This window comes from Platalea leucorodia, assembly GCF_965183815.1.
Source record: "Platalea leucorodia genome assembly, chromosome: 2".
Taxonomy (NCBI): Eukaryota; Metazoa; Chordata; class Aves; order Pelecaniformes; family Threskiornithidae; genus Platalea; species Platalea leucorodia.
The window spans coordinates 22,357,364-22,429,452 of NC_138824.1; the positions used below are offsets into that span (position 1 = coordinate 22,357,364).

The 72,089-nt window shown below is 40.4% G+C and overlaps 1 protein-coding gene across 2 annotated transcripts; it reads left to right on the top strand.

Moving 5' to 3' along the window:
* Positions 1 to 5,976: 5,976 nt before the first annotated feature.
* WASF3 (WASP family member 3) lies at positions 5,977 to 47,273 on the top strand. Of its 2 annotated transcripts, none has more exons than XM_082304495.1 (9): positions 5,977 to 6,040; positions 22,277 to 22,419; positions 30,111 to 30,245; positions 33,607 to 33,760; positions 34,569 to 34,686; positions 40,826 to 41,001; positions 43,841 to 44,104; positions 45,740 to 46,113; positions 46,849 to 47,273. In XM_082304495.1, the coding sequence occupies exons 2-9, from the start codon at positions 22,287 to 22,289 to the stop codon at positions 47,004 to 47,006; spliced, it is 1,512 nt and encodes a 503-aa protein (XP_082160621.1). In that variant the 5' UTR covers positions 5,977 to 6,040; positions 22,277 to 22,286; the 3' UTR covers positions 47,007 to 47,273. The 2 variants fall into 2 exon arrangements, with proteins under 2 accessions (XP_082160621.1, XP_082160620.1); XM_082304494.1 differs by lacking the exon at positions 40,826 to 41,001 and adding an exon at positions 42,827 to 42,993.
* Positions 47,274 to 72,089: the final 24,816 nt, after the last annotated feature.

The following is a 72,089-nucleotide window of genomic DNA, read 5'->3' on the forward strand; positions in this document are numbered from 1 at the left end:
GTCTATGATCCTTTGGCACGCTTTGTCCCCTCAGCTGAAATTCACATATGCTTATTTTGATTTTGAGTTCTGATTATATGCTTGATAATATTCAAGATGCTTATCAGCATGTATGTTCTGAAAGAGATTGCACCTTAAGTTAGGAAAAACTCAAAGGGGTTCTGGAAAACTCTTATATATGCATGCATTCACAATGTCAAGTAAGAAGCTTTATTTTGAGGACTGAAGGGATCAGGAAGCAATATGGTGCACACAGAAACGTGAAAGCTATGGCAGCAGCCTTTGAAGGAGAAGCTAATCCATACCTATGGTCACTCCAGTAGCTGACTTTAAGACCCCTGATCTCTCCAGTATCTGGCCCCGAGAATTATGGCCTCTCTAGTAGCTGGCTTTACAGACCTCTTCTCCTGCTTTGGGATTAAAAAAGTCACAGCTGTTGTATTTTAACTTCTAGTGTTTCTCTTTTTTAATATTATAAGCTTAACAATTGCTACAGCACTGTTGTATTTCAGTTGCATTTCATGCTGCATGGAAACATCATTGCTTGCTTTTATTCGTGGGAGGTTGTAGAGATTGGTTGTTACAGGAATAAGAACCTAGGTTTAGGAATATTTTACCTAGGTTGTATTTATTCATAACACTTCAAAAATTTTTTTGAGATATTTCCTGTTCATACTCAGTGTAGTATTATCAAATATTTTCTGTTTCTTTGTGCAGGTTAAGCACAACTTTCATGTAGAATTTAATTGAAATGTACCTAGTGTTTAATAGTCTGGAGTTTAATGTAGCTGAAGGGTATTTAAAGACAGAATGCTGAACATACTTGAAAGTAATCAGCCTTTGAGTTTTTTAAAAAAATAAATACTAATTTTAGTAAACATAATAGATTCCAGTTTTTGGTTGAACACTGATCATTCATGTATCACAAATGTTCTAATAGGACGTAGAATTTGGAAACTCTACCTTGTCAATAAAATAAGCTTGTTTTTAAAATAATGATTGACTTCTACAGAAATGTAATATTTTTCTTTTTAAATTTCTGCTTCAAAGAATTTCACTTACAATTCATAATTAAAAATTTAAATGGCTTAATTTGCCTGTTTTGCATGCATAGTAAGGCATTTTAATTTTAAATCAAGTCATTAATTTTGTCACTTGGATTATAATTTTGCCTTGTCTTTTCTTGCTTCTCTGGATTTCCTGGTGTGCCTTGCTAATATAAACGCCCTCAAAAGTTGTCAAGTTGCTAAAAATACAGCTATTAGATGTTTGCGAAAGCTGCAGATTCCTTAACCTGCCATCCTGTGTAAATAGCGTGCACTGGCTTTTCTAAACTTCCATTGTCATCCTACAACACTACACTACACAAGTGTCTTCCACAAAGAAAGTTAGAGAGCGTATAGTCAGGAAGGAAATACCAAATGCAGGGCTTGAAAAGGGGCCCTGATGCTTACCAGCCCCAAATGTCAATTCACTAGACCAGCTGAAGAACTCCTTTGTCATCACATACGAGCAATTCTAAGAAATACATGTTTATAGTTAGTTTGGCATATAAAAATATTGCGTATTCAGTTACATATTTTGAAGAAAGATGTTGAAATTATGTTTGTGATTGCTGCGTGGATAAAACTGTTCCAGTCTTTAGAAATACTTTTATTGTGAAAGCAACTTAGATATTTTTAGTCAGGGTTAAACCAAATTTATTCACAAAGACTTTTGCCTGTACTATCTGACTCTTCAGTCGCATAACCCGTATCCTTTGTGGCTTGCAAATTATAAAATGATTTAGTAACTTAAATTCTTGAGTTAAAACAAACTATTAAGAAAAGTTTCCTCTGAATTTTCTTCAGAAGACTGCAGTTTGCATTTTCCCTGAAGGAAAGAAGCTTTTCAGAATAGGAGAGAGTGAGTGTGAAAAGTAGGTTGGGCAGGAGAGAGAAATAGTCTTCTGGAGAATGATGGAAGGTTTTTGGACTACTTGGCCAGCCAAAAGCTGAAGTTCACTAATTACATAGCAGTGGATGGGTGGGGGGAGAAGTAGGACAATGTTTCCTGAATGGTCCCCTGGGGAGAAAAAAAGGCCTGTGAGAGAGGAGAAAGTATCCCAGAATCCTTGCATTACAAATGGGAAAGCCAGCATGAGATGGAATTGGCTTTGGGAGAGACTGACTTAAAATGTGATGGAGAAGTGTGATCACAGATTCTGATCTTAATTAAGAGGTGCATGCATTTTCTATGAGCTGTTCTTTTTTTTTGTCTGATTTTGATATTAGAAGAGGCTGAATGTTTGGGCTCAACTCTTGCCTGTCTTGGGTTAAACTCTATTCAGTGTGCACTTACTTATGTTTTGGACTTGACTGCATGGAGTTGAGGGCTTTATATTTTTAAATTGCAGCCTGGCAAAATGGGTTTGATGTTAATACAGAAGGACAAGTAATTTGGTAAAACTGGCATCTGTGCTGTCAGAGCCTTAGCATGCCCATCATGTTTTCAAGATATTGATATGAACACGTACAGAAATGTTCTTCATTATCAGTGTCTGTGGGAAATTCAGTGTTACTTCAACACTGCAAATAAATGCAGTTGTTGGCCTCTTCTCTGAACTTTTTCTATGATTGGCATCATAGTAACTTTGCTTCCGAATTATGCAGCTAGTGCGTAGGGATCTGCTTGAAGATGAGGTTTAAATTTTGGTTGCCTGTGCAATGATTAACTAAATCAGTTTCTAAATTTAACTGATGTAGTTAAATTGCTTCTTGAACTGTGTGTAGATTAGTCTCTAATGGCTTGGTTTTTTTTCCATACATGCAGCTTGTCGTCTCTGTAGATTACATTGACTGTTTTAAAGTGTAGTTAAGAGCAATGGAAGTATTGACAGATTTGTTACATAATTTGGTGGGGTGTATGGAAGATCCATGTAGTCATAGATAACTTTAAATGACAGTCTTTGAGAATCAGAGTCAACATGTCTGTGCCTAGCGTTACCCTATCAGTCCACAAAACCTCTGGTCTCCAGTGCAGTTGCACAAATTTTGCTCAGTCTCTGATTCTCAAATAGCCTCAGGCAGGGTGCCAACAACCACAGTATTGCCTCCTGGAGCCTCATCACAGAGGTGGCAATAGCAGTCCTCTTTTTGTTCAGCAGCCAGCTGGTTACAGCCTTAGTCAAGAAATCTGTTCCTCTTGAATTGTGGGATCTCACGAGCTCAATGTGATTTAAACTAATAATTGCATTTCATGGGAGAATATTTTATCATGAGGATAACAGCAACAACAGTGCTGGGATGGAGGCAAGTTTACCATAAGCTCACTTCAAAATTCTGCATCTTTCTCTGTTAAAAGAAAAACAAAAATATCCTGGACATCAGCACTCTAGGATTTCACTTTTTTCCCATTGTTTTCACTTCAGCATGTTTAGGTTCAAAATCTACTTACTGGTATTGAGAACAAACATCTAGGAAACTTTTTTGTTCAAAACAGTTTAATGACAGATCAATATTGAAAGTATTTTGGTCCTATGTACAAAATATTTTGAAGCAAACTTCAGGACTGGACATTGTGGAACTGGAGTGGGGAAAATAATCACATTTTTTTTTGGAAATAGGTGCTGAAATTAATTTCAAACTGCTTGCTTTAATTAAGTTCACAAGAGTCTGCAGTGGTCATCAGGATCTAGATGGTTGCCCTTTCCTCTTTAACTTCAGGAATAAAATTAAAGCATGTTTTATAAATATTCATTGAAGTCATACACATTTTCTTGTAAATAAAATGTTAACTTGTAAAGCTTCCTCATTTTTTATGTGCAGTTTGTATGTTTATAGGATTAAACAGACTGCCCTTAAACTCTGTTGATCTGGTGGCAGCTACTTAGCTTCTTTATGTAGCTGCCTCAGCTATGCATTAAAACAGTTTAAAAATAGGTATTAATGACTCCTTATACTTTGGGGAAAAAAAAAAAGGCACTGAGAATCTTTGTAGGCAGCTGCCTGATCCGAAGCCTGCCAACATCTGGTTAGCTAGGTACATTTTCCCCATGATTTGGGGAGAAGCTGCATTTAGTCCTGAGGATTTGTGGAAAGAGTTGGCATGTTATGGGGCCTGTCTGAGGAGTTTTCACATCCAAACAAGAACACAGTATTTGAATAAGATGGTCTACCCTGACAGTGGGGGCGGAGTTTCGGAAGTCTGTGGGGAGTGGATAGGAAAGAGGGAGGAGCAACTGTGCTCTTCCATTCTTTTAGTTACTGGACTCTTTTTTGAGAGTAATAAACAGTCTTTAGAATCTGTCTATGCCTAGTAAACAGTCCTAATAAAAAAAAAAGTTAAGAACAAAGTTTTGTACCAAATAGGCCTTGTAGGCAAACATTGGAATGTAAACTGCGGGGAGGAAACGGTAGTTGGAAACATTAGTTTATACCTCTCGCTTTAGTTACCAGTGCCTCTAACTCTTGTTGGACCAGCTGCAACTTCTGAAGTAGCAGTGAGACATGACATTGTCAAAAGCGAGGCGTGCAAAGCAGAGTCCAAGCTAGTAAACTCTCTGGTAGAGGAGAGCAGCTGTAGGATGTGTGAAGGACACAACAGCCTTCCTTGGCAACTGGAGCAGAGAGTATGCAAAAGGCGGTGGTGCTGGAAGTGAAGAAGAGAAATGCACTGTCAGTAGAGCTCCTATAAAGGAGGAAAAGGTTGGACTATGGCTCTAAAATGTGGGCAGGGCATCTTACCATCAGGCATCAGTATAAAACTTGAGTGGCTTCTCTTCAGGTGTTCGGCTACTGAATTTTGATAGATGGGTCTTTCTCTCTGAATTTATGAAATATGAATGTGATCAGTTCAACATGCAATCTATTTGTATATTATTTTATGACATTTATTGTTAATGGGAAACAAGTAAAGAAATGTTCTGTTCTCTATGAATTGTAAGAATTAAAACTTTTTAGATCCAAAACATATAGAGAATAGGTTCCTTTGATTTTTTTTAATGGTTTGTCCTTGATTCCATCTTACTCTATTGAAAAAGAAAAAAAGGACCTTTACAATTTACCAGGAGCTAAGAGCAACTGCTTTTCTTGAGATGTGATGGTACCTTTCATCAGATTGGTGACTTCTTGTTCCCGAGAAGAGGATACCAATTTTTTGCTGAGTTTCTGTCCACCCTCCTCTTTTGGAGTACTGTATATTTGTTAAAAAATGATCCTTTAATACTTAATGCTTTTAAAATTAATTCAGTCTTAAGTATTTATGGGTATATGCTGTTTTTTCTTTTTGTAATCAAACCACAGAAATCAATGTATACCAAGTTAGCATTCACCAAAAGCATCTTTTTATGAAAAAGATGGAAATGATGCAGGCATTAACTACTTATGTGGCTAACAAGGTAAACAGAATTTGTTATGCGTACCTGAGATGTCATGTAATACAGTCCTTGGGACATGACAGATGCCTCTCAGCCTGAGGAATAAACATACAAGAAATGTCTATTTTCTTCTATTCAGTAGGGTTTTTGTTGGCCTTCTCAGAGTTTGATGGGACTCCTACGTGATTTTGGGAAATGTGGCAGCAGAGGGTGACAGAAAATTGCAACAGATCTGAGCTCTTTAGTGTCATAGGTCTGTATTCCTACCAAAAGATGGACTAGAGGGCATGGCTTATGAGGAGCAGCTAAAGATACTAGGTTTGTTCAGCTTGGAGAAGAGGGTACTGAGGGGTGACCTCATCGCTGTCTACAACTTCCTCATGAGGGGGAGCGGAAAGGGAGGTGCTCATCTTAGCTCTCTGGTGTCCGGTGACAGGCCACAAGGGAATGACTTAAAGCTGCATCAGGGGAAGTTCAGATTGGGTATTGGGAAAAAGTTCTTCATTGAGGGTGGTGGTCAAGCACTGGAAGAAGCTCTGCAGGGAAGTAGTTGTGGCCCCAAGCCAGCTGGGGTTCCAGAAGCGCTTGGACAACGCTCTTGGGTATCTGGTTTAACTTTTAGGCTGCCCTGTGTGGAGTCAGGAGTTGGACTTGATGATCCTCATGGGTCCCTTCCAACTCAGGGTATTGTATGATTCTATGACTAGATTTCAATCCTCTTTCTATGACAATATTGATGCTATTTCTTGTAGAAAGCAGTTAGTAATCTTTCAGGTCTAGTTACCACATTTTAGGTAGTCACTTGTGCTTAGCTTGCTATTCACCTAAGCAACTAAACATTGTAACTGGTCTTTTGGATGCCTCTGTCCTGTTTCAGTGTGAAATGGGAGGTTAGCTTGAATTGCTGTTAGTTTTTTTTTTTTTCTTTGTGCTGAAGCAGATTGAGCGCTCTCACTATCACTTGCATGGTCTCAGCTCTAAGGGCAGTAATGCCATAAACTGCTTTGACTTCTTTCCTCTGGATTAAGTTTCTGCTCACTTCCAATCTGATTCTAGCCCTGGAAGCAGCTCAGCCAGGAGCAGCCACTATAATAGCAGAAATGTTGAAACAGGGAATCGGGAAAGGAATCCATTTAATTAAATCAAGGAGTGGTTGGCTTACAGCTGTCTTAAAAAGCACAACTTTAAGTGGAGTGGATCCTAAGGCAGTAACTGGGTTTTGCTTCCGAGAAGGAAACATAACTCATCTTGTGGTTGAAGTATTTGTTGCTAAGTATTGGTGTGATCTAGGTCCAATTTCCGATCCTTCTACGGGGCTTATGTGCCTGCCAGTGTCATCAAGTAGCTTTGTGTCTCTCAACTGCGTAACTGAGATGCTGCTTCTTGCCTTTGTCAAGTTTGGAGAGTAAATTTGATGTCTAGGTGTATAGATACTGTAGTAACACAGGTATTATGCAACCTTACTGTAATAGGCTTTCTGATGCTACTTTGCAGTTGCAACCTTGCTAGGCTTAGGCAGTCCGCTCCTCTTTCAGTGGGTTTTAGTTGGCTGTATTGCCAGGAATTTGGTGCGTGGGTGACTGCCAGCTAGTGGGGAAGATGAGATCCTTCCCCAAGTGTTGAGTACGTTATAGGGAAGGAGAGGCTATATGAAGCTCTGGCTCTTGTGCAGAGTGTCTTTATTCCCTCCTTTCCCATGGAGCCTTCACACGTAAATATTGGATGGAGCCATAATTAAAAAATACTATGTAGCAGGTTTTCAGCCTTAAGATGATTGTTTTTTTTCAACTAGTGTTTGCCTCTTTTCCTCCTTCTTGTTGTCATAAAATTCAAACAAAAAACCCTGTTCTTTTTCAACCTTTATGTAGTGAATTAAAACATGCCGAGAAGACAGGCATTTTAGGGTGCATTATGCTATTGGTTTAGTTTGGATCCAGGAGTTTGTTTATGATGCAAATTCCTCAGTTGTGGAGTATATGAACTCTTTTCTGATCAGTCTAAAACCAAAAGGTGTTCTCTAGGAGCATACCTGATGGTGTTCAGCATCTAATGGGCCATGAGACCAGGTGAGAGCTAGTTTGGAAAAAATCTCTGCTTCCCTACAAAAAAAAAAAAAAAAGATATAAGATGGACACAGGATAATCAGTACCAACTATTCTGCTCTGCAGGTCTTTCTGCTGCTATGGTACCACACAACTTGCTAATGTAGTCTTTAACCTTAGTTACTGTTCCTAATGCCTTTTGAAGTCTTTCAGCATCCCCAGAGGTCCGAAAGTGGAAAACCACTGATGGATGGTGCCACTCTTTCTTGTGGACTCAATGTATTTTCTTCGGTTCTGCTTTTATTATACTATGTAATACTATTAGACTGTTTTTCCTCCCAACTCACCCACACTTGGCATTGACTAAAAGAGGAGAATTATAGAGTGAGCTGTAAATCAATATGATACTTCCAAATGTTCAATGTTAGGTTCTGAAATTTCATAGGCTCTTAAAAAGCTATGTTTACATTTTCAAGACCTATATACATATATGTCTTGAAGAAAGACAGAAAGACATGTTTACCAAAGGTTCCATAAAGGATATTTAAATGCACTGATTTGAAATACTGGAAGAAAGCAGACTTTAAAAATTATTTAGTATTATCATCGGTAACCTCTGCATCCCCAGTAATCTTACCTAAGATTTGATGATTTTAGCTGGGGAAAAAAGTTGCTTAAGCCTCTTCTTAGTGATTGATTATACACGGTAAGAATGCTTTTTTTTTTTTTTTCCTTGAAGCTGGTTTCTAGAGCACTTCTACCCTCCCAGCTCCATGGAGATCTGTTGATACAATGCCAGATTTCATGCAACACAGCTTTTCAGCCTTCAAGTCTTGAAAGGGGATTTTTAGAGAAGACTAACTGCTGTATTTGGTCTGAGACTCACTATGGTTTTATAGTAGCTTATTTGTCTCATAATGGGAGTTACTGCATATGTAACGAGGCAATCTCTTCAATGCTGCAAATAAGGTTTTGTAAGCCAACATTACTGTATCAAAACATGTTACTTTTACTAATGCCTGACATTCATTTTAGGCTTTATTTAAAAAAAAAACCCACCAAAACCAAACACCCAAAAAAACACAACCCCCCCAAAAAACCCAAACAAACAACTCCCCTTGCAACCAACCAACCAAACCAAAGCCAAAACAAAACAAATGAAAAAAACTCACACAAGGATTATACATTGAATTATTAGGAAGTTAATGGTGGGCAGAACTTCGACATCTGAATTTGGCATGCTAGTAAAATGGAGGATCTGTCACAAAAGAGCCAGAAACACCAAGGGAAAGTAATTTTTTTATATTTGGTGAGATGTAGCTGCTTTCAATCTTGATGGGCTTCATATATTAATAAAATATTAGATATACCGAGTGTATTCAGATTTATTTTTTTACTACAGTTTTATTTGTCTTGGTATTCTGTTCCTGGTGAAAGGTATAAATGGGTATTTGTCCATGTAACTTGATTTTTAAAAATGTCTTCAGTATCAGTAAGGACAGGGAAAGGGCTATGATCCGTCTTGATTTCTGCTGAACCCTGTGTTACTTGCTTGTGATTCAATTGTAGGGGTATATGGAGCTCCTGCACTTATAACTGGACGTTCTGCTGCGCCATCTGTAACTATTACTGTTTTATTTTATGAACTGGAAAATTATGAATTGCTAATTTCTTGTGCATCAAACATGAATGATTTCTGTGATTAACTTGAAGATGGTAACTGTGTGCAAGAGAGAGAGGAAGGTTACCTGATAGAGAGAAATTGCATCATTAGTGTTCAAGTTACTGAACACTGGCAGTAGGAAAGATAGGAAAAGCATCCCCACTCTGGGAAAACCTTTAATCAGAGCTCAGCCCTCCTTAGGCACCAAAGCAAAATAACCACAACACCCAAAGCTGCAGAAGATGTGGCTTCATTAATGCTGGGGCTTAATAAGGCTACTTGTGCTTTGTGGTGTTTCTTTGGGTGGTGGGTTTTTTGTTGGTTTTTTTGATTGTTTGTTTGGGTTTTTTTAATTTAATTTTATTTTTTTATTTTGCTACTGTCTTGAGTGTTACACTCTATTACTCATAGTATCTTTCTTGATTTATGCACCCGGCCTTGCTCGCCTGACACTTTGTGATACGCCGTAGTACGGTAGCCACCAGAAGATGGACTTCATGGGAACAGATGGCGCACTTGGCTCAGGATGAAAATAGTTAGGAATTTTTATGTTGATTCACTTAGACTCAGCTGTTGGATTAAAGCGCGAAATATTTTGTTCAGTTTTTCCTTAAAATGCACCCAAAATAAATCTGTGTTTTTGCCCACGTAGACTAGCTGCCACTTCCAGGTTCCTGATACATAGGGAAAGTGCAGTGTTGGTGGTAGCTTTGTAATCAGAAGAATTTCTGATTTTCCTGCTGAAATTCCATGGCAGGGGTGGGTGAGAATCTCTACCTTGAGGAATTTTAGGGATGTTGATTTATTTTGTATTAACTTAAAACTTCATGGGCTGTCTGTGTGCTGGGAACACATGCCAGGAAATTTCTGCTGCTGTCTCCAAGAACCTGGTTGTTCAGGTGGACATGGAAGTTGCTTGACTGCAAGGTATTTGAAAGATCATGACATGCTGCAGTAGCCTGATGAAGCATCTTTGCAGTTGTTTCCCAGTGGGAAGGTCTGTCCTGCCAGGAGGGAACTGGGAGTCGAGGAGGCACGTTAGGAGTTGAGGCAGGCAGAGATTAATGCTGAGCTGTCATGGTACAAAGTGTTTTTTTCTTTTGCAGTTTGACCTATATTATTGCTCTCTTCCATCATCAGTGTCATAGCTGTAAAGAATGTGTATATATCTCTGTGTGTATGTGTATATATAAAATATATATGTACACAAACTGTGTACTTGTGTATATATGATTTTTGGAGGTTTTTTGGTATGGTAAAGAACTATAAGAAAACTTACCACTTCTCTGTGACATTTTAGATTTTGGATTAACTGAACTATGAGAAAACTTAACACATCCCTGTGACATTTTAGATTTTAGATCAACTGCTGTGGGGCAAAAAATTTTTTTCTGAAAAATGCTGTTCTGAAAGGATTTTAATGATAAATTAGATGATAAGGGAAATAAGTAACACTGTGTATTGCCATAAAATTGATATTATTGGAATGAAGGGGATACTTCATCCCTTTTGTACTTTTCCCTCCAATTTAGGGTTAATTGGAGTTCTGAGAAACAAATGACTGAATTTGCTTCTGGTTTAGCTTGAGGTCATTTGAGGATCTGAACGGCATGTTCTCACCGCAGGCGGGCTCCTGAGGCCTTACCGGGCTGCCTTTGTCACATGGGCTGTGACCCAGGCGGTTATTTCAAGCACTTTAAATCCAGTAAGGCTCTGTTAAATGGGATCAACATAAGTCAGCAAGGCCTAGCTGCATCATACGTTTTCTTCAAATAATCAAGGCATTTGCTGCTGATACCACTTACTGTTTGTGAGGGAGGAAGGCTGGGACAAATGCGCTCAAAATGGTCTCCAAGAGCTGTTTGTGCATTATTGTAGCCTAAATGTTAAGAAAAGGCTTGTTTATAGTTGCAGACATCTACTATTCTGTTACAGGTTGTTCCAGCGTCAAATTGCCTAAAGTAGCGTAAAATATCATACGCTGATGATTCTTGTGTTACAGAATTATTCTATTTCTGTAAATGTGGATAAAATGTGACTTTCCATAACTCAAACTAAACTATTAGAAGAATGTGTATTAGATATCCAAAACAGATTGAAAGTAAGCACTCTAAGATGTATAAGGCCATCATTCAGGAGACCATATTGAAAGAGTCACACTTAAAATAGTCTCTCAGTAGTTTATAGTAAACTGGGAAATGAAAAGCCACTCTGTGCCCTCTTATTTTAATTGTCAGATGGACGAAGAAGGAATTTGTGTTTGTAATGATGCTTTTTGGACTGTAGTCCAAAAAGATCCTGGAATAGGTGGGTGGTGAACAAGAAAGAAACTTCCTTTAGGTGGCAAATGTCCTGGTATGGTTGATTGTTAGTTAAGTAATAGTATTTATTAAATAGCAGTTCTCTTGGCTTTGCCATTTTTAAATTTTATATCCCTGTCATGTTACTATGCTAGAAAAATTAAGAGGTACTAAATAAGTGGGAATTGCTAGTGTTGGAAGTGCACAGCAAGATGTCTGAACCATGATTTACTTTAAGGGTAGATTCATCTTACCTATTTTATGGGAATACTTCGCCTGGTTATTGAAAGAGTGGCCTGTAGACATTTTCCTCAGATATCTGGGCTGCTGAGTTTAGCTATGGAAAGTGAGAACTGTGTGGCTCTGTCTACACAACCAACTCTGTACTCAAATCTGATATGATCCAAGCCTGGTGACATCTGGAAACATTTTGACCTGCTAGTGGAGGGCTGTTCCTGACCTAATTAGCTTGGCGTTATAACTAGCTCTCTGCTGCTTGGTGATTTTGCTCCTTTTGACCTCATCCAGTTTATATTCCTTACTGAATGCTTAGGACATTTATGTCCTAAATCTAATTTTGTTTTAACGTTTAGGACATTTAGATCCTAAAGGTTAAAACAAAATCAGATTTTACAGGATGCTATTTTTCCAATCAGTGTTTCAGTACTTCTAAATTTTCATACATGTAATCATTGGTTATTCAAAGCAGAAAGAGCTGAATAATTCAGTAGCTGTATGGTTTGCACATGTCAAGATGATACAAAAGCGGGGGGATGATCAATCTAAGTCTTTTTTTCCTGTGCTGTAGGACAAAGCGCTGCTTCCTCTGCTTTCTTAACTCTGCACTCGAGTTCCTTCTCCTTGTTCTGGCTGAGTGCCTCTTCTCAAGAGATGGTATTTTTAAAGGGTAAATGTTATTTGAGAGGTAGACTGTATACTGTAGTGAAATTTCTATCTTTTAATTTCTTTTTCAACTCTGCTTAAAACACAAAAAGCTACCGCTATATCTCTATATGCACAAGGAAAATATTTTTGGGTCACTGTGCAAAACTGTTCAAATAGAATTTAAACAAGTTCCAACAAATGCATGTTGTGTATCTTTTCAGTAAAGACAAACAAATAAAACTGAAGGGAAACAAATGATGACTCAGTTCAGTTCTGTTTGCTTGAATAGGAGAAGGGATGATAATAAATTCTTGGAGTATAATACAGATTTCAAGAAAGGTCATATGGAAGAAAAATGTGTTTTCAGTGCAGAATAAGTACTTGCTTATTGAAACAAGTCCATTCTTAAGACAGCAAAAACTAAACAAATGTTCTTATGTGACTTGAAAAGACATTTTTCCTTTCTCATGTACACACATTTACATTATATTTGGTGTTAGCCTAGTAGTATTAGGTTGAAATAGTAAAATTGATAGTGACAGTAAGGTTTTTGGTTTGTTTCTTTTAATGTATAAAGGCAGTGGAACAGATGTTCAGAACAGTATGGAGTATTCCTTCTTCCCCATCCCACCATCCCTTTCACACCGAGCCATCTGGAAGGGACTATGAGCAGGATGAGCAGCCATCACACTAAGAACAAGATTAATGTGTTGGCATCTTTTGTTGATACTTTAAACTGGTCACTGTTCGTTCAGTGGGAAGCAACAATGTGAGTTGTCATCATTGTGTGTGTGGTTACATTATCCACGTAGATATGGAAAGAAGACAGAAGAGAAAATGTGAATTACATAGTACAATTAATAAATTTAATGGTGGTCAGTCTGGACTTAGACCCACACAGGCACAAATCAACTTTTTTTCCCATTCAGCATGCTATATTGATGTGACTGGCCACCTTCTACCCTTAAGCCCAGTGTCAGGTAATACCGTTCTGTTAAACCAGATTTAAATTTACTTATTTGGGTAAAAGCTTCTTTACACATTTTTCCAGAGTTTTTCAGTCCATGTTCTTCATGTACTTTTTTAGTTCTTTTACCCTGATTTTTCTTTTACAGCAACAAGTATACCACATGTGGATGGCTTCCAGTTTAATCAGTTGGATTTCTTTAGTGTCCTTCAGCCTTATTTCTTTTGAGGGAAAGTGTGATTAGTGTTTCGGCTTAATGAACAAAATTTTGATTAAAAGGACAGCTTATAATCCAGAAACAAGTGACTCTAGTCACGTGTGAAGGTGTCCTGGGTCATCTGTATTCTGATACACGATGAGTAGAAAAGGGTGGGTGGATCCGATGCTGGCAGAGTGATTGGATTCAGTACAGCAAGCTATTGTATTGTGCAATCTGTGAACCTATATTAGATTTCAGGTAAGCAAATCTGTTCTTAAATAGATATCTTAGTAACATTAAGTGTACCAAGGAAGACTAAAATGTGTTGGTGAAGGAGAAATCTTATTTAAAAGCTTAACAAATAGCTTCAGTGGGACCACAGTGGTTTTCTTCCGTTGTTTTGTGTTTCTTTCAATGAAAAGAATTTTAAGGAATGGGAATCTGACATCAGATTCAAGAAGGCTACTTGAGAATGAGATGCTTAAAGCCTGAAACTACTACTGCTCTAGTGTGGTAAGCTATTCTAAGTGAGAAGGTGAATCAGAAGAAAGTGACACAACCAAAGATCTTAACTTTGAGAGGAAAGATAAGCATGAGAAAAAGAACAGAGGCTAAAACTAGCTGAGGGATATTCACAGATGTTCTGGGGAAAGTTTATCTGGTGAAGAAATGAAGTGATGAAATTAAGTAAATAGTGTTTGGGAAACGAAAAAGTACTTCAGCATGAAAAATATAGTGTGTGTATATGTTTTCCTATATTTTTATAAAAATCATAAGACATCCTTAGAAAGTATAAATATTTAAGTGACAGGGGGGTAAAAAAAAAATCCAAACTGATTTACTGGCAAAGTTTTTTGGGCAGTGTGACAAAATGCTATGAATATAAATTGCAAAATCCATTAATTTGGACAATGAGAAAACTTAATATAGGAAAAAATTACATTCCATAGATATGTTCTATACTCTCTGTTTTAATTTGGCCTGAAAAGAGCTGTAGTTTTATACCCAGAAATGGAGATAAAACAATGAGGTAACCTCAGTTAGGCTATTGATTGTACACTTGCTTCATTAGCAGAGAGCAAGAAATATCTTTATTTCTTCCTTTAACAATGGTGAAGCCATTTAATTGGATTACATGTATATGAACCTTTCTTTTGGAGCAGAAGGTGAAACTTATCATGATCTGCCTGTACTTCATAATGGTAAGATTTTTATTTCCTTAGAAACTGTTGGGGAAAAACATTGTGATGAAGAAAAGTTAGTGTTGCGATTGTAGTTTTGGAATGTTTAATTTGTATTGGGAACAAAAAAAATTAAAGCAGTAACTTCAAAGTGGTCCCTCAGTCTTGTTCATTGAGGCACCCTTATTAGGCGATGAACTGTAGACACAGGTACTTAAGCAGAAATTGATGAGACCTTTGACGCTGTTACAGCATGGCAGATACACAAATATCTTCTTGAACGGCAATCAACAGGTAATGCAAAGATGGGGCTGTAGAACAAAGGCAAAAAAAAAAAAAAATCATCCAGCAAGCTTTAGAGAAAATAAGACAGATTTCTGACTTGTCTTCAAAGTCGTTGCTAGTATTTTAAAACCTCTTTTATATTACAGTGTATGCTTTCATGGAAAGAATAGCTACTTAATTTCAGGTTAAATCATTCTCAGGACTTTTTTTTTTTTCCCCCTGCATTAGCGAATGTCATCTTGCATATGCTTGTTTAGAGTTAATGTTAGTGCGAAATTCTGATGAGACCTAAATTTAAGGTAATTGTAAATGTTCGGTGCTGTGGAGCTCCATTTACTTTTTTTCTCTTCCAATTTTTTAATTAGAGGAAATTTCTGAATTAATACTTTCATCTTTTAATGGTTCTGTAAACTTTGTGTTGCAGGCCTACAGTGTTAGCAGAGGTAACTACCGGACTCAAAATTTTTGTTCTGCTTCTTATGGGGTTTTTGGAGATGGGGAGGGTTGTCTGGGGAAACATAGGTCCATAAAATACATTTAGGTTGTAAATAAACAAAACCAAACACTATCCCCTCCCCTGTTGTCCCTTCTCTTGTCATTGCTTAATGTCTTGATTTCCTTCATAATATCACTGGACCATAAAATCTGCCCTGAAGAGCGCAGCACAGACAAAAACCCAGACAAATTAAAAAAAAAGAAAACAACCCTCCAAGCTGGTGAACCTTCAGAGTAGCTCATTGCAACAGATACTAAAGTAAGACCTCTGTTAAAGAAACAAAATTGCCTTAGGCGTTTCTGTGCCCATTTCATCATTGCTAATAGGTAGGTTGGTATGATGTGAGAGGAAGATGAGAAATGGTGGTCTGATGCTAAGAAGAAAAAAACCTGTGTTCATTCCAGCCTTGACTGTTATGCCTTTCATGTAGATTTGACAATCAGGAGGAAGATCGGTGGAAATGATGTTGAGAGAGTTGGCTGTATATTAAATTTTAGCTGTTCTTTTGAGGTGGACATTTTCTAGGCATTTCACTTCACATGTATTGTCTTGTTGAAAGATGTAGTTTGCTGCAGATAAGAAAAAAATTGTTCTTGATTTTTAGTTGCCCTTAAGGAAAAGGATTCTGTTAGACTTTGTGTATACTTCTAACAAATGTCTGTGCTTGCTTTAGCAAACTGAGTATCAAAATCAAGAGAGCTGCATTAAAAATTAGGGGAAACATGAAAAAACTCTGTATTAACTAATAAATACACTGTCCCTTAGACTGGGATAGTTCTAATGGAAGTAAAGGACTCAGTACTTAAAGTGTAATTGTGATGTTTGGTAAAACTTTATTTTGTTTTGATATTTGTCCGATAGTAACATGTCTAAGAGAGGAATTGCATACTTGGTAGAACTAGAACAACTAGAAGATGCTATTAAAAATCAGTCTTGTTTAGATGCTGTTTGATAAATATCAAATAATTCTGGGGCATTGGAGCAGTAACATATACAGTAAATGATGGCTAAATATTTTATATTCTTTTGTAGTATACAAAATGTTGATTCAGACTGTGTCTAGAATGAAACCAGTTTAAAAAACGCCAAACTTAAAAAAGTACAGATGAATGACATCGGATGAATCATGAACTTAAAATAATGATTTCCAGATTATATGCTAGTTCCAGTTTATTTGTTTTTAACTTGTCATTACTGATAAAGAAGTAAATGACATTCACAGATAAGTAGGAAAGGTTCACAAACATTGGGATCCCAGTCATTTAGGACAAGGAGAAAATAGAAAGGGTCATGCATTAAGGGCATGCGTATTCCTTTCCTTCTCTTGAGATAAGAAGATACCGGTGTCTGCTGTCCATGTAGCCCTTTCTGTGTGTCTCATAGTGAAGGATGAGGGGCCTTTGGAGGACAGGGAGATCTGTGATTATAGTGACTCCGTGGAAAAAAATAGGGATGGAGAGCATCTCCAGAACTAGTGTTCGGGGTCTTTCATCTTCCTGCGCTCCCTTCTCTTCCTGTTTAGCACACACATACACTTTGAAGGTGAGGCAATTGCAGACTATCTAGAATTACAAACTTGAATAGGAAAATGGGCAATATTACTGAACTGGGTGCCATTCAGAGATGGAAATTTAGCCTGTTGAATTGAGTGTTAGGACATTAGGTATGGGAAAATGTAACTGTCTGCAAACATTTGAAATGTTGAAATGCCCTATGCATAGCGACTGTGATTAGGAGGTAGTGTAACTTGATTGCGGGGCTAGAGGCGAGGAAACCGACTGTGTTTCTCTGGTTTTGATAAGGTGAAATTCAGTTCTAGATTCAGACACCTAAATTTAGGTGAGTCCATAGCACAGCTTACATATGAGGTATATGAGCTCACCATATAATTCTCCTCTCTATCTATCAATACATACAGTGATTTAGTTGCTTTCTAGGCTTCTGCTGAGCTCTCAAGAGGGACGTGGAGACTGAGCTCATACATCTGTAGTCATACAAATTTAGGTGCTTCATTTTGAATGGAATCCCATCCAGTACATCACTTATGACAAGGTGCATATTCAGTCCGTCTCTTGTTTTTCTTCTCCATAGAAGGAGAATTATGGTAGTTTCTCTTTTTATAGAGGTCTGTGAGATTTATCAATGAAAAGCTTTAAAGCTCCCTGAAAATAATAGAATATATTCAGGGAGAATTTAGGATGGATGTATGGAAAGCTCTTTTTCATGGTAAAAATGTTCAGCTTTGTTATATTTTACTAGAGGATATAAGAAGAAACCTCTTAAGAATTTAAAAAGAAAACAATTGAACAATGTCTTTGAGACAATGTAATAAACATTGATAAGTAAGGGAGGCTGTATAAGGAATTTGCATTCATTTTGTGGTATTTGTGAATATACAAAGAACTTTAATATTATAAGAACCATGAAATTCAGCCACATATTTTTAGTGCTAGTGTAAATTACAGTGTCTTTTTGGGGATGTGAAAGGGCAAAAGGCAGGTTTGGGGAACAGCTGTTGCTTTGAGTTTTTGCCAGTTGCTCAAATACTTGAAAACCCAGCTTATAATAGTCCTGCTCTGCTGTTGTTTGGAAAGATTGTACACTGTGTTTGTCATCTTTCATGTTTGTTACTGTACATCTGCTTTATACTTGATTTTTTTTTTTTTTAAATCTGACTTGCCAAGGCAGTGTCAAACTCGTTACATGCAGTTTAACAGCTGTTATCCAGAGGAAGGTGGTCCGAGCTGACCTGGAGCAATACTCCCGCAACCACAGGGAAAGCGTAGAAAGAAAAGCAGAAATGCTTCTGTTATCTCTTTCTGTACCTCGCTTGCCTCTACAGCAATAACTGCTGGATAAGTGCCTTCTGATTTTAAAACAAAAGGTGGTTATGCAAGTTGTTATGAGGGCAAAAAAAAAGAAGAATAAAGGAGGTGAGAATATGGAGAGAGCACACCTAATGTGAATTTTTAATGGGCTAATCTAAGCTAATTCAAGCTTCTGATGTCCTGTCCTTTCAGAATGTGCATGGAAATTGGGTTAGGGGAGCTGTGCAGTTGCTGATGCCTGTAGGGTTTGGAGAGCAGTGTCTGTCTGTGCTCCAGTCGGAGTTCAGTCCAGCCAGATGTTGCGTCCGATCCACGTCCAATGAGGCACGCGTGGATTTAGTGAGATGTCACCCTCCACATCTCACCCTCTTAATTTCCTTCTTTATGCCTTTGACTCCTGCTCCCATTTTTCTGGTCTGGTGCTAATGTCTCATACGTTTCTAGTGCAGCCAGTTATATATATGCAGTATAGCATCTTTCTAGATCCTTCATCTCTTGTGTCAGATGCAGCTGGTGGCTTCAAGCCAGCTGTCTTGGGCACAGGTGGCTCCACGCAGCGAGTGGAGTTGGACCTGTTTATCCTAGCTGTAAGTCTGTGGCTGTATTGCATACTCAGCCAGGGTAAAATGTGTAAGAAAATGATCAACTAGGATTGGTCCCAGTCTTCTGAATTGATACAGTTTTTGAAAATAACGACAACTTCTTTGCCTTATGTTTTCCATTTACTTGGGGATAGGAGCAAAGAGAAGCTGTTACTTAACCTCTGTGTTGTAAACTGAGTATGATTTACCAAATGCTAATGTGTTTAATACAGTGACAGAGTATCACAATGAATATCTTGTGTAGTAATAAGCTGGAGCTGAAGTGTGACTCGAAACAGGTGGAAGATGAATGTAGAAGGCAGTGGAAGTCTTTACCAACTCTTTTTTCTTTTCTTTTTTTTTTCTTTTTCTTTTTCTTCCCCTGCGCTTGGTAACACACTACCCCCCCCAGCCTGGTTGAGCCTGATGAAGCTCCTGTAATTCAGAGGCTTATTTTGTCTTGATTCCTTGTTTAATCTCCTGTTACATATATTTTGAAAAAATTTTAGCCTCAGTTCCCATCAATTTTCTTTAAGCAAGATTAACTTTGTCTGAGTTGTGTGTGGTGAAGAAAAGGGTGGTAGTGCTTTAGTGGCAAGGATGCATAGTAATAAGAGCTTTTTTACTTACTAATGGGTTAGTAGCTGAATAGGTCTGTAAGAGTTTGATTCAGATACCTAAAGGTTTTAAATTAGAAGAAACTTGTAATTGTCAGGCGTTTTTTTTTTTTTTTTTTCCCTCTGATCAGGAGCAGTTAATGCATTGCTTAATCTGTTGCATATATTTACTCATCAGTGTTCAGTTTACCTCTTGGAATTCAACTTCACACTGAAATGAGGTGGATACATAATAATTTAAATCATGCATTCACAAATGAAGCTTGTTTTTTTTTTTTTCCCCCTCACTCTGAGTGCTGCTGTGTGTTTTAGTCTGCTCTTTGAAGAAATGGAATGTCTTGGGTCAGTCTCTCTCTCCCCCCTGCTAGCTTTTGAACCCCTTGGACCATTTCATAAACAATTCGTGAGGAAATAAAAATCTCCAACTGCAGTTCTATGTTTTCTTCAAATTGGCTTTTATAGGTGAGGAAGAACATGGTGTGGAGAAGGGACTTAACTTAGTGCTCCTGGTAAAAGGCATTTTGATTATACTCAGTGTGGTAGGTGTTTCAAGAGGTAGCAGGCAATTAGCCAGGCAGCATGCAGCCGGCTTCCGACTGGCCCCCACGCGTTGCATGGGGTGGTGGGGAGGAGTTGGGTAAACTGCAAAAGGTAAGAGGGGGGCCAGCTCTGAAAACGTTAGTCAAAAGCCATGGGAAAACAGGCTTTATTCTCCTGGTCTTTTCATGTAAGAATTTAAGTGGGTTAAAAAACATGTGTAGCAAAACATATTCCCAATAATTCTCTTAAAGCAAACAAACAAACCCCCACAAACCCCGAACCCAGTAGAATGGTTGCCTTGGTCACCAGAGTGTTTTACTGATGAATTGCACATAAAAATTAGTTCCAAGGAAAGACAGTTTTATGAGATGTCTGATCACTGACCAATATTTCAGGAATTCTGTTGTCATAGTTGTAGGGAGTCTTTATGCCTTTGGTTTGTATGGCAGTGTTGTTAAAGTTAGAGAAAACCAAAAATTGTAGCTTGTGTGTTGGAGTAATACTAAGATTTGGAATTGGCTGCTTTAGCACTGATTTATGCTCCTATTAATTTACTTCTTACTAATTACGTTTATGAACATTTTACTGCATAGTGAAATAATTCCGCATAATGACTTTTATTCCATAGTTGCAATGTGCTAGCCTGTTCAGTATGATGTTGCTAGGATGCTCTTTAATAATTATGAATTTCCATTGTTTACCTATTTTCGATCAAGTTCAGAAAACTGACTGCATTGAATATTAAGTAATATTTTAAAATGCATCTGTTTGTAGAGGAATATGAAAGCATAGAACAGAAAAAAGAAACTTTTTGCTCTAATATAAAATAAAAATTGTTCCTCTCTTACCTCTGTGGTGTTTAAAATTTAGCAACTCAACTGACCTTAAATTCTGACATATTCAAATAAACCGTGTCATATTAAGAAAGATATAAAATATAATTCAAGACTACTGCTTAGAAGTCATGACCCTATTTCTTCCTGGCCTGTTCTGAAATCACCTTACAGTTAAATAATTTGCTTTTTGCTAATTACTTAAGTTGTTAATTTTTTAGAAATGTTCTTGAGAAGAAAATATTTTAAACCTTAGAGGGGGAGAAGTCATTACAAAAATTACTATGCAACATTTGAAAAACTAAAAGATCCTTTTAATTTACTAATGTGATTTTTAATTAGAGAAATTGAAAGGTTACTTTAATTGCTTTAGTGCAATAAAAAAGAAATTTTCTGTTAAGCCTTTTCCAAATGAACTTATGCCCTTGGTAATACACTGACTTCTCATTCCAGAAAATTTTGGTGCCACATGGTCTTTAAACAGAGTATTATTCATAAGCAGTGCATGGACATTGAATTGTCAGTGTTCAAAAAAGCTAATCAGATTGACTTGTAATTGTATTAATGACATTTTAAAGAACTTCTGAAGAACTTTTTATATTATATGCTCTCCTTTCCCTTTTGGGGGAATTCTGTCCCACTTGGGCATCCTTGCTCTCAAAGCTCTCCCTGCAGCATAGTGTTTTCTATGCCATGGTGCCCTTTTGTGATGCTTTGAGATATCTTTTTGTATTTGTTTTCCCCAGCCTAGTTTCTTCTAGTTTTCCAAGAAAACCAGTTCTGACAGCCTTTGTTTTCTCAGATAAATGTCTTCCCGCATCTGGCATGCTCCCAAAATCTGTTCAATATGTGCTCTTGACCTCATTCAGACTGTCATTCAGCACCACCTGTGGAAAAATATCTTCTTCCTCACATTGCAGCTTCTTCCTTATTCTCCCCCAGCCTGTTTCTGTGAGACCCTGCCCAAACTGTCAGAAGAGGTTATCATTTTGACTGAAACCTGTCGGAGCAAGGGTAGGTCAGTGCCTGACATAGTCAGGGGGCTGTAATGCACGGACATTCCGTCGGTGGCCAGCTTGCCGAGGCAGCGAGCCAGCTTGCTCCAGACAGTGATCCTTCCTGCCACTCCTGTGAGGACTGCCAGTTTTTTATAAATGCAAATGTGCACTGAAGTCCAGTGATTGTGCTACCGGAGCACAGGTCTGTGTAGACAGTAAATCTTACACTTTTTGCCTGGATTTTGTGTACGTTATCTGCATGGACTGTATCCTCTGGGCTTGTCTGCAGCGCTCTTGCCATGTTCTGGCTTGAGTGCATGAGTGCATGACTCCAGTGCCTCGGTAGCAATTGTACAATATCTTATGGCAGGAAGGCCGAAGCAAGTGCTTTAAAAGAAGAAAGGTGAAGTAGATTTTGTAGAAAAAACTAAATGTGTGTTACACAGATTCATAGCCCTTATTTTCATTGTTGTAAATGTAATATGTATTTTTCTGTAAATTCCAGGTTGTGAGCCATGCCTTTGGTGAAAAGGAACATTGAACCGCGGCATCTCTGCCGAGGAGCTCTGCCAGAGGGAATTACCAGTGAACTGGAATGTGTAACGAATAGTACCCTGGCTGCTATCATACGCCAGCTAAGCAGCTTAAGTAAGTATCTGTAACTTCCTGCAAGTATTTGATTCCTGATAAAAAAACTGAATAAATTAAAAGCTTTAAGATGGCTTGTTTTAAATAGCAAAATTATGATACAGGACATTACCACTTATGTAATATAGTAATATAATGCTGCTTCATTGCTTTTATGGTCTTTTATATTTTGAAGTTTATACAAGCAGAGCCTCTCTAAGATTTACAAGTGTTAAAAAAAACAACAAACAAACAAAAAAACCCCACAACACCACAAAACTATGCCACAGGAAATGAGGAATTTTTCTAAGGTGAGAGAAATTGGTGTAAGAAACAAAACTAGTGCTTGAGTTAGGCTTTCAGTTGCACAAGATGAAGCCAGCAAACCCTTCTGCCTCTTGGCATCAAATGACACATTTGACTGAAATTTCAGTTTGGCTTAATGTGCTAATATTTCTTAAGCCTTTCCTTTGTGCATGCGTGTGATCAATTCATATGAATGAAATTACTCATGTACATCAAAAGAATGGCATTCACTGAACAAACCTGTAGGCTGTGGTTGAGGCAAGCTAGTGTCAGCTCCATACAGAGTAGCCTACACGATACACCTGTCAGTTGACACCACAACTAGCAATTCTAGAAGCATGCCTGGAGTGCTTGCAAGAAGAATAATATTTCTTAATGAATGAGAAAAGAGATTTCTTCAGAGAATGTTTAACAATCAGCAGCTGTTGCTTGTGCTGATAACTCTGGTCCTAGAAAAGAAATTATTGCTTCATCAGTTTCTTCACTTTGTAAATGGAAATGGTTTAAGAATGTAAGAAAGTCTGTATGGAGTTTAGATTACGGGTCCCACTAAGTCCGGTGTTCAATTTGTGATGATAGGAAATAGCCTCTGCTTAGGGAAAGAGTACAAGAAATACAGTGTGTTCCCCTCTCAAGTAGTCAGTGATTTAGGGAGTTTCTGAGCTGGATGTCCATCGGAATCGTCCTATGTCACGAGCATTTGTAAACCTGTTGTCTGTGGAATTGCTTAGATGTGTTCAAACAGGGATTGCACTTTTTTCTTGCCCAGTGACCTGTGGCAGAGTGTCCCACAGTAGAAGTTGATCTGTTTATTCCTTTTGATACCTCCTTGTTCTTGAGTTATGAAAAATAATGAAAGGTGATTTAATCATCTGTGATTTTATTAAATCTTTATTGTGTTCTCCTAGTGATATCTTTTCCAGGCTGGAGTATCCTGATCTGATAGCACTCTTTTTGGATAGAAACCATTTTGTATTTCTGATAATTGTTATTTTTGCTTTGGGTATGTAAGTTAGAGTATGTTGGGGTCTTTTTAAGCTGGAGTGTTGAGGACTTCAGATCATAATCAAACAGACTTTTTCTGTTTTATTAGTTCCCTAAGAATTGATGAAATTTTGATTGCTGCTAAACATTGAGTTGATATTTTCGGATAAGTTTCCAAGTGATTCTCTGATCTTTCTTGAGCAGTAGCTGCCAATTTAGTGTCTAATGTTATTTATAGTTAATTTGTGTTTGTCTTGTCACTGAGTTTTATTTGCCACTTCACCAGGCAGTTGCTCAGTATTGACATCCTTAAGTTTCAGAAAATTGAGAAGAATGGCTAATGCCTTCTAATTACATTCAAGGATATCTGACAAGACCTCATTTTGGCATTGTACAATGATTGCCAAAGTGTAGATAATACCCTTTTCACTTGTTTGACTTGCTAGGAATGTCTAGCTTTCATTTCTTCAGTTTTGGTCTTGGGGCTAATCTGCCTGTTACACTGCCTGTTCAGATCCTCTTATGGTTGTTGCCGAGGAACTGGCTACTTACACAATCCATATCCTGCAGTTTTCCCTTAGCAGATTTCTCTGGTCATCAGAAGTCTCTGTTGACAGCCCTAAAGTACTTTATTAGTGTCAAGTTAAAGATCAATGCATATAAATGATGTATCCTTTGTTTTAACAGATGAATACATGGTATTTAATGAGTGAAGTCTACCACCAGGCTTGTCCACAGTCTAAAATCTGTCATGTTTGCAGAGGGTTTTGTTCTGCAGACAGCGTTTGTTTTGCCTGTGTTTCAAGCCAACTGGGAGCAAGGAAATGATCATAGAAAAATGCTGTGCTGGAGCTAATGCAGTATGTCCTGCTGGCAGCATCAGAGCTTGTTGGTGTTCCCGCAGCTTGAAGTGTAGAGAGAGCAAGTACAGGTCTATCTTGCAGTCACACTGTTTTTTAATGTTGCACTGTGAGTTCAGTGTGGATTTTAAAAACTGGCAGATCTGTGCTGTTGCGTACAAATTTGGCTTGCTTCTGCCTCTGCTCTTTTCAGGAGACATGAACAAGTTCCTATCCAAAGGGAATGAGCTCTCAGTGGAGCTTTTTTCTATTATGTCTTCAGATTTGGGTTTGTTTGCAGCCAGCTGGCTTGGAGCACAGGCAGAGTGAGCAGTGTTCTGTATGAAACTGTGCACTTTTATATAAGGCAAAAGCTTGACTAGGGGATTCACCTCCACTTGGGAGGAGAGAATCTGCCCGGGGGAGGACTGGGAGCATTTGCTTTACCTACTAAACACAGTCATGGAGCAAAGGCTTTGGAGAAAGCTTCCACAAAATACTTCCTTACATTTGGCAGTGAAGTTTGGTCTGGTGGCTGCAGGACCCTAGCCAGTGAAAAAAGCTGCTCTCTGCAACGGGATCTGTTGCACCATGGTTTTGTTTCCTGAGTTTTGTACATGTGTATGTATGGGGAAGAAATAATAAATTGCATCTGATTGATTGTTGTTGAAGACTAAATATCAAAAACTGTGTACGTACTCCATTATTGAGGTTTTCTTAATTAGATTTCAGTCCGTGCATTAACATACTCATTGTGTTTCAAGTTCCATTACAGCTTAACTTTTTTCCTTTCTGTGAGTCTTTAAATATTTTGAATTTTTGTGTCTTTGGCTTCTCCATTCATTCAGATACTACCTGTCAGGCTGAAATCTTATTTCTACATGGGTATAAACCATCTGTACGTGGGTACAGAGCTACTTTCTTTGACCTATATGCAAGTGATACCAAATGTTTTTTGCTGTACAACATAAAATGGAGGAAGTGTGATCTGTGGGGACTTGGAAGACAACTTCTTACATGTAGAGAGTAATATTCACCAGCTTGCCTCCTAGTATTTTCTTGGGTAGATCGGCTCAGAATTTAACTAATTTGCACACAGGCCTGAGCACACTACATCCAGCTTTGTGTGACTCCGCTCTTTACCACTGCTAAATCAGGTTGAGTTGGGAAGTTAGCTTTTTTTGGCCTTGAGTATTGTGCTGGAGGTACTATGAGGAGGCAGATAAAAATCAAGACCTGGTCAGTAACAGCCTACCACTTTTGCTTATTTAAAAAAAAAAAGTGTGGGGGGGGAAGCATGCTTCTGATGCTAATTAATCCAGTTACAAATGGCTGGGTGGAATCACTGTTTTCTGCTCCATGTTGTGATAAAATTGTCATGTCCTGGGTGAATTCCAACTTACAAAACACCAGCTAGTTCTGTGGGACGTTTCAGTCCTTACCTAGGACCCTGAGGAGAGCATTGGTGCAGTGCTGGCTCCCTTTGGGGCAGCCTTAGTGTAATCTTTCTTCTAGTGTCTTTTTAGAACTGACACCTGAAGGCCAGGTGATGTCATTGTCTACCTTTTCTCTTTGTTCACGGTGTGAAAAATTGTAGCCCTTTTAAATCTTAAATCTTTTAACTTGAACGTGTTCTTCCACGTACTTGTGCTGTGGAACAAAGAATGCAAAGGAAAGCTGTACTTTTTAAAGGCTCCGATATGTGAAAGGAAGCTAGCTGAAGTAATAAACACTGCCGGGTTTCTGGTCTTCAGAGAAACCAGCATCATTGTTGGATTCCTCTTCTGTTACAGCACTGAGCATTTTGACTGCTGACAAAAGATACCTTTGGGACAACATATTCAAATGTGTTAACGCACACCTTTTTGTGCAGTATGTGAAAATCAATTGTAATTAATTCAGGTGGTGTCTGGTCTCTGCTAGAGATGTTATAAGCTGATGTGGCAAGATGGCGTTTCATGTAATTACTGTAGAACTTGGGGAGAGGTATTATGATTTCAATTATTTGTAAACTACTGGTCTTCAGAAATGTCTCACAATGCTTAGAAGTTTATTTTATGAGGAATCAAATACACAGCTCTATGCAGATGACCTGTGGAAATGCTAGAAAGCGGCACTTCTGTTAATTGACATTAAAACCAATGAAGAGCAGGGATTTGGTGAGGTGGCATCATGACTAAATTTCCCCTCAACTACTTCTGTGGTTGGAGGGAGCCTTAGAAGGAAAGACTGCATAATTCCTTTGGTGTTTTTTTAAATGAATATTTTGGTTGCCTGTATGTTGGGAAGCATCTCATGTTTTTAAATGACTCTCTCAACTTCAGAGCTGATTCTCATACTATGAAAGATACATGCTTGTAACTTCAGATAGTTTTTTCTGCTTATTTCTGTATTGTTAAAAATCTAATTAAAAAGGTGGTAATATAGAAAACACTGGAGAAGTATTACTTTATTTCTAGAACTTACTTCATCACATTAATCAGAATAGTGCATTCCAATATTGCTTTACCATGTCACTGTTTTTACTGACAGGAGATTGACAATCTGTCTTTCACTTGTTTTATAGTAGCAAGTGTTTAAAAAAAAAAAAAAAAGAATTCAATATTAAAAGTACTACGTTCCCACAAATCAACTTTGACTTATTTTGCCTCCTGAAAGATAACTGACAAGCACCTGTCTGCTTGACTTCTGTAGGAGTGATGTGTTTAATCCTAGAATGTGGCAGTCCTCATTCAGCAGGCAGATTGTGATACATTAACATAAACTAACAGCCATTAAAATTTATTGATGTTTTGAGCTCTGAATACTGGTGGCTGAAGAATGTAATACCTGGTTTATTTAGCTGAAGAGTTGAAAAGCTTATTTGTTTTGTAGCTTGGAATAACCTCTTCATTTGCAGCAACTAAATCAAGTGGGGATTATAATTGAATCTCAACTAGCTGCTGGGAAGCACTTAGAGAACACTTTTAGTGTGAAGGTGGTTGAACACTGGCACGGGTTGCCAGTGGAGCTTCCATCCTTGGAAGTATTCAAAACCCAGCTGGACACAGTCCTTGGCAGCCTGCTCTGTCTGACTGTGCTTTGAGCAGGGAGTTAGACTAGATGGTTTTCAGCCTCAACTATTCTGTGGTTGTGTGACTTCTGTTTTGGAGAGGGAGGAGATTGGGAGCTGGTAGGCAGCACACCTTGCTTATCCACCTTCCACGTGCATCCTAAGCAGAGCTTGGGTACACCAAAATATCTAACGTTTTGTGTTAGTTATTGGCTGATCTTACATTTAGTGAAGAAATCTGTTACCAGTGAAGTCCTCCACTCAAAGCAAAGCAATCAAATTAATTTTTTTTTATTTGTAATTCACAAACAGTGCTTTCAGATATTGTTTTACTGTTTTTGTTGTTCTTCTCCCCCCCCCCCCCCCCCCCCAAGTAAATGATCCAAGAAAGGGAAGATCCTGCTGACTTCCTAAGTGTGGCTATTTTTTACTTTGAATTATGGTCTCCAGATGTTCACAGGATGGGATCTTGACTGAAATTTTCATTACGTCTGTACTTTTCTTTTTAAAATATTAAGGTTGGTTATAGCACTCAACATGTCAACAATTGCTGTTCTCTTGAAAGTCACTGTCATTTAGGTGCGTAATACATCTTCCGTATTGTTCCAACTATTAGACAAAGTTTCACTTTCCCCCTCCCCTCCAGTTCTGCTCTTCAGGCTTGTCTTGATACAGGTCATAACAAGATGAGTTTAATTCAGAAGTAGGATTTTAAATTATTTTTTTTGTGTAAAAAGCATGGTAAATGCAGGAGGTGGGATTTTGCTTTTTGCATGGAGAACTGATGGAGTGTGGATGTCCTGGGAGGGGGGTTGGCTGCAGAAGTTGTGGAGGGGGAGATCTTAAATGAAGCAGCAGTATGTGGGTAGGAGGGACTGAGACACAAGTAGGCGTGGTACTGTCAGTTGAGTGACCAGGAGCAATGAATTTGGGTGGAACCTGAAATTTGTAGGGGAAGTTCTGGGGCAGGAGAAGTGTTAAACTGGGGATTCTGATCCAGAGTGGTTGAGAGGTTTGGACTGGGGCAGAAGGAGAGTCATGCCTTCTGCCCAGGTGGCCAAGAAGGCCAATAGGATTCTGGCTTGCATGAGGAATAGTGTGGCCAGCAGGACTAGGGAAGTGATCATCCCCTTGTACTCGGCACTGGTGAGGCCGCACCTCGAGTACTGTATTCAGTTTTGGGCCCCTCACTACAAGAAGGACATCGAGGTGCTGGAGCGTGTCCAGAGAAGGGCAACAAAGCTGGTGAAGGGTCTGGAGCACAAGTCTTATGAGGAGCAGCTGAGGGAGCTGGGGTTGTTTAGTGTGGAGAAGAGGAGGCTGAGGGGAGACCTTATTGCTCTCTACAACTCCCTGAAAGGAGGCTGTAGCCAGGTGGGGGTCGGTCTCTTCTCCCTAGTAACAAGCGATAGGACAAGAGGAAATGGCCTCAAGTTGTGCCAGGGGAAGTTTAGGTTGGATATTAGGAAAAACTTCTTCATCGAAAGGGCAGTCAGGCACTGGACCAGGCTGCCCAGGGAAGTGGTTGAGTCTCCATCCCTGGAGGTATTTAAAAGATGGGTAGATGTGGTGCTTAGGGACATGGTTTAGTGGTGGACTTGGCAGTGCTAGGTTAACGGTTGGACTCGATGATCTTAAGGGTCTTTTCCAACCTAAACGATTCTATGATTCTATGAAACGGTGGATGAGAATGCCTAGTACTTTGGGAGGAGCGAGGTCTGGGAAAGGAATGGGCATGCACAAGGATCTGTGGACCAAGAGGGGGTTGGGTTTGTCATGTGGCACTCCTGTCTACTGTAGCACTGTTAGGTAGGGCCTGAGGCTGCAGATCTGAACTGAACTATCCACTCTCATAGTGACTGAGAAAATACAGCAGCTGATAAGAATGCTGAAAAGTTTGTAGGCTTCTCCTTTGTGCTATATCAAGTCCAGAGTGGCCATGGGTAAATGCGGTCAGTGCCATCTTACTCAGTCTCTCAAATGACTCCAGTGACAGAGCAACATCTAGACAGTGAGCATTTGTAGAGGCAAGTGGGCTGCCTTGCATGAGGATCCTGGGTTTTATCTGTTTCACTTTGCCTTCATTTTGATGTTGGCTTTTGCTCATGCTTATAATTAAATCTTAATGACCATGGATTGCAACATTGTAGATTTCAAAATTTACTTCAGAAGCTTTTATGGACAGCAGTAACTTTGATGGGCTTTTATTTTCATCACAGAGGCAGGTTTTAATGATCAGTTGTGTGTCAGTTGGCAGTAGTTCAGCTATATAAGGATTAAAATTTGAAAGTCTCCCTGTTTAAGTAGACGACTAACGAGGATGTCCAGGCGAACAGACTTCAGGCAGCATTTATGGTATATTTTGAAGTTTTTGTACAAATCTGTTGCCCAGAGTTTTGCTGAATGACAAACTGTGCTGTTATAATTCTACAGCTACTGTGTTTTATTATAACTTCACGATATTGAAGCCATTTGTCTTGTGTTTTGTAAGCCTTTAGCAAAGGGACTTCCCTGTCTATTTTCTTACACAGGCAAACATGCTGAAGACATATTTGGTGAATTGTTTAATGAGGCCAACAGCTTCTACATCAGAGCAAATTCCCTTCAAGACAGAATTGATCGCCTTGCTGTCAAAGTTACCCAGCTGGATTCAACGGTAGAAGAGGGTAGGTAATTGCATGAAAGCATTGAGCCAGAAGTGATGTTGACAAGACCACAGTATTTAATTACACAACAGTCTCTGTCTTTTCAAAGTAATCCTGAACCGATATTTCATCTTGTTTTCTCAGTAAGGCAAGCTGGGAAAAATCATGTCAGCAGAGTGAGGAAAAATATTCTTGAGTTGTATAACTGTCTTCATTTTTGACTTAGTGTTACTTCAAGAAGCCCCTGTAGTAATGGAGTCATTAAGCTGCCTTTTTCACAGGGAAAACTTTTAGTTTGTGAGTGTAATAAATCAGAAGTGAATAAATATAGACCTTAGTGGAAATAAGTCAGAATATTGGAAAAAGTTTGTGACAGTAGCTCTATTTGTTTATTTTAGGGTAGGGTGGTCACAGACTATATTAGTAGTGTCTATTCTGCAGTCATCTAAGATGTTGTAATACTCTTTACCTAAACACTGCGTGTTTGCATCAGCTCGGTGAAATTTGCTAGAGGGTTTTAGTCACTAGAAAACAGTATTTCCTTTAAAATGCTGTTACATCCTCACTTGCTTATGTGTTTGGTCATTCACTTCATCAATACACAGTATAAACAAAGGATTTAAGTAACATCATTACATTGTTTGAAAGCACTTATTTGAGTAAGTAAAACATGTTTTTCTGTCGAGCTCTAAGAGCTGTAATGTGCGTGTTTGCTTACATGTGCAGTTACATGTCGGAGCCAGCCACTGCATGTACTCCTTGTTTAGATAATTCCTGACATTTAGTAAAATGTAAAAGCTTGTTACATCAGGACAATAGTGTAATATTTACTCAATAGTAGTTAATACTACTTGTGATATATATAATAGTACTATTTATAAGGTTTATATATTATATTTAGTGTTTGTATTTGTATAGTTTTTATATTTAATACTACTATTAATGCCAATATTAAATGTTACTGTTGATATTTAATAGTGTACTATTTAGCCTTCCATTTTTAGCTTGTTACTGTCTGAAAATTATTACACGTCTGATTTTTTGTTTTTGGAACATATTAACTGGTAGGGTATCACAGTTGATACTAGCACTTTTCTTCTGCTGTCTTAGAGGTCAAGAGCTATATGGGAACACAAACTAAGCTATTATGGGGTCAGTATTCAGCTTAGCTTTTGAGGCATGTTGTGGTGGTAATATGAGCAAACTAGATGATATTCATATGGTGTGCTTGCTCCGTGCTGAGGTGGATGATGTCAGTCTTCATGACTTTCAAGTCTAACATTTTTGGAAACGCAGTCCTCATCAGAGGTTGTTTTTGCTTTTGTTTCTTTTTTTAATATCTCATTTGTATTATGCAATGCCTCTTGGCTAGTTTCCAGAGTTTGGAGAGTAATTAAAAGCAGCCTATTGAAAGGGGAAATTAGTGTATGGACTGAGAATTTAATAATTTTTTATTTTAAATTGATAACAGTTACTACTCTTGCATTGCTAATCGTCTTTCACATTAATAAGCTATATATACAAACTGCTGTCACTTCAGTGTCAGTAAGAAATTTTATTAGCTGTTTCACTGTAGAAATTTAAGTCTTTATAATAATTCATTGTACTGTCACTAATACTAAATATATTTCTGGGTAGCTGAGGCATTTGAGTAAAATGTCAGTTGCTAGGTTGATTTAAAAAAAAACCTTTAGATTTAATTGCATCAGTGATTTCTTACATTCTTAGGTATAACTAATATACAGTGTATATATAAAAATATTTTATATATATAACTAATGCTATGGTTGAAAAAGCATTTTAAAATAATTGAGGTTAAGTTTTCAAAAGCATATAAATAACTTACACTAAAAAGCACCAGAAAAATGGGATTTGTGCTCTTTTGAATGTCTTCCTTCAAACAAGAATGTAATAATTCAGATATACACATCTGAAAAAACTGCCTGAAATACCGTACTGGTTTACTTATAGGCAGATTTAAATAGAAAGTAGTTTCTGAAAAATGATGTTTTGATACTTCAGATGGCGTGGATGGGGGAACAATGATTTGGAATGAAATATTCTATTTCTAATTTTTTGCTATTTTAAAAGCTACGGAAGACTCTTAAGTGTTCTTGAAGTGAGAGGCAAGACCTCAGCACAGATAGCAAAAATAGTTGGGTAGAGAAGTCTGAGTGGGATTTGGTTTCCATCATGACAAAGGACAACAGTGTACCTTACAGGGTCTGTATCAAACTTCATGCCTTTCTGGTTTTGCAGGTCATCAATATATTAAATTTTTGCCCGGTACTGTTCAGTTACTGTGTGAAATTCTCAGTTTGTTCTCGAGACTCGATAAATGACATGAATGGGCAAGAAATATTAGATGAAATGGCAATAAAAAGAGAACAATCCAGTGCATTTTGTTTGCACTGCTCTTACAGCTTACACTGTTGTAAAACAGTGGGATCAGTTCAAGGTTACTGTCATTGTAGACAAGCCAGTGAAGACTTCAGCCCTCTGTTTAACTGCAGTCAAAAACCTGTATTTCAGGTTGCCCAAGAATGGAGGATAATGCGGAGAGCTTACTGCCACTTTTGCATTGTGATTGGCCTTATCTGGATCTTTTTAGCAATGGTCACTCCATTTCAGGAAAATTTATATTAAGAATGAGAGAAAGTCTTGGTAAAAGTGACAGGAACAATTAAAAGCAGCTTAAATCTTTCATTTGAAAAGAAAGAATGAAAAGGGTAGTATTGTTTCCCCCAGAGTTGTGTAGGTGAGAAGATAAAATGGAAGTGTGTTGCTGGACTATATAAAGAAGGTAAGTTTTTTCTCTCTATAGAGAGATGAGGAGAACTTAAGATTAAGGGATATTCAGTTATATGGAAAGATTTTGAAGCTGGAAGATGGTAAAAGATGCAGAACTCTCTCTCACAGGAGGTTGTGGAGGCCATAATTTAGTGAAACTTAGAATGGGGTAGAATGTATATGGGTACCACATGTAATTATAAAACATGCTATGTCAGAGGAATACCAGATCTTGTGTTTCAGGCTTGAAGCTAGTCTTTCTGCTATTAGAAATCCAGGTTAAACCTCATAAAAAGAGGAGATCATTGGACATCTGCATGTGACAGGATTCTTGCGTGATCTTCCAAGACACAGTCCCTGGCCCCATTATATTAAGTGAGGTTCTGGACCAAGTGGGACTTAAATCTGATTTGTTATGGTAATTCTTATATGCCTTTGTGCTTAAATATCATGATTATCCACTAGGGAAAAATATTTCAGTTTTGCTTCTGTATTTTGCTGAAAATATTTTAAATAGCTAGTGTAAAATGCACTTTGTTTATCCACTTATGTTAATTTCAGACCTGTGATAAATGTGTTTTTGTTCTAACAGTATCATTGCAGGATATCAACATGAAAAAAGCATTCAAGAGCTCAACAATTCAAGATCAGCAGGTAGTTTCAAAGAACAGCATTCCTAACCCGGTGGCTGATATTTATAATCAGAGTGACAAACCACCACCTCTGAATATTCTTTCACCTTATAGGTATGGAAATAGTCATTGTTTACATTCTTGTACTTTGGCCTTTATCTCCTAGTTTCCCATTGCTTTCCAGGAGTTTAGGATATTAGAAGATTCCTAATTTCCAGGCCATGGTGTCAAATTAAGATTTGATAGCATACCTTTTTTGTGGCTTCTTAGTCTGGGTGTCCCTGGCTCCTGCTGCCAGTTGGAGCTGGCAAGCCCAGATCAGCTCTGTCTCAAATCCTCCCAGAACAGTCTGGTAGGATTTAACCTTTGAGTTGCCAGCCCTGTCCTAGCCCTTCCCCTAGTTAGAGGAGTCCCACAGAGAATAGCGACTGTCTTGTGCTTCCTGTCATATGGGCGAAGGTACACATACCTGCCTTGTTCCTAAATTCAGATCTTAGGACCCGTCTGGATTGAGCCGAATACTCCATTTCCAGTTCTTTTGAGACAGTTGAGTTCCATTCTTATGCTCTTATGTCCCCTACACATCCTGTCTTGGCACTGATCTTCTTGCAGCACCAGTGAATTTCACTCCAGTGAGCCAGCTGATGCAGGAGCCTAGTCAGCTCCTGCTGAGCTCTGATGAGGCATAGCCTGGGAGCATGCCTCCCAAAAGGCTGTGGATTCCACCCCTTTCCCCCGAAATTCTTGTCACGAATCAAACCAATTGTAAGCTGTGACTTCCAAGAGTGGCATTTAATGCGCTTGGCACACTGTCATCCTATAATGCAAAAAGGTGAAGCTTGGGTGATTGTCAAAGGTGAGTTTTGTTGGCTTGAAAAATACTAATTCATATTTTCTTACGTTTCTTCTACTGTATTTCCAGGGATGATAAGAAAGATGGATTGAAGTTTTATACTGATCCTTCCTACTTTTTTGATCTTTGGAAAGAAAAAATGTTACAAGATACTGAAGATAAGCGAAAAGAAAAGAGGAGACAAAAGGTAAAAGCAGAAACATAATAGCAAATGTATGTATTACAATTTTGTGTATGGTTGTCCAGCCGTAAAAATTGCTAGGTCATACTTAGTCTGTGTGCATGGAAAGACTATTCCTCTTTACACGTGGCTGTAGATTCAGCTGGTTCAGTTTTTATGGCTCATACTGTCTATTTTAAGAAGCTGGCAAATTGAATTTTAGGAGTACTGTGGTTATCTTCCAAGACACTTTCTTTAATCCTTTGCCAGTATCTGCTTATTAGTACTCAGCAAAATGGCCCTTTTGTGCTCCGGAAAAAGACACTGTGATTTGGGGGGGGAGGAATTTGAATTACGGTTTCCTTTATTTTCATAATTCTTTATCCAGCAGCATCAACTCCTGTAGCAAAACATGAGTTTATCCAGAAATAAATACTTTGGGTTTTTTTAATTCCTTGATAGTAACACTTCACTTTTCTACACCTGTTACAAGTTAGTAAGATGATAATACACAGAAAAATTATTCTGTGGTTCAGCAGCAAGAGAAGATTAATTTTAGGAGTAATATTCTTTGTTTTCTCTAAGCTTAAAACCAACAAAAAAGGGCTTTTTCACAGAGAAGAGTCTTCAGTCCTTCTGGAATATCTTCAGCAGTTTGATCCAAGATGTGTGTTCTGATGCAATCAAGGTTTTCTTAACGGATTTTAGTTTTGAATGAAGAAATTAGTTGCTACTTCTGCAGCTTCTTTGCAGTCAATTTTTTTTATCAAATCCGAGGGCTTTAAGATTTTTGAAGATAATTCTAAAAAAAAAGTGAAGAAAGAAATTTTGAAGCAGTGACTGCCTGTCTTATCTAGCAGAAGGTGCCCTTTTAGATAGGTTCAGTGAGAGATAAGGGATTTAAAATAAAAGGAATCCAAGCAAGATGCACAGGTTGCTCAGAGTAAATAGAAGGAAGCTACTTAGTTTTCAGTACGCATACACACATACATACACCTATATGTCTGTATGTACAGGTACGCATATGTATCATATACACTAGCATACCTATACGTGTGTATATATAAGCAGGTGTCATAATATAGCAACATATATATACACATGTATTATACGTGTATATACATGTTGTCTGATACATGAGTATACATCCTAATGTATATTTGTGTGTATATACATCATGTGTATGATACATGTGTGTATATATATGCTAATATGTATGGTACCTGCTTAGAAATCAAATCGTAGGGCATGACTGGGAAGCTTTACTATTCTGTTTTTATAAAATTCTATTAATTCCTTGTTCCTCTTGCTAGGCAAAACTTTGACTACAACATTTTTAAACAAAACAGGAAGACTTGGTTTAACTAAAACATTTTGTGAATTCATGATTTTAAAAGTTTTGGAAGAAATAAATCAGGTCTTTCTGTTAGGCGTACGAGCCAAAAATGTTTTCTGTTTTGACAGGTATCTCAGTATTGAAATATTAGACTTGAAAAAGCTGTGTAAACATTTTCAATAGAAGTTACTGTCTAAAGCAAAGTATTGGAAAATATTCACTTGGTTATTTGTATAATTGTATACAAATGTATATGAAGAGTTATCCCACTATATTCTCAGTGTGATAAGTCACAGAGCTGATTAAAAGACTGGAAATAATTAAAGCAGCTTTCATTCTCTAGTTTGGTTGGGTTTTAAAATTTCCTTCAGTATTTCTTTAAGAAAGAATATATAGGGATAATTGCACCCTTTGAGTTTTTTTCCACCCACCTTTTTCCCTTCAAATTTAGATCTTTTCACTAGAGAGAGATATAAAAAGAAACTATCAACTGCTAATTTTTTTCATTCTCATTTAATATTTAAAAGGGAAAAAAAAAGGAAAAAAAACCAGAAAAGCTTTTTTACAAAAATTAGAATAGTGCTTGAAAATTTTTTTATAGCTTTTGAGAGATTTTTACAAAACCCGCTTTACATATAAACTTGCTTTTAGATTGTATTTTAGGCAACACATCTCAATTATTTCCATCCCTGGTATATTTTTTTTGTAGATTTCAGTTGTCGTACTACAGTCTACAAACCAGATGTAAAATATGCTCAATTCCAATCATGTAGGATGATAGCCATACATCACAGAAATCCCCCTTGATAAATTCTACCTGAAGTGCTATTTGATTTGATTAAATATATAATGAGACCAACTAAGAAGAAAGCAGCATAGATTCGAGTTTGCATGGACAGGTGTCGCTTTGTGACAGGAAGAAATCTGGTTTTTAGCCTTCCAGAAGGTGGTGTGCAAATGAGCTTTTTATCATCTGGAACCTTTAGAGAGCTGGAGGGTTTGGGTGAGATGTCTCACAGGCACCATGTGTTCCACAGGTTGCTTAACAGACTGTCACTTTCTTTTGGTTTTGTCTTTACAATATCAGTGACCAGGAATGAATCCAGAGCATTTTGTGGCTGAAGTTGTGTTTTGAATCTTGTAAGTGAGAATTCCTTACGCAATTTGTACTCTACAGAAGCACAAAATGTGAAAGTTGTTGAGAAACTGTGGAGGTGAAATAGATGTGTATTGTTTAGCAAATCATAAATGAGACATCCAAATGCAGTTGTACTCAGCTGACCAAATATAGTTGGTTTTTAGCCTCAATTTTTCAGGTGGTCAGTGAAGCCTAAGAGTACTCCTTGCACCACAGAATCAGTTTTCCAGTATTATTTTGGTAATTTGTCTTAAGTGCTTGAGCTGTTGCAGCAGAAGGTTTGTGAGGAGTTTCATTTTCCTGCCTTCAAATATCACGCTTATTTATTGTTTCTGTATTCAGTTTAACTGAAGAAATCTAACATAGGCTTTTTCTGATTTGGCTCTTTAAGGTGAACTTTTTCTCTGAAGAAAACTGTAATTTTAATTCTTTAAGTTTAAAAATCTGTGGTGTAGTCTCTGGGTGTGTTTACTGTCAGACTCTCAGTAGATCAGTGCCTAAGAGTTCAATGAAGTTAGTTTTGACTTTTGCATGTATCGGTAATATTCTGAATTGAATGACCGTAGTAGACCAGTTGTTAACTGTTGAACAACTTTCCTTTGGTTAACCTACTTTGCTTGTTATTGTTCCCCATTTTTTCTGAGGAATGGGTAGTTATATAAAAAGTAGAAATCTTTAAATTTGGAGGGCTTGGATTTCAAAAATTGTTCTTGATGACTTGTGATTGATAGGATCTTGTAAATTTGTGAAGTCAGGAAAATACTCTAGGCTCATACTTCCAATTTTTTGAAAGTATTGCAAATACTTGCTGAAGCTACTTTCTGTTACTAGCTCTAATTCTTTATTAAGACGCTTGAAATATAATTTCCTAATTCTTGATGCAAATATCAAACTTAAAATTAACTTAACCCTGTTTGAGGGCTCTAATATGTTTGTTGTGTTTGCTGAAATCCCTTTCTGCCAACAGCTGGAATGATGTACCTGTTTTCTGGCTTAACCTACAGCATCCACTTGTCTGCCACAGCTTCTACTACACTTGGTTAAAGGAAGTAACTCTTCTTAATATTGCTTAACTTTCCTAAGAGATATTTCTAACTGTAGTTATTTTGAAAGGCTTCAGCTCCTCTAGAACTGTCATTGCCCTAGGTACTAAAACTCGAGCTGTCACCGTTGTTTGCCGAGGTAATGAAAGTATCACTGGAATAACTGAAAACTACTCTGTTAGAGGTATATGTAGTTAGAGGTATATACAGTTTTGTCAGCTGCTGGTAATAGCCTGCCCCACTACTTTGGAAGAAATTAAATGTTTTAGAGATGTATTTCTATAATATTTAATCCAAAATTCAATACCAGTAGGGTTTAGTATTGTTTGAGTAAAAAGGGTTCCATATTTATTTATTTATTATTTATTCATTAGCACACTTACAGATGCTGCTCTGGAACAATGTATCCAACCAAAATCTGGTCCAATGAAAGCAAACTAAGCTTTGAGTTTATTTTGTGTTGGTTATTTATTTACCTTCTATGCATTTACCTTTTTCGTAAAAAACATAGTGACCTCTTTAAGACCAAACTTATAAATAGGTGATTATATGTAAGCAGTCATGTAAGCACTCCTGATTGTGCAGGAATTGTATCAAAATGATTATCTTCCAAGGAGCATCATACATTGGTCAAAAGACAGATATTAACTTCATCTAGAAACTTGTGAGAAATAGGTAGTTGTGACCCTTAGAGGATGGAGTTACTATTCTGTGAGAAGAAAAAACTAAAGCATATTTTCAGTTAACCAAAAGGCTTACTTGAACTTTCCTTTCAAATCTAACAAAATCTTAAAAAATGAACCAGGATAAAAGTCACAAATTAAAACAAATTAAATTTTTGCAGCAATCAAATGAAAAAGACAGATGTAAAGCCTTTAACAAGCATATATTCAAGCATGGCGATTAGCAAAACTTTCTATGTTCAAAATAAAGCATGGCTGAATCTGTCTCCCTTCTGCTCCAATTCCTGTATTGGGAGATTTTGAAGTGAAGAAGTGGTATTAAAGGAGAAAGTAAAGCCTTGCATAACCTGGATAAAGAATGGTGTGATTCTAAAAAGTTTGTGGAGGAAAAAGATTTTATAGGAAGTAATTAAGAACCAAGGTGATGATATTTACTTAACATGAATCAGATCAAAAAGCTACTCACTGCAGGGGCTAGGAATGAGCAAGCGTTGTCGGAACATTTGGATGTTGAACTTAAAAAGACTTTCTCTGTCATTCTTAATGTTAGCAGATGCGGATCAGCAGGTCCCTCATATGGACATGCATAAACAAGCAAGAGATCCAAAACAAGGGCAAGCAAGCCATTTGATAGATTTTTGTTAGTTGTATAATGCCAAATACATGATTTCAGAATTACTTACTCAGTGTTGTTTGGCAGTTGGAGTAAACTACCGATGTTCACCTGTGATGTACCTTTTTCTTTTATTTTTTGGTGAGACTGGCTTTCCAACTATTATCCCTTACTTTGAAGGTGGAGATTCCACAATAAAATGCTTGGATATCAGCATTTTACTGAACTCGTCTCGAAATACAATTGAATGTGGCTGCATTCTCAGAATATAAATATAATTATTTCCTGAGAAACTATTTTTCTAGCAGCCAAAAGCCTAATACCAACTTATTAATAGCTAAAACATGTTTAACCTATTTATGAATTAGTATTGTAAGACGTGGGTTCTAGAGCTGATTAAAAAAGAAAGAAATCCAACACCCTCATAATGTTGAGAAAAGGAGTAGCACACAAATATTCTTCTCAGTTTGGATTGTGCAAACTTGCCTATTTTCCTACTGAAGCACCAGTACGGTTTTTGTATTCAAATGGAGTTAATCAGAAGTAGGTGAGGACAACTTTTCAGAGGTGTGAAAGCATTGAGTGCCACTTTTAGGAGATCTTACTGATAGATAAACACTGACATTGATTGGGCCTGATATTATATAGAAAGTTTTTAAAAAAACCTAAACAGAGTGATCTGTCATGAAGCTACCAAGCTGTAATGTATTACTGGCCTGAATATTATTGCCACATTGCAGAGAGGATTAATGTCATTCATTTTTAGATAAGATAATGGGAAACAATGATAAGGAAAAACTAGGAGGAATTTTGGTAGTTAATCAGATCTAAGAAGGGAGAGGAAGTTAAAACAAACAACTAATTTCACACAGACTGTGAAATAGGAAAGTGTTTCTAATTTTTCCATACTTCCCCAGGGCCTCAGGGGATTGTGACCCTAACGAATAACCAGAATAACCCTGAGCGTATTTAACATATTCTCATAAGATTGATTTGCAGGAGAAGGAAATTACAAGTGCTTCAGGATAGTCTAAATAAATGACATATGATGTCAGAAACTTTCTAGCTTTTACAATCAGTCACATTTCTGTCTGTATTGGGAAAAACAGTGGGTCAGTATCACACTAGTATGTTCATCCTACAGAAGCAGGGCAAAGCAGCAGTCTTAACTAGTGAGGAGGTTCATGGCTTAAGGAGATTTTCTCATTTTCAGTGCAGAAAAATTTTATGAAGACTTGGCCTCATCTGTAAATCTGGTCTTATTTTCATGCACTCTAACTGCATTTTAACCAGCTTTTTTCCTTTCCTTTTTTTCTCTCTTTGCATGCTTTATTTCTTTTGTTTGAACATTAGGAGCAAAAGCGTATAGATGGCACCACCCGTGAGGTGAAAAAGGTTAGAAAAGCCAGGAACAGACGACAGGAGTGGAATATGATGGCATATGACAAAGAGCTTAGACCTGACAACAGGTTGTCTCAAAGTGTGTACCATGGAGCATCTTCCGAGGGATCACTGTCCCCAGATACTAGGTCTGTTTACAGCAAAGCTGTTTGTTATACCACAGTTGTATGTTCAGAAATACTGAGTAGAATTAGGTGTTTTCACAGGCTGGGAATAGTTAGAATGGACAAAACATACGATGCATGTTTTAAAATTCTTCTCAAAATTATTTTAAAGCACAAATAACAAATTCTGTAATTAATGATTTTTTTCCTCAGCTTCAGATGAGCATTTTGTCCTCATAATGTTATGCGCTGTAGTGAAATAAGTGTTTGCTGTATACTTTTTTATTTGTTCTTGAGTAGTTGCAGCTGCAAAAGCATTTAAATCTGTCTCCACTAGATAATGTCAGTACCTCTTCCTTCGTGTCTAGTTTGTCGTATGTTACGCTGCTGATAGCTAAATAAATATTTTTCTGTGATCAACTCGGGTATACTTTTGCATCTAACAGAATACTTTAATGGGGGAACAGTTCAGCTTTATCAATGTTACATTTGTCTAAAAAGCAAGCTACAAAACCAGATGCAACATTATTGCTTGAAATAGCAGAAGTCTCTGCTTAGAGACACAGAGCAGAATTCCTCTTCATTGACTGAGATTCCCTTTGAGCTCAGTGGGAGTTACGTTCTCCTGGTGTGCATGGAAGTCTGAGGTTTTTCAGTAAGCTGGTCTCACTAGAGGATTTTCCCACTTATTTTATTTCCTCTGTCTGTCATGGTTAATTGCTAGCAGTAATGTTAAGAATAAATAGAATCTACTGGAAAAAGTGTGTGACAATTTAGTATTTAAATTGTTGAACGGCTAGGTTGAGGAAGCAGCCACCACTGTGGACTGATACCTTTAGTCTGCTGTCCAGTGGAGATTAAAAAAAAAAAAAATCTGCTCAGAACTTTGTATATGTAATATTTTGATCTTTGTGAAGAGTAATCACCTTGTAATTGAAACAAAAAAATTAAAGAAAAATGCTACTGCTGCTTCAATAATATATTCAGACCCCCCTCTCTGTCTAAAATTCTTTAATCACCAATTTTTTTTTTTACTGTTTCTAATGCAAAATGTTGTCTTCTGTTTGTCAGTCTGTAATGTTCCATTAAGACTATGCCTTCCGTAGGTTGATCTGGTAAAATGACATTGGATGTTCAGCTGTCAAGTGCAAGATGTGGATTTTTTCATCATGAGTTCTACGTTTCACACGTTTTGAGTCTTTTTCTAGCCTTAACACCTTGCTTCCAGGATTCCTGAGTTTAAATAATTATATTGAAGTGATTATCTCCCAGCAGTGTCAACATGTATTTGACTGTTTGCAGATATCCATAATATTTGGAATCTGTAGGATTTTTTTAAGCAGAAATTGTAGGATGCATCATTATGTTGGATATAGATGTTGTGGTATGACAGATGTTTTGTACTTATATAAGCCTTTCAAATGTTATAATGTATGGAGAACTTTAAATTTCAGTGAATCAAATATCAGTGATTAAATCCTGAAATCTGTTTTACTTTACTGAAGGGTTAATTTTGTGAGTGGTGGTAAGGTGGAGAGAATGCTTTCTATTTTTTATCTTGGCCTCATCTTAGCTGTATGAACTAAACTACAAAAAGCCCCATACATGTAGAAATAAGTACTGGTTTCAGAGACATTTTTATGTCTCAGCTACTGCATGAGCAGTGTTTTATAAATGAGGTCCCAAAGAAGTGTATTTGGCTGTATTGTAATTCTTTTTTTAATGCTGAAGTAAAAAAAAAGCTCATGTTTCTTCTCATTTGCTAATTGGATGTCAATGTTTAAAGCATCTTACAAGTGTCCAGACTGTGGCAATTTACAATGTGTTTGTTATACTTATTGTACTTTAGAGAGAGAAACACAAGCTGAATCCAAACAGAAACCAGCAAATTAATGTGAGAAAAGTAAGAACAAGAAAAGAAGAGTGGGAGAGAAGGAAAATGGGCATTGAGTTCATGAGTGACGCAAAGAAAATGGAACAGGCAGGAAGCATGAAAGAGGACAAAATGCCCAAAGGGTTTGTCATTTTGCTTTACTCAAAGCCCTGGCTTTTTGTTGCTTACCTTGCTTCCAGTCTTACAGATAAGTGCATCAGTTTACTGCGTTCACTAAAAGCCAGGCTGCACGATTGTTCATTACTAAAACAACTATTTGCAGTAATGGGATGAAGAGATCCTTTTGCTCCCTCTCTTGGGCTTATTTGACAGAGCATCCTAGACTTTGTATCTTTATGAACTCTCTGCTCAACTAATATTTACATTTCCCAGTTTCTCTAAATTAATTGTGCAAACAAAATAAACGTTTTCTAACTTTTGAAATTGGTTGTCTCTGCTTTGGTAAAATACATTCTTCTGCATAATTGTGAATGCTTGCAGTACTGCTTTCCTTTTTCTGCTGCCATTGTTAACTTAAGGCAGGCCTGATAAGTATTATCGTTTGTCAAGGATTTTGACAGTCCATTGTTTGAAAAACAATATGCCTCCTTATGACTACTAAAGAACTCTTAAAATCTGGAGAAAGCTCTAATTTTTTTTGCTTTTTTTTAAAGTCTGCATTATAGGAGGACATTCTGCATGCAGCTAGTATGCTGAAATATTGAAAACATTCAATTTTAGTCCTTTTATGCTGACCTGTCAGACTAATTTATTTTTAAGTTGTGTTAAGCTGAACCATGATTTTTTGTTGCATTTGTTCTTGTGCTTTCTGTGGACTTAAAAGGGAATGGTGCTTGATAATCAGGGAGTCCTGTTGCAAGAAAAATAATTCTGATTGCATTCCTTTTTGCTTTTCTTGTGAGCTATTTAGATAATACCCTGTTACACTCACATAATCTGTTGTTCTGCATCCATTTACTTTGATTTTAGGTCCCATGCATCTGATGTTACAGATTATTCTTATCCTGCTACTCCGAATCATTCCCTCCATCAGCAGATAGCAATGCCTTCATATGGAACAGGAGATGGTCCACAGTACATGGCAGCATCCCAAAGCCATGAGCATGAATACAGACCACCTTCCACCACTGTACGACATGCTACTTTAAACAGACCTCAGCAGCCACCTCCACCTCCGCCCCAGCCTTCAGATGGCCAACATAGCTCAGTACCTGTGGTACCAGCAGAATATGGGTAAAACTCCTGATTTATTCCAGTGGATTCTTAACAAAACTAGAGGGATGCATGTTTTTCATAACCATCATAACATATAATGCATACGCACAAAAAGACCCCAAATACATTAGTTATCTCCCTGGGGAGGACAGAAAAAAATTGGTGTAATTTCTCTGTATGAACTGGATTTAAGTGAAGAAAGCAGAAATAATGAACTGTGTGTTGAATGTGGTGAAATCAATATGCTTGTAAAATATTAAGGGTTCCTGATATAATATTAAAAAGGGGATAATTTTATAATTTTCCTTTAAAGTGGAAAATAGTTACAGCATAATTTGAATAATATTTTAAACTTCAGGAAACGTGCAGGAAAAGCATTGCTGAATGTGATTAATGTGGCAGTCTGTTGCATCCCTGAAATGACTTTTTAATGGAGCTTACGCAGAATTGGAAGGGATCTCCTCAGACACAGAATCAAGTTCCCTACTGCCACAGACACCTCCATAATTCAAGATACGAATTTATCAAACTCCCATGTGGATATTTTGCCTGAATGCATTCTGAAGGAAGGCTTGCTCCAGAGTACTGGCTCTCCGATAGCAGGAAAACATCTGTTTTCTAACCAGTCTGTGCCTGTTTGTTCTTTTGCTGGAATGGCTTAAACTTTCAAGTTGTAACCCCAGGAAAGTTGTAATCATTTTTGCCTGTGTCATTTTAAACTAAACAAGCCAAGGTTTTCCAGCCTCACTTGATGCATCCTGGGATAGCATTTGCCCAATTCATGACTGTATCATGCTGTAGATGACTCAGTTATGCTATGATTGACTGCTCCAACCTGCGTTTTCTCTGTTATTTCCAGTTTATAACAGAAATACTTGTGCTTAGTCCCCAGGTACATGACCACTGTCAGTGTATCACAGTTGTCATACATTGACATGTATCTCTGAATGTCATCAGTAACTTTCCTTCAACTCCCGTCTCCTATATCTAGTTCTTTACCTGCTTCATAACCCTTAGATTAATTCCCATTTTTTCTGCTTAAGAATTCTTTTAATGACATTTTAACAAAGAAATTAGCTCTTCCCTGTTCCCACTCTTTAAAATATCAATCAAATCTATCAATTTAATAAAATAATATTTAAATTGATAAACTTGACTAAAGAAGCACATGAGATGCATGATATACCTTTGGGTAAATCATTCCATTCATACTTTCTGTTGTCCTCCATGCCTGTGTCTTTTATTATCTCTTTATTTGTTCTAACACTTGGTCTTTTATCGAAGTGATATGTGTAGTCTACAGTTTTCTTGATCCCTTTTTCATCATAGGCATTTTCTTAATGTTCTCACAGAGTAGATGTTTAGTAACAAATATGGCTTTGTACTTTAACTAGGCAGGAGTATTGCAATAAAAATCTCGCTTTGTGGAGTGCTGAAAGGACGCTGCCTTTAACTGTCATCTGCCTTAAATCTCAATCTATTATCAATATTTGACAGTTCCTATGTTTGTAATCACTTGCATATTTAACTCACCAGTTTAAATTCCTTTTGATTTTTGTTTTAGCTGAGGTTGGATGAGAGCAGTTTAAGGGGTGATGATTCTGTAAGTCCTAACTTTCAATGCATTAAATGTTTTTGTTCTGTTTTATATAGGATGCTTCCAGCTCAGATGGTGGATTATTACAATCCTACAGGTCCTCCTCCTCCTCCTCCTCCTCCCCCTATGATTCCTTCGGCACAAACTGCATTTGTTAGTCCCCTTCAGCTTCCTGTGCCACCTTCCCATTCTGGACTGGTGACTGGCTCTACATACGCGGCTACTCATCCTCCTCCTTCTAGTGGGCTTGTTGTCACTGCTCCTCCTCCTCCCGGCCCACCTCCTCCCCCTCCAGGCCCTCCTGCTACAGGTTCATCCCTCTCTTCCTCCCCAATGCATGCTCCTCCAGCTACGGAGGCAAAACGCCACGAACCTGCACAGCCCCCAATAAGCGATGCACGTAGTGATCTTCTTGCTGCCATTCGAATGGGTAAGTGGACACTGAGTTTTAGCTTTTTTTTTCTATGTTTCTATGTTTTCTGTGTTTCTGTGTTTTCCAGTGATCTGGGTTCATGCCTTCTGTTCCCAACTGGGCGGAATGTCATTGAAAGACTAGTTAACCACAGGTGCCACGCGCCTATTCTGACACTTGTCAGCCCTGACTTTGGATCTTTTTCTGAATCCCAATATTCCAAGATGCACAGCTTTGTTAAATATGTCCTAGTGTTTGGACATCATCAAATGAAAACAGTACTTGTGTGTTCATTATGTAAAGTAGCCAGTAGAGCTACATGGATTTTCGCTGCTGTTCAGAAGAACGGGGTTATGCAAAACCAGGCTTCGGCCCACTGATTTTTAACCAGTGACTAATGGCTGTTCCTGACTTTGTTTACAATATGGAGCCGTAGGTCTAAGGGTATTTCCAAATACAATTATGAAAACTTTCATCTTCAGATCAAAAGGACCCATACAGTCGTGAATATTTAGTTTTAATATATTGTTGGCAGTTTTAGAAGTCTAGAAGTATTCAGTCTCTGAGAATGGATTCCAGTCTTCCTTTTTTGTCTTTCTCTCTTCCTTGCTCAGGGAGGCTCTCTAACTCAATGGTTTCTTTTTATTTTTCCTTCTTCCTGAATATATTGTTAGAATACAAAAAAACCTCACCAATAACTATGAAATTTAAAATCTCTTGTGCAGAAAACTTTGAGAGTAATTGTCTCTACAGGAATTCAGCTGAAAAAGGTGCAGGAGCAACGTGAGCAAGAAGCAAAGCGAGAGCCTGTTGGAAATGATGTGGCAACCATCCTTTCAAGACGCATTGCCGTGGAATACAGTGATTCCGATGATGACTCAGAGTTTGATGAGAACGATTGGTCAGATTGAACCCGGTCCAAGCCCAGTGGCAAGTTCATGAAGTACTTGGCTTCAGTGATTGCTTTCTTAGCAAGATGTAAAGCAGGACGTTGATGTGTATTAAGGCTAGTGATCGAAGTGCTAAAATTGAATTGGTATTATTCAGAATGCTGTAGCTTAGCAACTCTGGTAATAATGATGTGATTATGCTTATGCAGATCAGAAACTTGTCTTACTTTCAGTATTTACCACATAATACTCAAGTGCCACTAAATGTAGCAAATCATGTGCTGCGTGCAAAATATGCTGCAGTTGTTGCACTGTTACAGAACCAGCATTTTATTTTACTTTCCTGATCTTGAAGGGATAAAATATATTTTTTTGACTTTACATCTTATTCTTTTAATTATGTAAGCAACTTAGGTACTTGTGAATTGGTCTGGTTGTTATCTTTGAGGGCAGTTAACTATATGATGAGTGAAGTGTTGAGTTCCATAAACACGACTTTTAGTGCTTTTTTTTTTAATTAGTTACTAATTATGCCCACCTTAGTCTATTTTTAATAATTTCTGGGCTTAGGTTTTTTTGCATACAGAATTAATTTTATATACTCTTTATCTTAAAAATGTAGCAGGTGATGAAATACATGCTTTGAAGAATGAATCCACATGATCCAAAATGAACATTTTCTGTGCAGACTGGATAAGTTTGTAACAGTGCCAGCTCTAGGCTGCTTGTTGGGTAGAGTGATGGGGGGTCTCAGGTAGGTAGCGGATGCATGTCCGTGTTACAAATGAAAGTTAAAATACCTGTAGAGCTTTTCAGTTTTATGATACAGATCAACTAGATGCAAAGACTTCAGGGTAGACCTGATAGAAGCCATATGGTTGTTGCAGTGTAGAAATGTTACTCTGTTATTACGAAAGATTGGAACTTTGTCAGTCCAGATCTAGCAATCAGAGGCATTTCACAAGTATTAAACTTAGTCCTTATGCCTGTAGGTATAAATGTTTGTAAATAAGTTTTTTCTTGTTGTTTTGTACATGTATAGTCATGATCGTTTTCTGTTTCCTGTAGCACGTTTACTCAAAACTGCTATTACTTTGAATGTATTTCTTTCCCAGTACATCCCATTGATAAAACATTGGCAGTTAAAACAGTTTGAATGGCTGTTTAGGTACTGTGCCATATATATAAACTTGTTTTCTCCTTCCCTAGGAACAGTTGCTGCCATGCTGTCTCTGTTTTCTTTAAAAATAATTCCTTTTTTGCAGTACAGTATTAAAATGTGGTTTTGTTTTTGTTTTTTCTTCTGGATTGAGAGTCAGGCTGCTGCTTTGCCTAATGAGGATTTTAAAAACGTATTCATAGCAGGGGAAGAGTTTTTTCCTTACCAAATTAGTTTTAATCTTTGTAACTGAAGTCTGTGTAATTCCAGGTCTAACATTTGGTAAAGATCCTTTGTTCTGTGAGGCCCTGTCCTTAAAAAAAAAGAGTATGTAAAATAAAAAGAGAAATGGAAGATAATTATCTAACTTGTGTTTACCCAACTAACAGTTTTAGTCCTGAGAATGTAACAGTCTAACACGATGTTTGCATGCAAACTACTGGCTACATCATTGCTGCTTAATCTGTGTATGATTTTCCAATCTGTGGTGGCTGTCTTTATGGTAGAGTGGTAACACGCTGCCTCAATGGTAGTGTTAAAATTTATCACATAAAATGTGACCAAGCTCTGTGTAATGGTGAGCAAGTACAGCTCTTGTTAATTGGCGGCAGCTGAAGGTACTCATCTCCATTTCAGCTGGAGCTGGTTTTGTCTTTGCCTTAAAATACAGAGCTGAAGTCTGCTTTTTGTACGTCCTGCAGTCTGAGGTCTGTGTGTCCACTGCAGAGGACAGAATTCAGGCCGTAGCCTGATTGTGGTTTGCATCAATCTGTGAGAGATGGTTTGTTCTGGTCATCATGGCACGCTTGCAAAACCGTTCTTTGGATGGGTAGGCTGAAGGTGCAACTGGGACTGCAGTTACGTCCCTGTGTAGGTGGGGAGAGTACTCTCAGTATTCTTTTAATGCATGCTGAAATGAAATATCTCAGCAGAAAATTCTTTCCAATCTAATGGAATTTGATATGACAGAAGATATATTTTATGAGCACAGAAGTTGGGTGTGTCTGAAATTTTGTAATTTATGTTAATTTTAAATAGTAAACATTAAACAAGCAGTCAGTTGTGACCAGTTAAGATAGTGTAGATTTTTCAGTCATAGTAGCCAACCTGTTTTTCTGAACCTGCAATGTCGTCATTTTCCTTTCGGTATTTTATTAATAAAATGTGAATTGAATTTAGTGATGTAAACTAACATTATTCTAGGCTGGTTTTATCAGTTTTATCATACTTTGGGTTGTGAATAAGTAACAAATATGAATAAAATCTCACTTTTGAGCCTGTCTTTCTTTCCTTAGATTAGTAAGATTTTGCTATTTATCTTTATCCCTTACCAGTAAATAACAGAAATGAAAATGTAAGGCTTGCAAATGCTATCTGTGATCCCAGGAACCACAGGTTTACTGGGATGGAGGCTGGACTCCACAAAACCAGACTCCTTTAAGGTACTGCTCCTTCTCCTAACATGCATGCTTGTTTGTTCTTTTGCTCCTTGATTCAAGCTCCATGTTGAAGTTCTTGGCTGGTAGCTTTTTTTTTTTTTTTTTTTTTCTTCAGTGAAATGCATTAAACAGCTTTGCTCCCAGAAAGAACAGGGCAGAATGTAAGAGTTGTATTAGCAAGCCCCCTTTCCCACTTTCATTAATAAGAAAGAGTCTTTGTACGTTAATGACACGAAGCACAATATTGTAAAATGCAAACCCTTGTCTGCCTACTACAAACATAATCCATTTAATTTACAATTAGACTGCTATATTACACAATTGGTTTATGTAGTTCTTCCCAGTATGACACGATAAACCAATTGTGTAATATAGTAGCCTAATTGTAAATTGAACAGACTTGTTTATGCATCTTAGACTTGGTTGTTCCCTGGGAAGATGAATCCATCTTTAATCTGTTCAGCTGAAAATTGCAGTCCCTCTGGCGCTTGGTTCTTATTTCACTGAGATTTTCCATCTTTGATTTGAACTTAATTCAGGTAATTTAGAGTGAAGACACCAATTCTATGTAGAAACTGAATATATGAGCTTGCCATTTTGGTTCAAAGGCTATCTTAGTTAAAGCATTTATAACTGCTCATTTATCAGCTGGGGTTGGAGTTAGGACCGATGATCACTCAGCGTACTGCCTCTGCAGCCTTTATGGTTGTCTTTTGAATGTTAAATATTTCCGTGTGACTAAACTGACATCAGCTGGATTTTTAGGTATTTCAGATTTCTCTGTACTAAGATGAACTGCATGAAGAAGAAGAAAATCTTTCTTGTGAGAGAGGTGCATGCTGTTCAGAACAAGCTCAAAATTGAGCTCGTTTGCGGTATGCAGATGGAGTTGGGAGGAAGGGGAATGACTCTTTGGGAAATCAATTCTTGTGATGTATTTTGCAGGTATGTTCTCTCTCATGTGCCAGGCATTGTTTTAATAGTAAAAAGGTGTTCCCTTCCACTTGAAACAACACATCTAAGGATACAGCAAATGTATGTGTCTAAAAATGTTAAAAATTGCACTACTGAGTATAAACCTGATGATAATGAACATTTCATTAGAATCTTGTGGCTGGAAGCTGAAGTTGCATGAATTCAATCTTGAGCTGAGGTACTATTTCCTAGCAGCGGAGTAAAATAATTATTAGAACAGCTTATCCAAAGATGGCTTTGACAATGATTTTTTTTTTTAAGGTGACATTACCCTTTTTCCTCAAAACCCAGCCAACCAAATCCAACCTGCTATAGTCTGCTTTGGGGAACTTTTCCTACCCTGGGGGGGCAGCAGCCAGCCTGAGCTGTGTAAGTCCGAGTCTGAGGTGTTCCCGATACCAGTATGTACATACATATGTACACACACATACGTATGTACGTGCACACAGGCAGAAGTCCAAGGATTTTCAGCATCTTGAGGCAACTCTGTATTCATGTGCTTAAGCATTGTCAGTGTGCTCAGTGCTGTATGGGGAATGAAAATAGATGAACCCTGCTAGAATCCCTCAGGCCCTGGCATCCACTGCAAAATAGTTGGGAGTGACTTGAGCTTGTCACTGAACGACCTTCCCACTCCCCTTGGACTTTAAAGGAAGTGTGGGAACTCTGGAAGGACTGTAGGTTTCCAGTCAACCATCGTCGTTCATTAGAGGTGAACAGAAAGAATGGGAACACTTAAGTACAAAACAGGGAGAAGGAATTTCATATTTTGCTTTCTGTAGTAATGGGTGGAGGAAAAGGGTGGTTTCTCGTGTGCTGTCAAATATCTGTAGGTTTCTCTGGAGAAATGTGTTTTCATCTGTGTTTGACATAAGTTTGTGCTCCTACACGTGGAAAGCGATCTCATAGGGTTGTGCTGGACTGGGCTTTTTTTCAGCTGCATAAGAAAACAAGTACCCCTTAAGAGATTCTTAGCTAAATATAGTCATCTCTTCAGAGATTAATTCTTACTGCTGCAGATAAATAGAGAAGTTCTTATCTGATTAGCTGGGGCAGGGAGTACTGCGCTTTTCTCTTGGTGTGGGGTCACATGCAGAGAGCTGTGGAGATTAGAGCTGAGGGCAACTGTTTCCGAGATGTCTGGACGGCTTGTCTTAGATGCGTTGTCTTTCCGAGCCGCTCGGCGTTTTCAGTCGCTAACACGCTGTCGTACCACGTGAAAGCTGTCCGCCCCGTTCAGCAGTCACTCACGTTGCCAATGCGGTGTAGGTTAAAGGAAGGAGGAAAGGGCTGGGATTCTGGCAAAGTTACCCTAATGCCAGTTAATATTGGGCAGTCTGTCCCTGGTCTGTCCCTGGTCTGTCCCTGTTTAGGGTAGGACCCTGAACAGGAGTCCTACCAACTATACTGAAGGAGATGGCAGAACTCATCTGTTTTCTCCATTTTTCCTGAGAATCGGGCTGATGCATTCCTTACTCAGTTTTCTGAGTAATCCTGTTAATGTTCTGTTTCTCTAGCAAATTTAACTTCTTGTTCCTTACGAGTTACCTTTCTCTGACTCGCTGAATGGCCTGTGCCTGTTGCGTGTCACCCCTTACAAACCAGGTGCAGTCCCCAGCTGCTGTAAAATTGCCTTTACTCTTTGGAAGTCAATAGCCCCGTGCTGATTTTCACCTGCAGCCTGTCCCCTGCATCCTTCTCTCTTGAGTCTCTTCCTTCTGGTTTTTAATAGGTAGTTTGCATGTTACCAGCCAAGGATTTTCCCATGCACTGCATCAGCAGGGCTTTCGGTTTAGTTGGTTGGCCGTGGTTTCTTTCCCTCAAATAGATTCTTGTTGTGTGGCTGCGTGAGTAACAGTGGATGTTACCAGGGGTGCCGCTTCCAGGTACGGGGCCTTTCTCCACAGAAGATGATGGTGGTAGCAGGATTGTTTATCATAGGCTTAGCTTAGTGATGAAACTCGAATATTTCCAAAGTTACTGCTCGCTCCAGCCATCTGAGACCTCACCTTAACTTCGCTTGGGACATTCTTTCAGATTTGTGTGTATTCATTTTCTCTGGTCTGGTTTTGTGGTGTTTTCAGCCACACCTGGATTGGTTCATTTGTCTGTTCTGTTTGGGTTTCCTTCCAAATTTAGCATACTTTAGCTCAATAGACTAAAACTTTTTTCTTAGGGTGCCTTCACACAGCTGGCTAAACTGCTTCTGGTTGCCATTGTGTTTGAATGTTATTTCCATATTTGAGGAAGAAGGCTTTTATTTTATTTCATATTCTCAGAATGACCACCACAGTAGCGCTTTCTAGACTGTCTGTAAAAGCTTCCTCATAAATTTATTTCTACGTGATTTCTCTTTATGGCACGTTTCTCTTTAACAAAGGTTTAGAAGTTTTGCTTACAGCAATTAGTGAACTTTTTGGAGTGCTGTGAAGAACTCTTGTATAGGTTCATCAAAATATTTAATCTGACTGTGAGAAGAGAACATTGAGGTATGTAATGTGTGCAGCGCTATGTGTACATTGAAATACTGACATACACCTGGATCTTCATTATTTATAAATGTCAACGACTCCTAGGAGCATTTGGAGTTTACTTAAACTGGTGGATCCTGTTGGCTCATTGCTTTTCCCAGTGACCAGTCACTGATTTTCCATAACTGTTGAAAATGGCTGTTGTGACATTTCACAAATGTTTTTTTTAAAAAAAAAAAAAAAAAGGCAAGATAGCTGCCTTGCACCCAGCTGACTTCCATCAGGCAAATTCTTTTCTGGAAAAAACCTAGTTATCTCATTTTTGTTCATTCTCCGTATTCTCTTCAAAACCTGTAGTGACTGTCAGGTCACCCTTTGCTTTTTAAATTATTTAAGAGCCATCTTCATTCTTCAAGTTGACATAGTCTGTCTAGGAAACTGAATTTAGGCCTACCACATGCTTTAAGTAAAGGAAGCTCCATCCCTCTCCTGTAGTGCCCCTCCTGACCTATATTGCTTGCTATGTTTCTAGAATTTATATGAATTATTTATACAGCATGATAGATTTACTTTGTACTTTGCCAAAAGAGGTACTAAATCCTCACTTTAAGGATTTTCAAACCTAGTTAAAATATACCAAATTGTGAGGCAGCTGCTAACAACTAGAATGATTTGAGATAAGAGACATGGGAGTTGTCTAGCAAGTTAGTTAGTTACAGCTTACTTACTGTGTTATCAGAGAAAAAGCATTTTAAGTACAGGATGCCTCACTGAAATGGGGAGAGTAACACCACAGATCTGTGGCATTCTTCTGTCTCTTCAACGGGAGGGAGGAAAAGAGAGATTTTTGGGACAGAGGTGGGGAAGAAGAGAAAGGCAGGGATTTTTCCTGTGCTAAACAATAGTTTCAGTGAATAATTGATGATACTTCTGTTTGTATTTGTTTTATTTTATCTCCATACAGAAACACCCTCTGAATGGTGAGGCTAAGTTTTAACCTTCTCCCTGAAGATCACCTTGTCTATTTTATTCTCTTCACCTTATCAGCGGCAGTATGTAATGACCTTTCTCTTTGATTCAGCCATCTGCCTGCTTCAGCTTTTATCTCCTTCACTGATCAGATGAGACATGAGAGTACAAACGGCACAGGCAGTGCTGCTGGCCTCGATACCTGATTAGGATAAATAGACTTAGCTGGCATTTAAATAGTAAATAGGTCTTTTTTAAAATTCATGTATACAAGAATTATTAAAGGAGTCTGTTGAACTGGGAATGTTTTCTGCTCAGAAAGCAAACGATGAATATTCAGGGTGGTAGGATAGTGAAGGAATATGTGGGTAAAGCATGCTTGTAGAGTGCAGCTCTATTTTAAGGCTTCCAGGTGTGAGCTCTGCCCAATTGCTGTAATTACCAGCCTGCTGCAGGTATTGCTTCTCTCTGGGTTTTGGGCAGCAACCGTTTATTCTCACCATCTGTTTGAATGCTAACAGGGATCCCAGTGCTGTAGAAAGGACATAGAAAAATTTGTTGGCTCAGGAAGCATATGGGGAATGGAAATGGAGAGGCAGTGGGATGGAAAGAGCAAAGTTTTTCCCTCTGGGAACATCCGTGGTCTTGGCAGGGCAGAACTGAAGGTACCAGAAACACCATTAATTTATTAGCACAGAAGTTAAAGAAAGTAACGCGGAACTTGAAAGTTCCAGGTCTTGAGATACATGGCATGGAGCCTGTGTCACCTCATCGGACTTCATGCCTCAGTTTTTCCATTTGGTGCCCAAACTACAGAGACGAAGGCAAGGAGAGTCCCTGGTAGTGTTACTTCCCTTCCACCGGAATTGCCTTGAGATGTATGGATGACCGGTCCTCTACTGGAAGGAGGCGAAACTGCAGCCTAAACAGCCATGATCGTAGAATCATAGAATGCTTTGGGGTGGTTAACGGTTGGACTTGATGATCTTAAGGGTCTTTTCCAACCTTGACGATTCTATGATTCTATGGAAGGGACCTTCAAAGGCCATCTCGTCCAACCCCCCTGCAATGGGCAGGGACATCTTCAACCAGATCAGGTTGCTCACAGCCCCACCCAGCCTGGCCTTGAATGTTTCCAAGGATGGGGCATCTACCACCTCTCTGGGCAACCCGTTCCGGTGTTTCACCACCCTTCATGATGTCAACTAGTTGGTCAGAGCGTGTCCACGTTACGCAGAAGTGGACCTCAAAGGGAGGGCGTCTGTAGGCCAGGAGCAGTGGGTGCTGCTCAGCACTAGCCGGGTTTTGGGAGTTCTGCGCGGTGCGAACCGAACGCCTGCTGCTGCAGTGAGAGCAGGTCTTGCGCTTAGCTGCCTCTGGGAGGAATCGAATTCATGTGCTGCTCCGTGATGGGAGTTAAAGCGTGGCAAGTGGGAACGAGCAGATTTCGCTTCAAAAGTGCTTCTGATGCAAACTGCCATCCTGGTATGGACAGTGGCTGTGATCTACGCGTGACTGCCAAACAGCTCTGTTTTACGGCTGTTTACCCTTCCCCGCCGCGCTCGGTCGCTCCTGTCCACTGCCGTTGTCATCCTTCAACATCTCGTATTTCTCAGCTTGGGAGAGGCGCACACCCGCATCTTTGATGCGCTGAACGTCTGGCAAAGTGTTGGCGGTTGCTGAAGAAGCGTTGCTAATGAGGGAGCGTTTCTGAAAGCAGCGCGGTGCAGCACGTCTCCTACGCAGCCTGTGTAGCAGCCGAAACAGGCGCCTTCGCTGGAGCTCATCCTAGCGAGTGAGCCAAGTAGGATTAACTCGATAGTAAGAATCTGTCGGCTGGCAATTACACGTTAGTATTTGATTAAAATACGAGGCCAGATAGCAGGAAGCACAAAAATGTTTGAACACATTTATTCCTCAGTTACGAACTCCCTGCCCAACTGGATGTGGTTTTACCCGGGAGGGAAGCTAGGCACTTGGCTCCTACAACACCACAGCGGTGGCAGGAGAGCTGCAGGAGGGCCCTGGAAGCTTTTGCCCTGCTCGAGCCTGCTTCATACCTGGGAAAACAATACATTGGAGGTTCCTTCAATCCTTTGTGTGACCTTATTAAAACCTTAGCTTGAGAAGGGACGTACGAGGAGAGGGCTTCCTTTGGCAACGATGGCCCCGTACTAGGCTTCTGTCTTCGTCTTGTGCCCTGAGTCTTAAAATCCTGTGAGGAAAACGAGGTGCTGCTGTGAGGTTTCTGTGCCCTGCAAACACACCAGGTAAGAGGGACTGTCTTTCTGTAGAAAGATACTGACCTCCAGTGGACAAATGGGGCAGTCATAAGAGTTTATTCTAATTAAAATTTAGCTGTATGGGAACCCAGATGGGAGATGCAGTTCAAGATATGAAGATTCATGCAGTTTGCTGTTCCCCAAACTCCCAGTGCCTTTGTTTTTCTATACAACCACAGAGCAAATATTCCTATGTACCTTGGTGAAATTTCAGTGTCTTCAAGATCGCCGATTGTCTTAATAAAACAATGTCTCTTCAACTTCTTTCCCCCTGAGGAACGCGTTTTCTGTGGAGGCACTGCCCCATGCAGACAAGCGTTCTGAAAGAAGAGAAACCTGGCTATTAAGACTTGATCTAATGTGAGCTTCGCTCTATGGATTTGATAGCTCCAGGAGGACGACAGACCCTGGGAACCGTCCTCTGCAGACCTTGCGACGGTTTGTTCCTCCCTCAGTAACTGAGCGGTGCTGCGCTAAAAGCGGGCGTACAGCAAAATCTCAGTGCACAGGCAGCTGTGCTGCTTCTGGAGCCTCCGAGTCCCCCAGTCCTTGGTGAAGTTGGAACAAGGCAGAGACACTCTGAAATGTGAAACTGCCGTGAAGCTAAAAGCGCTGAAGCGAGAAGATACAAGAGCTGAGGGAGTTCCTGCACCTCTGCTCAGCTCCCGCCTGTAAATGTCCACAGAAGTCCTCCGAGCCTGCCCTAGTTGTGAGGTGATGTGACTGCACAAATGAAGAGGAGGCCTCCAGGGAGGCTGGGAGAGGGGGGTGAATTGCAGCAGCTTAATGTTGGTTGTTTTAAACTTTTCATTCACAGACTCACAGAGGGGTTGAGGTGGGAAGGGACCTCTGGAGGTCATCTGGTCCAACCCCCCTGCTCAAGCAGGGCCACCTAGAGCTGGTTGCCCAGGTCCATGTCTGCATGGCTTTTGAGTATCTCCAAGGATGGAGACTCCACCACCTCGCTGGGCAACCCGTGCCAGTGCTCAGTCTCTCTCCCTGTGAAAAAGTGTTTCCTGACGTTCAGAGGGAACCTCCTGCGTGTCAGTTTGTGCCCATTGCCTTCAGCTGCCCGCTTGAGCCCTAGGGCTGCTGAGCACCTCTGCTCACCAACTGGGTTGCTGTAAATGCAATGCTTGAGTTAAAAATGGGCAAGTCCTTTCTACAGGGGAGAGTATGCATGTGCTGCTCTGCTTCTCAGTTACACTAATAAAAATCACTAAATAAAAAAGCTAGTTGTACAGACTGCATTTGCACAGCAGGTTTCATCATTGGATTTCTGGTGGCTGTAGCTGAGCGTAAGGTGCAACTGGAAAACCTTGGTTGTTCCTCTCCAGCCTTGCTTGGGAGATGTGCTTTGAGTTTTGCCGTGCTGAGGTTTTCTAATGCCCATCAGCAGCCTAATGAGAAATAATCTGAGGGCCTTGTTGGGTTTGATCAGGCTATTTTTCAAGGAGGAGGAGAGAGTTTTGTGGCTGCCTTTTCTAAAAGGGCTGGAGGGACAGAGTGAGGTTTTGGCAGACCTAAGTTTTTCCCCTTTCTTTTGTGAGCAATGGCAGGTTCAGATGGGGAGGTAATTGGGAGCCCATCTCCTGGCCAAGAAGGGAAGTATGTTCAGCAGCAAGCGCTAATGCTGTTTCCTTCGACTCCTATACCCCTTTGTGGGGTGGAAATGAGCCTTAGTAGAAAGCCTTTCCTCTGCTCTTCCATAGGATCGCAGGGTAGTTCAGGCAGGAGGGGTCCGCAGGAGGTCTCTGGTTCAACGTCCTGCTCGCAGCAGGGCCAGCTCTGAGGTCAGACCGAGCTGCTCGGGGCTTGACGCACTCCTGGGTACCTCTGCTAAGATTTTTTTTTTCCCCAGTGTGTGACAAGGATCTTCAAGGTGGGGCTAAGCTTTCCCCTCCAAAAACGCAGTGGCTGATGATGCGCGTCCCACTGCTGCCTCCACCATCACTCTGAAGAGGAGAAAGCAAATGTCTCCTGGTCACTAAGGGAAGAGCGCGTAGGCAGCGCCCTCGCTGCCGTGCGGGAGAGCTGTCAGCAGCGCCGACCTTCCCTGCTCCCCAGGCGTGCCGTCGGGGAGAAGCCAGCCGGGGTCTTGCGTGGAAGACCTTAGCGCATGTATGCTGCTGCTTCGCTTTCTCTCTTTCTATCTTCTGGAACTTCTCCAAATAGTTGAAGGATTTGAATAGTTGGTAGACAGAAGACGGCGATGCCTTCCCCTGTCCTCCTCTGGTGAAAAGAAAGGGGATAATTCTTCCCCTGGGACCATGACAGCGAGTGATGCTTTTTGCAGCACTGCTGTGTACACCCCTCCTCCTCTCGTAAGAAATCCATCCCAAATTTTCCTTGGGATGTTTGATGATGTGTCTGTAGATGCAGGCGTTAATGCGCAAAGGCCTAACCCGACTTCATTAGGTGCGTTATTGTCTGGAACTTGCCAATAAGTCAGCCTGCTGGTATGAGATCTGTTCTCGTAGATCAACGCTTGAATGACAACTAATCTATATTGTGACATATATTATAGAATCTTTAATTTACATAGAGATGAAGCCTGCTTACAGGGAGTGGAAATCAATAGTGGCTTTTATATCATCCTCTGGGTGGAATATTAAATCTGAAACTCCATAATATCTAAACTGCATCAAGAGGTTACAAGCCAATAGTACTAATACCATAAAAATAATCATTTTTTCCTTTCTTAATAAACTTGATATATCTGCAGTTTCCAGATGGGGTTTTTGTTTATTCCGAACAAGAAATGTTTTGTAGGCGTTGTCGTTTTATTAGCGTTTGAGGTTATGGCCAGAAGCTTGCGATGCCAGCTGGTGTATAAACACAGAAAGAAAAGGTGATCCCTGCAGTCTAACCTGAATTCGAGGGGTGGCTGGTGGGCAGCCACATCTCCTGAAGAGGAGCTGTGGCTTGCTCTTAATTCAAAGCCCACCCATGAGCTGAGAGAGTTGCCATAGACCAAACTGTCTCCTCAATTTAATGCCGTAATGCTATCAAGCAGGGAGCGGATTCAGATTAAACCCAGCCATCTCCACAAAGACCACGTGGCCGGTGCGTTCCTGCAGCGTATGGTGTGGTTCCCAGCCCCGCTTGCCTCTGGTCTGGGTCTGCCCATAGGGTAACCGCGGCATCCCTCTGCACCGTCTCCTGGAAAGGCATTGCTGCCGCTTGATCTTGTTCTTCTTTCCTTTGAGCCGACAGGAGCCGTATAACAATCTGCTTCAGTCGTTCTGGTCCTCAGGCTCTATTTTTCTACAATTTGCTTTGCTCTTGAATAGATGGGAAAGGTGACAATGAAAGAAAACATTTCCATCAGAACAATGTCTCTTTCCAAAGGCTTGTCACAACATGAAATACAATTAAAATTGACTGAATGCCCACAGTTGGTACATAAAATCTTATGCTGTCCAGTTTATGGTGATTCACAGTGGCAGAGCACGGCGAACATGATGCGCCGGAGCATCGACCCTCCCTGCCTGGATCTCTGCAGCTTCTGCAGGTCCAAGTTGCGGTGCTATTTCTCCCCCCCGCCCCGATGCTCTCTCTTCTTCCGCATGATGAATACAGCCATTAGTCCAAGATTAACTTTAGTCAGACTCTTTACATCACTTTTGCCTCCTTTGGTTTGAATCAGCTTTGCACAACTAAGTTAGATCTGTCTTAAATCTGCTATGCTTTAACTTACAAAGATGCAAGATGAACCAGCAGGTGCCAGAGGACTGGAGTAGGGGGAGGAGGATGACAAAACTGTGGGACTGGGAGGAGGATAGGTGCATGATGTGATGGGAGTAGGGTCGGTTGCCCGCGAAGGGATGGGGAACAGCTGGGCACGGGGGCTACAGCTGGGAACGGAGGGGTCTGGGCTCACGTTGTAAAGAACGTTGAGAGTCCAGCTGGGCTTGCCCTTGGGATGGTAGCGCTGGGCACATGATGAAATTTTGGAAGCCTTTTCAGGTGAGTTGTTTTAATAGCTTGAAAAACTACCTTTTTGAGAGTACATATAATGGTTTCCAAGTCAATTACTCAAAACTGTGACTTTTCTAGACTAAGGTGTTCTCAGAATTTCTTGGAGAATAGAAAGTGTTGAGCCAGCTTGGTTAATAACCTCCTGTAATGCAGCTTTTGTGTGCACAGCAGATACATGTAGAGACAGGCAATTTCTTCTGTAAAACTGTGTCTCTGCTGCAGCATTTAAAGCCTATATCTACTTTGCATTCCTTATTTCTCTTGCTGTCATGAGCAAGTAATTTGATTTCTTTGGTTGTGCCCTATTTAGGCAAAGAAAATACAGAAGAAAGCTTTAGATACTGCAAATTCCATTAACCGGATCGATGTTTTATGGAAAAGAGCGCAGATTCTGATACTACTTTTTTTTAATGATGCAGCTCATTTAATTAGTTACTTCAATGAATTATTTCTTTCAAGGCAGTTTACTTCATTTTATCCACAGATAATTCTATTGAAGTGCCTAGAGTCCGCGAATTGTACAATTATCTTATCTTCCTATGTCTGTAGATCTCTAGCCAAAACAAATTCCAGGGCTGACGTTTTAATTTGTATTTGCATTTCAGCTCTGCCAGATGACTGCAGTTTCTTGAAGTGAACTAGACCAAAAAAACCTCATGTGAACAGGTGGCAAAAAAATGCAGCAGACAGGCTTCTTTTCATCATGCTGTTCCTAAATTACCTTCTCAACGACGAATCTCTTTTAGGACTTGATGCGTACGTGCTCTGCTGCGTTTACGTTCACTCCTAGTGAAGCTCCACTTTCTCTGATGAGAGGCGGCCCTGTGCTGGGCACTGGGTGAACACAGGTATTTGACACATCCATAGCGATGTACTGATTCTTCCTGGCCCGCTAGTAATTTTAATAATTCAGGATCAATTTAAGAGTGGACCTGAGGAAAAGCTTGTGTTCATCAAAAGTTGGAAAATTTGCTTATAACTGGTGAAGGTTGGAAGTTTCAGCCATGGAAGCATGGCTTAACAATAGGCATCGACAAAGGTGAAGGCAAGAGCAATCTGAAATGGTACAACAGGATCCGTACTATTATAGCAAAGATCTGAAAAGCTCTTAGCATCCAGCATCCACTGAGAAGGTAAGTGTTCCTGAAAAATCTGATTTATTTCATACATTATGGAGGTGTTTGTGATCATCTTCATCTGAGCACCCAACAGTTGCTGTACTACCAACTCACTGGTAAGGGGCATGGCATTGCAAAGCTATCTGGTCTCTGAAAGCAGTTGATTTGTTATGATATTGGTGGTGCAAATATGCAACAAAGCCAAAAAAGTGACTCAGCACTGGAGCTGGTACGAGCTATCGCTCTGGGTAGCGCTGGCAAAGCCTGACGACGAAGGAGTGCGGAAACTGAACCTCACTGCTGTGGCGTTCAAAGAGGAGGTGGGGATTCAAGAACTATGGTCTCTGTCAAGTGATATTTCAGGCACCCAGGTAACTACGAACAAAGGATGTAGATGGCACAACTGCTACAAATTTTTATCGCTCTGCATTGGAGAGGGGTTCAGGACTTTGGTTTGTTCTCTGTGTGCCACCTAGTCACGATCTCTGCGTCTGCACTGACCTTTGACAGCCCAAGTGCACTGCAGGTTCAGCATTTTTCCTTTTTCTTTCATTTTTAACCATCCTGTAGACTTTCCAGGTGTTGCTTCAGCTGTTGGCTCTGGCTGTGCCACAGCTGCCGCTGCCAAGCTGTTCAGCACAACTCTCCGTGCTGCTCACTTCAGGTAGATGTTCAACAAGACCTGAGAATTGCCTGTGAAATGCAAATTACTCTGCCAGGCAGGAAAACGAAAGCGAAGCAAATGAGGGTGTCTTCTAATTAAATGTAATGACAAGGAGGCCAAAAAGCATCCCCTGCTAATTCCTGAACTACTTTGGCAAGAGGCAGAGAGGGAGTAGAAACAAGGGAGGAGACCTGCCAGAACGGGGAAAGAAGAGAAAACCAGGACGAAAAGGGAGGTGGCACCAGAGCTTGCCCTGCACGGCCCCCCCGGACTTTGGTAAGGGCACCTCTGCCCCGCCGCCCCCCAAGGGCTGCCTCGCAGCAGCTTCGGCGTCCTTCGGCCCCTGGTGCTCGGCTTCTCGAGAGAGAGTTACACCAAGAGTCTCTCTCTCTCATCGGTAGGCAAACCTTTTAGATGGGATGATAGTGCTGTTACTAGCTGCTCTGGTTTTAATCTTTTCCCAGTTCTTGCAGGAATATGTATGCGCCTAAGATAATTTTAGTAATGTAGTCTCTGTAATTCCTTTTTATTGGTGCTATTGAGCTGAGGAAAAGCCCTACTGTCCTGGGAGCTGTACTCATAAAGACAAATCTTCCTTCAGTTTGTTTCTGTTTCTTTGTCTTTCAAGTGAGAATATGCTCTGGTGCATCCTAAGGTTGGCTTCTTGGCAGGGTGAATTAGCTCATGCAAGATTTCATACTATACGAGAGGCAGGTGGCAGGTACGCTACAGCCAGCGAGCGCGAGTGCAGCGATGCGGGGCGGAGGTGAGCTGTACTACTTACACCGCTTGTGGAAACACGGGTCCTAAGCAGGCTTCCCCAGGAACGCCTCCTCAGCTGCTCCACCTCCTGGCGGGGAGCAGAGTGGGGATGGAGGGGATTCACCTCTTGGATGGATGTAAACGTGCGTGTGTGCTACTGTTGCTGGCACATCTGGATCTTCACGTTTTCTCTGTTGTTAGTCTCCATTGTGGAGTACGCTCCATGTGGACGGGACTCCACACGCCTTCATTTCCACAAGTATTCAGGGAGTGATGGGAGCACACATCCCCCAGGTCTCACTTTCTGCATCCTCCCAGGGACTTCCCTCCTTCCCAGAGCAAAAGAGGTTTGGTGGCCGGTAAGGTAACCCAGGTCAGAGAGCCCAGGTTTCCATGGCAGGGAGGGACGTTTTTTACACTGGGGTGTGTGGGTGTGTGTGTGTGTGTGGTTTTTCCTTTTCTACATGAAAAGTTAGGAAAGAATGTTTTTCTTTTAAGGTGAAACTTGGCACAGTTTATAACCCCCATTCTGCCCCCAGCCTCCCTCATCCCCAGGCTGAGCAATGAACCTCCCCTGCAGCCTCACGCCCCTCCAAGGGCAAGCTGCTGAGAGTTTGGTGTGGGGCAGCTGCTGTTACGTTTCAGGGCGGGCTAACATCGCTCAGGAGTTAGTAGTCAGGGTTTCCAGTGACCAACTGCAAATGAACTGGGAAAATGTTTTTCTCCCAGTCTGATGGAGATGGAAGCTGCCAGGTGAGCCGGTTTGGGCTGGGCAGGATGGTGGTGAGCCTGTTGTAATCAGTCCAGGTGGCTTATGTGGAGATTTCATTTCCATCAGATACTTTTGAGTGTGAAAATTTTTTAAAAATGCATGTAACGTAAGTCAGGAACAATTTCTTGTTGCAGATTCAAGGCTTTCAATGGAACTTTTCAACAGGACAAAAGCCTAAAATCAGCTACAAAAGCAGTTTGAACAGGACTCCTAGCAAGTGGTTTATACAGCCATCTGGGACAGTGACAAACGAGCTGTTACTTCACTTAGGCGGTTTGATCCATCGTCAAGCTAGAGCAGGGAACAGGAATTTCTATAAACTGTGGATGGGCAGTACTTTATTATTGCAGCAAAATTATATTATATTTAGAGAGATAATGCCAGAGATAATATGGAAAATAGTATTAAGGAATATATATTAGTTTAGCAAAACACCAGCTGCCATAGGAAATTTTCATTTCATAAACATTAGTACTTGATTGGTAATGCTGGCAGTGGCAGGATTTTTTTTTCTCCTTTTTTTCCCCCCCCTGTGACTTCAGTGTTTTTGAATATGTCATGTTGGTAGTCCTGGAGACTGGAAGGCTCACTCCATCCAGAAATTGTGCAAGCTTCTCCTTGTGCCTCAGTCCTAGGGAGGAGAGGAGGTCTTTAAGTTACTTATGTGCTCTCGGTTCTTTTCCAGTCTGTGAATAAAAGAGCCAAATGTCAGAGCGATTATGGGTCAGTCACCACCAACTAGACTGATACCCCCAAATGACTTCAAGTAGAGGAATAAATCATGGTGAACTGATAATTGTGATCAATCTTTATATTTTTCTATTTGTATTCAACATAGGTTATCTGTAATTCTAAGGTGAGGACCAGGGTATGTTGTGCCAGGTACCCTGCAGACACAAAGTCCTGCCTTAACTTTTTCAGCTAATCGGGCCCTGAGGACTTGAAATATGCCTGCAGCTTGGGCTGGAGCTGAGTGACTGTGTCACATCATCCAGAGACACCTGCTGCCAGGGCTGGGCAGCCGTGCTGAGCAAGGAGAAAGATGGAAGAGGAGTTTGTTCCTGCCGAAGGTCACTCCCAGCTGAGAAGGGCTCTGTAAAAGGCTCTGTGTTACAAACCCACCCGAAGGGCTGGCTCAGAGCAGGGGCCGGGGGTGGTGTGCAGCGGGTGCCGTGACCCACAGCAGCTCTGGGGCAGCTCTGCTGGGGCTGCAGCCCGCCTGGTGATGCCGCATTGCTTGCTGATGGGGCACAGCGTCTGTGTGTCCATCTGGAAAAGGAATATCTGATCAGACCCAAACCTTGCAGCCGCTGTGGGACTCTTCATCTCAAAACGTGGCTTCAGGGTAAAAGCGTTGGGCTTTTCTCCTGCCCAGGGCTGGTTTCTGCATATTCACACTCGCAGGGGAAGCTGGGTTCAAAGCGTGGTGGGAAGGGCTGCATCCCTTGGGCTCACTGCCTGGCGCTGCTGCCCCAGGGCTCGCGCCCTGCAGCGTGCACAGGCACCCTGCCATCCTGCGGGTGGCATAGAAAAGCGCGAGGTATTGGCACGCCATCAAATCTGGCACGCTGTGTCAAGCTGCACCATTTAATTTTGTCTGCCTTGTACTCATATCGACTCTGAGCTACAGACTACTTCAGGAAATTAGTGTTAAGGGTGTCCAGCCGGCAGGCACCCATGGGTGCCAAGGAAGCTCGAGGCTGTTGTCAGTACGTGAAGATGCTCTCTTACATCTTTGTGAAGTCACGGCAATCAAGGGAGTTTCCCCATGACTAGAAAAAAAGCAATTTTTATGTCCATCTTCAAAAAAAGGCAACAACATGCAGAGCTACAGGCTCAGTCCCTGGGAAGATTTTGAACCAAGTCCTGTGTAAGCTATTTCCAGGGACCTGAAGGACCAGAAGGCGATCAGGAACTGCCAGCGCAGTTTTAGCAAGGTCACAGCGACCTCCGTGGCGGAAAAACTGGCTATGTGGACACGGGAGAGCAGCGAGGCTGTTTACCTTGACTTTAGCAAGGCTTTCAATGCTCTTTCCCCATGGGATACTAGTGACCAGACCGGGAAGCAGAAATGGATGGGTGGACTTGCAGTGTGGGTGGAAAAAGTGGAACGACTTACCAGGCTCAAAGGGTCATCGATTTGAAGAAGTCCAGCTGGTAGCTAAGGGCAAGAGCTGTTCTTCAGAGGCTGACACTGGGGCCACTACTGCCTAACGTTGTCATCAGTAACCTGAACGACAGGACAGGATCCATGTAAGCTGACAGATGGTACCAAACTGGGAGGAGGAACGGGTAAGCTGGAGGGCAGGGCTGCTGTTCACAGGGATGTTGGAGGAACGGACTGACAGAAACCTCACGAAGTTCACCAAAGATAAATGCAAATTCTTACACCTGGGATGGAATAAATCCACACATCGGTCCAGGCTGGAAAGGTCCTGGGGGGCAGCAAGCTGAATGTGAGCAGCAGCGGCCTGTTGAAGCCATACAACAGAGGTGGCATTAGCAAAAGCCCAGCCAGCAGCAATTATTCTCCTTGGCTTAGCAGGTCTGAAAACGCACCTGGAGCCCTGCAAGAAGTACTGCATCCAAGCCAAGTTATTTCGTGATGCTGTAAGCAGTGTTTTTTGAGGTTGACACTTGCACATAGTTTGATCTCTGCCTCCTTGTTATGAACTACTGCTTTGCCAAGGTCTAAGCCTTCCGGACCATGGTATGGGTCTCTGACTCAAGATTACTAGGGCACCGTGGGACAGCTTGGATTAAACTTTGCAAAAAAAAAAACCAAAAACAACCAAACAAAAATCCCCTCTTGTTTCATACCTCAGTCTGCCTCTCATGGACTGATGGGTAAGATGGTTGGACACCCACAGGTGTGTCTCATTCTCCATGAGGATAATTCAGGTTGGAAGGGACCTCAGGAGGTCTCTAGCCCAACCTCTGTCTGAAAGTAGGCTCAGACCAGGTTGCTCAGGGCTTTATCACGTGGAGTCTTGAAAACCTCCAAGAGAGAACGGGCAACCTCTCTGGCCAACCTGTGCCCCTGCCTGACTGTCCTGATGGGGAAATAGTTTCTCCTTACACCCAGGCTCAACCTCACTTGTTTCGCTTATGCATGCTGTCTCTCACCCTCTCATCACGCACCACCGTGAAGATCCTGGATCCGTCGTCTTGAGAACCTCCCCATAGGCACTGTTAGATCCCTGCGAAGCCGTCTCTTCTCCAGGCGGAACGAGCCCAGCTCCCTCCCTGTCTCCTCACAGGCTGTTGTGTTACCACCTATGACTTACCTGTACTGTTATCTTCCCATGTGGGTGTGTGTTTACAAAACAAGTCCCTTAACATCAAAACGCAGCACAAGGTGATGTTGAGTTGTTGAGCAGTCTGATCTCAGTTATCTTGATGACAATTTGAGTATTATAAAGCCTTTGCAGGATAAAGCACAGATGTCTATACATTTTATATAAATGTCAAAGCTTCCCATCAGTTCCTCTCTATTCAACTCCTCTGCTAAACTTGATTTTATACACTGGTAAGATGTTGTCTTGGGCTACTGGTACCTCCAGGACTGTGCCCTCCCTCCACCTCAAAGCTCGGGCATCAAGATTAAAACCCTTTCCTCCAGGCAGGTCCAAGCTGGGTCCCTCTCAGCTGCCCTGCTGGCTTCCTAGCTTCTTGTCTCAGTGTCATCTCAAATGTCGTCTCCATACCTCACCAGCTACCCAGACCTCTGTTTCTCCTGATGGTGAACAAGAGGGAAAGCAGAGCTATCAAGAGGTTTCCGTGTGGCTTCCTGAATTCTTTTACAATGTTCACTCTAGAGAGGATGAGCTCTCACATAATACACGCACCAGCTCATTGCCCCATTTATTTCCGAAACACCATATCCTAGCAGTGATGCTGTGCACACAAAGTACAGTCCTGCTCTTCTACTTACACATTTGCTCTGGTTTTACCATCAGCAACAAACCCGTAATCTCTCCTGGGCAGGATTTTGTTTCTAGTTCTCATTCTTGTAGTCAGCTGCTGCAACCCAGGGGCAATTACAGTGCTTTACACAGCTGTTAGGTGGTTTTTAGCTGGAGTTTTAAGGATTGTTTTTGACTCAGAAAGCTGCAAATGGCCTGTGACCTTTCTGCAGGAAACAGTACCTCTGCTGCAATTGAACCCATGGATGCTGGTTGCAAAATACCTCCTGGGCTCTGTCTTCACCAGGAAAAAAATGAACCCATTCTTCATCAGCGTTAGCAAGCATCTGGTAAAACCCTATTGGAGAGGAGGCTTTTTGTAACAACTTTTAATGGGTCAAGTAAACCTTAGGCTTCTTAAAGCCTTTCACCTGATCCACTGACCAGAAACTCCCAGTTGCTCTGTCTCCCCTTGGATTTTCACCAGTTCAGATTGGAGATGTCTACAGTGCCCAAGGGGAGGTGGGGCACAGTGCCCAAAGCCTCACAGAATCCATCAAGCATCCGTACCTTTCCCTACCCTGTTACTGGAGGCCTTTCAAGTCACCGGCTCTGTTTTGCACTGCTATTTGCTTCTGCATCACCAGAAGGCTGACGCCAGCCTGTTTTACACGCTAAGCTTGATAACGTGGTAATTTTATGTTAAGCTTTACAACTGCTATGTGGCTGTGCGCTCCTCCAGATGACATAAGCTACTGAGAGGGAGACATACAGGTAATGATGTGATGGAAGCTAGCTTTTTGCAGGAGTGGAAATTGTTCAAAACTTTTAAGAGATGTTAAATTCACTGTAATAATTTCTTTTAGGCATTAATCCCGCAAATGCACGGTGACAGAGAACACTAGCCTTACCTGCCACATTCTCACAGCAAACACTTAGACAGGGAAGCAAGAAGGAAGAGCAGCAGATACTTGTATTTGCCGCATGCTTGACGTGACCTCTTTCTGCTCACATTGCCATCTGCTGTGAAGAACTTCACGTGTCTGCCCAGGCTTCTGTATCTTTGAAAACAATACTGTTACTTTATCATAAATGCCCTGAATTATTCTATATATGGCCCTACCTTTCCATGTATACCGACATCTTTACAGGTACTCAGCTCCTGTTCTGGATTTTTGCTGCTGACTTCCACTGTGGGGGTCAGAGCCCTGCTGAGACTTGTCTCAGAAGAGCTTTCCAAAAGGAAGCGCTCTCTACAGTGATATAATATCACACAAGCTATTCACAGGGGAAACTTCACCTACAGCTGCAATGCAGCTGTGTCTGATGTTAAATATGGAATCCACTGATATTTTGACACATGGGAAAGACCCGTGCTTGGGGAAGTCCTTTATCATACGATTAAGCTGTCATTTAAATGGTGTAAAAAATTACTTCTAAGCAGAGGAAAAAGCAACAGTCTTTTTGCAAATGACTGCTGAAGGTGAGATGATTGAAAGGGACACAGAGCAGCATTTTGTTCTGCTCTTAACTTGACTAAAACAAAGCACTGCATCATTTTGTGAAGCAGTGGAAATGATGGAGATTCTGCTGCTTCGATCTCTGGAGAGAGACGCGTGTGTTTAATGGGTGCTCATTAAAACAGCCTCTAATAGAATCAAGTAGAAGCAGAAAAACGCTAAAGAAAATAGGGGAAACTACCAGGCTGTAATGAATGCTTTATCTCATCTCTGAAGAAGAATACAGCATTCCCTGGTAAGATAAATTAAGTGTAAACGCGAAGAAAACACTGAATTGATACGAGCTGGAAACCAAAAAGCCGCTGTGGGTCTGCTGCGTACATACTCCTACCAGCACAGCCTAGCTGCACGTCCACAGGACAAGTCTGGCTTATGACACATACCCATCTAGCCTGGTGACTCTTCCCTCTAGGAGATGCGCCACAGATGTCTGAGCAGCAAATATATCCTGGACAGGTAAACGTCTATTCCTGCACCTGCTTGCAACTTGGTATCACAAGGGAAGGAAAATCATAGAATCATAGAATCATTACGGTTGGAAAAGACCCTTAAGATCATCGAGTCCAATTGTTAACCTATCACTGCCAAGTCCACCACTAAACCATGTCCCTAAGCACCACATCCACACATCTTTTAAACACCTCCAGGGATGGGGACTCAACCACTTCCCTGGGCAGCCTGGTCCAGTGCCTGACTACCCTTTCGGTGAAGAAGTTTCTTCTAATATCCAACCTAAACCTGCCCTGGTGCAGCTTGAGGCCATTTCCTCTTGTCCTATCGCTTGTTACTTGGGAAAAGAGACTGACCCCCACCTGGCTACAGCCTCCTTTCAGGCAGTTGTAGAGAGCAATAAGGTCTCCCCTCAGCCTCCTCTTCTCCAGGCTAAACAACCCCAGCTCCCTCAGCCGCTCCTCATAAGACTTGTGCTCCAGACCCTTCACCAGCTTCGTTGCCCTCCTCTGGACACGCTCCAGCACCTCGATGTCCTTCTTGTAGTGAGGGGCCCAAAACTGAACCCAGTACTCGAGGTGCGGCCTCACCAGTGCCTCCCTGACCAGTGTCTGTTACTGTCTGCCCCTCACACCCCACTCTTCCCAGGCCTAGGGATGTGACGACTGTAGCAGCCGCAACCAGCACCCCAGGAACACTCTCTTGGCCTGGCCTTCTGCTAGGAGAAATGGCCAATTTTAGCAAATGCTCTGGCGGTGCAGAGGTAGGTCACTGTCACCATCTGAAGAGGGCTGCTGCTGCTCCTGGGGAAGTGGGCAGCTCATGGTCCCAGAGCTGATATGCAGCGGCTGAAATTGAGCCAGCCTGAACCACCCTGTGATGGCAAACACAGGGGGTTGCAGATCTAAGACCAGATGCATCTGTTGGCAAGGCTGACTGTGTTTCTGTAAAGGCTGTGCACAAGCTGTGGCTGGATAGAAGGCAAACAAACACTGTCTAGAAAGAGCATGATGAATGAAATGGACCAACCATTAAGGAGTCATGACATTTTTCTGTGACTTCTTCCTAGAAGGGGGGAAAAAACCCCAAACAAAAAACAACCTCAGCACAGAGAACTCCAGGGACCCTAAAGCAGGCTGTTTAATTAAAAAACAACAACAAAACCCAGATCTGCGTTATTAGTTCTCACAGAAAGCTGTCTGAAAGGATTGGGAATCCAGCATTGACTGTAAATCCTGGATTCCATTTCAACAAGAAACCAGGCTGCAGAAGGAGCCAAAGCATCAAGGGAGAGATGAGCTGCTGCTGCGTGGCCCTGGCTTAGCGTAGCATACGCTGCCTCGCCAGGCAGCGAACTCAACTCTATCTGCAGAGTAACAGAGCCAAGGGAGAGTCTGCAGGCTGTGCAGGGACCAGCCCCTCCTCTCCCATAGTCCCCTGCCTCTCGGTCAGTGGCAGCGAAGTGGAAGCGCACCCTTGCCTCTCTCTCAAGAGCAGTGGGGTCTATCTGATCTGCTTGGATGTCAGGAAGGAAATACTTTTCTGTTGGGTTAAACTGGCAAAGAGCAAATGCTTCCTTCTCCTGCCCGCTGCCCTCGGAGATGCACGCTTTGACTAACAGTAATTTCCACGGACGTCCTTGCACTGCACTGCCAGTGACACCACTGAGAAAGGCCAGCTCGTGGAAAAAGCTAAACGGGAACTGGAGGCTGCAGCGACGGATGACACGTAAGAGAGAAGGGGGGAACACGAAGGCTTCATCAACACAAGCCCCCTCTTGGTCACCCCCCTTGCGCAGGTGAAAGAGTAAGAATATCCAGAGGAGCGAAGGCAATCCTTAGGTTAGTTGAGATTTTGGAATCCTCTCGCACCCAATTAGACCCACCTAATGCCTGAAACTGGAGTTGTGAGGGCTCCCTCCCACCTCAGCTTGCCACATCCTCTGCATTCCCCTTGTAAGCTGAATGATTAGGAGTGTGATGATCCTTGTTCTGGAAATCGTAAGAGGATGCTTTTGAGCTTGACAGCTCAAAATGATGATGATGGCAAACTCGCATCTTAAAAACATATTTATATAGGCTCTGTCAGGCATCATTTAAACCCCATACATCATGATAAAAAACGAAGATGAAACCAGCTCTGCTAGGCCACTACTGGGAAGACAGAGTCCTGGTACATTAAAATACCTTTTATTATCAGACAAAGAATGCCCTGCATTGAAAGGTCACCATCTTTACAATTAGCACAAAATAAGGGGATGAAACACTTTGGCAGATGTGAAAGAACAAAATCCCAACAAAATCCGCAAGCAGAAGACGCTCAAGTGAGAGCTGATTTGCATGTAGTAACCAAGTGTTGTTTGTAACATGCTGTACAGCACTGGGTTTGCTCAGCTCACATCCAAGTCATAGGAATGCAAAGAGTAACAACCTCAGGGAGCATTTCTGTTATGAGGATGACATTTCAATTAAAAAAAAAAATAGGTTTGAGCTGCTAGCTTTAAAAGCAATTCTAGAAAAAAAAAATTAGATCCATGCAATCCTAGAGCATTTCAAAATAACTTTAAAAGGTATATACAAATTGGAGTTTTTTTAAAAGCCTGAGTACCTGCAAATGGAATTGTCTTTGTCATACATG

Coding starts and splice junctions, on each gene's coding strand:
- WASF3 (XM_082304495.1), top strand. CDS start 22,287: ATGCCTTTGGTGAAAAGGAACATTGAACCGCGGCATCTCTGCCGAGGA. Junction 22,420..30,110: donor ACGCCAGCTAAGCAGCTTAA/GTAAGTATCTGT, acceptor TTTCTTACACAG/GCAAACATGCTGAAGACATA. Junction 44,105..45,739: donor GTGGTACCAGCAGAATATGG/GTAAAACTCCTG, acceptor TGTTTTATATAG/GATGCTTCCAGCTCAGATGG.